Source organism: Fringilla coelebs (assembly GCF_963513975.1).
Source record: "Fringilla coelebs genome assembly, chromosome: 9".
NCBI classification, from domain to species: domain Eukaryota; kingdom Metazoa; phylum Chordata; class Aves; order Passeriformes; family Fringillidae; genus Fringilla; species Fringilla coelebs.
In genome coordinates this window covers 29,499,209-29,568,978 of record NC_140067.1, presented here as the reverse complement: position 1 = coordinate 29,568,978, position 69,770 = coordinate 29,499,209, and the positions used below count along the sequence as shown (strand labels likewise).

The 69,770-nt window shown below is 50.6% G+C and overlaps 4 protein-coding genes across 4 annotated transcripts; 2 read left to right on the top strand and 2 right to left on the bottom strand.

Moving 5' to 3' along the window:
* Window positions 1-22,979: 22,979 nt before the first annotated feature.
* Window positions 22,980-29,504, bottom strand: GLUL (glutamate-ammonia ligase). The gene is made up of 7 exons (XM_084211580.1): window positions 29,387-29,504; window positions 28,204-28,394; window positions 26,854-27,015; window positions 26,458-26,604; window positions 25,922-26,049; window positions 25,573-25,772; window positions 22,980-24,701 (listed from the first exon to the last, which is right to left on the bottom strand). The coding sequence occupies exons 2-7, from the start codon at window positions 28,367-28,369 to the stop codon at window positions 24,383-24,385; spliced, it is 1,122 nt and encodes a 373-aa protein (XP_084067706.1). The 5' UTR covers window positions 28,370-28,394; window positions 29,387-29,504; the 3' UTR covers window positions 22,980-24,382.
* An 8,571-nt stretch (window positions 29,505-38,075) lies between these two features.
* On the top strand, window positions 38,076-41,942 carry LOC311156965 (regulator of G-protein signaling protein-like; the record flags this gene model as incomplete). The annotated part of the gene is made up of 6 exons (XM_084211309.1): window positions 38,076-38,079; window positions 39,040-39,159; window positions 39,807-39,889; window positions 40,160-40,234; window positions 40,931-41,060; window positions 41,878-41,942. Coding segments are annotated over 6 exons (477 nt in total), but the record flags the coding sequence as incomplete, so codon positions are not given.
* A 3-nt stretch (window positions 41,943-41,945) lies between these two features.
* On the top strand, window positions 41,946-57,572 carry LOC311156964 (regulator of G-protein signaling protein-like; the record flags this gene model as incomplete). The annotated part of the gene is given in 18 exon segments (XM_084211308.1): window positions 41,946-41,982; window positions 42,250-42,411; window positions 42,556-43,508; window positions 43,970-44,032; window positions 46,084-46,315; window positions 46,990-47,076; window positions 47,733-47,805; window positions 47,903-47,976; window positions 48,625-48,635; window positions 50,122-50,251; window positions 50,927-51,116; window positions 52,170-52,308; window positions 52,896-53,073; window positions 53,076-53,091; window positions 53,681-54,075; window positions 56,450-56,545; window positions 56,673-56,730; window positions 56,984-57,572. Coding segments are annotated over 18 exon segments (3,483 nt in total).
* A 4,508-nt stretch (window positions 57,573-62,080) lies between these two features.
* RNASEL (ribonuclease L) lies at window positions 62,081-66,212 on the bottom strand (the record flags this gene model as incomplete). The annotated part of the gene is made up of 6 exons (XM_084211307.1): window positions 62,081-62,216; window positions 62,559-62,680; window positions 62,971-63,091; window positions 63,198-63,377; window positions 64,308-64,407; window positions 64,766-66,212. 6 exons carry the CDS (start codon window positions 66,210-66,212, stop codon window positions 62,081-62,083), a joined length of 2,106 nt encoding a protein of 701 aa, XP_084067433.1.
* Window positions 66,213-69,770: the final 3,558 nt, after the last annotated feature.

Genomic DNA, 69,770 nt, shown 5'->3' with positions numbered 1-69,770 from the left:
GTGTATAGAGGGGAAAAATCATCCCAAAATTGTGTGATGGCTCAGGAAAAAAAAAAAACAACCTAGTCCTCATGTCTGGCTGTTTCCAGCAATAAAAACTGCTTGGCATCCTCTGCTCCTGGGGTTCGTCACAGCCTTTCATGTTCAAGGCGAGGTTGGAGTGTTGGTCCTGCTAAATCCCATCAGTGGGATCTCACCCCTGGATGAAAGCAGTGTAGGCTCAATCACTGCTGGCTGCTCAGGCCACCTGGAGCAGGTGAGGCCAAGAATTTGGGTGTCTCAAGCAGAGAAAATCACCTCCTGGGAGATGATGAGAAAAGGCAGATATTTCACACCTTCTGAGGCAGAGCTCTCAGAAGATGACTCCCAGCACATTTTGCTTGACCTCATTTCCAGGCAAACCTCAATGCCTTGAAGCAGGGATCTGATACTCACTGTCCTTCCAGGAAGCATCTCTTGCCACCATTGCTGGCTGGGTCAGCATCCCTGGGGAGAATTTCTCTCTTCATTTCAGGCTGCAATGAGAAATTGATGATTTTCCCCCAAGGGGGTGGTGACTCCATCACCACTCACAAGTGAAAGGGGCAGGAGGGGCTTCCAGTGCTGCCAGCAGTGACTCAAGAGGTGGGACTCCAGCCCTCCTGACTCACTCCCTGTGAGCCCAAGCCCTGGTGAGCTGCTTCCCTTGCATCAGTCACTCTGGAGATGATGAAGTGACCCAAGCTATGCTTTCAAGATGTGCTGTGCTGTTGTAAATTAATTAATTAACGCCCCCACACGTTCTCATTTTCAAGGTTTTTCCCCCTTTTTCAGCTTTGGACTCGCCATGTTGCCAGCTCATCACTGCACTGAGCAAGCAGGGCAGGGGTGGCCTCCTCCCCACCCATCTCCAGTTTGTGCCAGTCTCATCTCAGCATCCCAGTGCCCTCAGCTCCCTTAGTACAAGGAGAAATCCAACAAAGTTTGCCAATTTTCTGGTTGGCACCTTGCAAGGGGCTGCAAACAGAGCCCGCTTTCCATGGTTAAAAGAAGTCATTTCCCCAGGGTCTGGGCATCAGCTTAGAGGTGGCATTTGGGGCTCTAAGGACTTACAGGGTCCTAGCAGCTGGCAGCTTCAGTTTTGGAGAAGTTTGCAAATTTCTATTTGCAAACTATTGCCTGTTGTCCCACCGAACAAATTCCACTCCCACCAAGAGCCCCCCGTGCCACCAGTGGGGTCTCCAGCCCGGCCCCACCAGACCCTCCCTCCCCTGGGGCTCTTCCAGGAGTGACAGCAGTGGGAGGGCTGTCCCCTGTCCCCTGTGCTGCTCTCCCACCCACCCCTCTGTGGGCACTGTGGTGGCTGAGACACTTGAGCCCCAGCTCAGCTGTTGACTCCAGCCCATCCCTGAGCAGAGGGATGGGGATGAGGACTTGCTGCAGGCTCCAGGGTGGAATTTCACTCACTGCAGTGACCTAGTGCCTGTGGAGCGCTCTAAAAATACAAATAAAGCAGTGGGCAGCCCAACCCCACCCTGTGTCCCACAGAGGGCTGAAGGCTGAAAGTTAGGGCAAATTTTAGGAGATCAGGATAGAGAGTGAGGAACAGGAAGGTTCACACTCCCTGCTCTGCTAAGCCAGACCAGCCAAGCTCGTCCTGTCTCCCCCTCCCTCTGATCACCCTGTTGCCCCTCTCATCCTGCCTCAGTGTCCCAGATTGCAAGGAGAGACATGTTCCATCACCATCTGTAGGGCAGTTGTTTTGTGTCATGGGCAGTTTTCCTTATCTCTTCCACACCCACTCCTCCCTGGGGAGGGAACATCTGCTGATAACAGCTATTGAATGTCCCTGCATGGCTGATAAGAGCTACAGCATCCCCCTGTGAGATGTGAGCCCAGAGGGAGGAGCCAAGCATTCCTACCCAGATATAATCTGGAGATCCTGGAATAACTGCAGGGCTTCTCCACTGGATTCCCCAGAGGAACAGCAGCTGCCTTTTCTTCCACTGGATCTTCAGAGGAAGACTGCACCTTTTCTACAGGATCCCTGCTCCAACAGAGCCACACCTGACACTCCAGGAGGGCTGCAGCCACAATTCCAATGGGACTGCTGCCAGCACCCTGACCAACAGAGTGTCAGGTTGAGTTCTGACTCTGTCAGAGTTGTTCTAGTGTACTGCATTGTTTATTTTATCCTTTTATTTTCTTCCCTATTAAAGAACTGTTATTCCCTGCTCCCATATTTTCTGCCTGACAGCCCCTTAATTTAAAATTTATAGCAATTTGGGGGGGGGTTACATTACATTTTCCATTTCAAGGGAGGCTCCTGCCTTCCTAAGCAGACTCCTGTCTTTCCAAACCAAGAAACTCAGCAGAGTCACAGGCATGGGGATCACATCCTACCAAGATCATCCCCTCCTCAGGGTGTCCTTGTCCTCAGCCACTTCAGACAAGCCCTTCTTGTGGTGGTGTGAGGGTCCCCAGAGAAGGTGAGAGATGAGAATCTGACTCCAAGTTCTTAGAAGGCTGATTTGTTATGTTATGATATTATATTAAAAGAAAATTATACACTAAAGCTATACCAAAAAAAGAGAAAGGAGACATCAGAAGGCTAAAACAAGAATGAATAATAAAAACCTCTGACAGACTCAGAGAGTCCAACACAGCTGGACTGGGATTGGTCATTAATTAAAAACAATTCACATGGAAACAATCAAACATTCACCTGTTGGTGAGCAACCTCCAGAGCACATTCCAAGCAATCAGATAATTATTGTTTGCATTTCTTTTCTGAGGCTTTTCAGCTTCTCAGGAGAAAAATCCTGGCAAAGGGATTTTCACAAAATATCATGGTGACAAGCCCCGATGTGGCAGCAGGAGCTTTTCCCTCCCATCCTCACCTGTGTATATATATATATATATATATATTCACACACACACACACACAATAGTATAATATAGTATATTATTAGGTATATAATATATATTATATAAAAGCAAATGTAAATATGAATCGATTTATAAATATATTAAAAATAGAAAAAATATTTAAAAAAGAAAAATATATTTATACATATAATATATTATTATATATTAGGTATATAATATATATTATATATAAATATATAAAAATATATATAAATATAAAATTTTGGTTGGTTGGTTGGGGCTTTTTGGGTTGGTTTGGTTTTTTTTTTTTTTTTGTGCAGAAAACCCTCAGAAGCTTGGAGCATCTCTTGTCCCTTGACTGTTTCTGACTCCTGGAGAGGGTTTGGAGCTGGCCTATATTTATATATAAATATATAATATGTTATTATATATTAGGTATATAATATATATTATACAGAAATATCTAGAAATATCTATAAATACAAATATAAATAAATAGATTTATCAATATATTTTTAAAATAGAAAAATAGAAAAAAGGAAAAAGAAGAAAACTAAATATAAATATATTTATATAAAAATATATAACATATTATTATACATTAGGTATATATTATACAATAGACATTATATATAAATATATATAGAAATAGAAATAGATTTATAAATATATAAAAATGGGGAAAAGTAGAAAAAATAAATAGAAAAAAAGAAAAAATAAAAAAGAACAAAAAACAAAACATAAATATAAATACATTTAGATAGAAATATATCATATATTATTATATATTATGTATAATATACCTAAAAATACCTAATACCTAAATATCTCTCCGTTCAGTTGGGTGGCTAAAAGAGATTTTTCCCATCTCTCAGTTCAGGGGGATGGGTAAGTGCAGGGTTTTCTCCAGTCCTGTGCTGTGAGACAGCTCAGGTGACACCAGAACCCCAGGCAGCCACTCCAGGGTTCAAGAAAGGAATCAAGTCCTGCACTCCAGGCTCTCTAAATGGCTTTTGGAGCCCTTACCTGTGCAGGGAGGCGGGATGTGGGTCTGAACCCCCACTCTAAAAACCCCCAAAATCTATTTTTTCATCCCGTGATAAATTCACCATCATTCTACTTAAACTTTCGTGGCTTGTAATCCTTCATACAAGGTGGGCAATTGTTTTTTCCAAGGGCTAAATCAAAGGCACAGGGGTCTTGGGCTGTGTGCCAAGGTCTCTGAGCCCCCTGGGCAGGGGCTGGAGCCCTCCAGGGCAGCCAGAGGGATTTCCTGGGCTCCCACATTCCTGTGCTGCCCAAATCCTGGCATTTTTTCCCTGGTTCACTTTAAATACATCCCAAGACAGATTGTTTACACCTTTCAGAGGGTCTTGTGTGTCCAAAGCTATTTATTTTTATTCCAGATTTCTTTTTGAGATAGACTAGAAGTTACCCTGAGCTGCCATTAGGGCAAAGGTCTGCCTGGGATAATTTTACACATTCAGGAAGACAAACTAAAAGATCTAATCTTGCAAAAACCCCTGAAGCGTTTTGTCGAGACACCTGCATGATTCCTCCATGGCAAACTAAACAGCTTCAAGCTGCAAGTTCACTCAAACCTCCTGGGCTTTTTTTTCCCCCTGTAAACAAAGAGACAAACAAAGCACCTTTGCTACCCAGTGGAAAATTTAATCTGGGCAAAAGAGACAGGAAAAAAAAAAAAAGCTTTTAAAATAAATTGTGGGTTTTGCAAAGGGTCAGGGCAGCATCCACCCCATGGGGTGGGCTCTGGAATATGGCTCTGGAATATGGCTCTGGAATGTGACTCTGGAATATGGCTCTGGAATGTGACTCTGGAATATGGCTCTGGAATGTGACTCTGGAATATGGCTCTGGAATATGGCTCTGGAATGTGGCTCTGGAATGTGACTCTGGAATGTGGCTCTGGAATATGGCTCTGGAATGTGACTCTGGAATATGGCTCTGGAATGTGACTCTGGAATGTGACTCTGGAATGAGGCTCTGGAATATGGCTCTGGAATGTGGCTCTGGAATATGGCTCTGGAGTGTGACTCTGGAATATGGCTCTGGAATGAGGCTCTGGAATATGGCTCTGGAATGTGACTCTGGAATATGGCTCTGGAATGTGACTCTGGAATATGGCTCTGGAATATGGCTCTGGAATGTGACTCTGGAATGTGACTCTGGAATGTGACTCTGCAATATGGCTCTGGAATGTGACTCTGGAATATGGCTCTGGAATGTGACTCTGGAATGTGGCTCTGGAATGTGGCTCTGGAATGTGGCTCTGGAATGTGACTCTGGAATATGGGTGGCCAGTAGTGCTGCATGAAAATGAGAGGAGCAAGGGAAGAGAAGGATGTGAGAGGGACTGCAGGGAATGCCACGAGCACCCCGAGATTTCAGGTGACCGCTCCCATTACAGCCACATGGGGATGGACCAGCCTTGACCCCGTGCAGGGTCAGGATCCCCATCCCACACAGGGGAAAGCCCTGTCCCAGCCTTCCCAGCACAGGGACAGCTTGGGAGGGCCCCAGGCTGATGTCATGGCTGTGAGGAATCCCAGCCCTGCCTTTGGGATGAGGATCCCTCCCTGTGACACCTCCTCAGACACCCCCAGCTCCTCTGCAGGATCTGTCTCTCTGTCACATGTGTGCTCTCCTCCTCCTCCTCCTCCCTCCCACCTCCCTTTAATTGCAAACATCATGGAAGCCCTGGCAAAACCCCAATTAGCAGCCAGGCCCCTGTCAGCACCCGTTATCTCCTGCCTGTCCTCGGGAGCTGCCTCAAACCAAAGGCAGAAGGACGCTGTGCATGGGCAGGAGGAATTTTCCACTGGGTGGGTACAGCCAGCCCTGGGTCACAAGATGCAGGGCCCTGGCTGGCATCACCCCCAGCACCCCGAGAGGAGCTGTGCCCCTCCTGTGTCTCGGGGTCTCCAGCTGCTCACAGTGACCCCCAGATGTGTCACAAAGTCTCTTTTCCCAGCCCAGCACTGAAGAAGGAGTCAGAGCTCTTCAGTTCTCGGTCTCAAGGTTGTTCATTGTTCCTTATCTATAAAATTCTTTCTCCTGTCCAGCTGAGTCTGTTCAGCAGGACAGACAGAGGCACTCTGCCTGCCCTGGGGCACTGTTATCTCTTTATACTAAAAACTACGTGTACAATATTTACAATCACTTCCCAATGCCCATCACCTGTGTTAGACAGTGAGCTTCTACTCTAAACCAATCCAAAAGTGCCACCATCACAGCAGAAGGTGGAGGCCAAGAAGAAGAAGAAGGAGAAAGGCTGGCCATGCCCAGATTCCTCCATCTTTCCCCCTGAACCCCCACTCTAAAAACCCCAAAAATCTATTTTTTCACCCAGTGATAAATTCACCATCATTCTACTTAAACTTTCATGGCTTGTAATCCTCCATATAAAGGTGGGTAATTGTTTTTTCCAAGGGCTAAATCAAAGGCACAGGGGTCTTGGGCTGTGTGCCAAGGTCTCTGAGCCCCCTGGGCAGGGGCTGGAGCCCTGCAGGGCAGCCAGAGGGATTTCCTGCGCTCCCCCACTCCTGTGCTGCCCAAATCCCGGGGGATTGCCCAGGAGAGGCTGAACCTGAGCCATTCCCACCTCACTCTGAGGGGGGACAGGCTCCAGGCTGCAGATTCACCCCACAGCAGCTCACCTGAGGCTCGCTCAGCAGGAGGGTTCGTGCAGGGGGTGGCTCCCTGCTGCCCCTGTCCCTGGGCAGGGGATGGGGCTCTGTCCCTGCAGGGATTTTAACAGAGGAAATGATGAGGAGCAAGAGGTGCTTGAGGGGGAGAAGATGGGGCCTAAGGGTTCCTTGAGGATGCAGACCCACCTGAGAGGGAGGGCATCCTCACCTCTCCTGGCAGACAGCACACAGCGCTCTCAAGCTGTTTCAAACCAGCTGGCAGGGCACCCAAACCCCTTCCCTCAGCCAAGGGCAGTGAGATCCAGAGGGTCTCCGGGGCAAAAACCCACTGTCCACTCCTCTCCTGGCTGGCACCCAGCTGTCTGCCACTCCACATCTGGAAGGGAAGCAGCAGGAAGGGCCACACTGGGCACTTCCCCTCTGCACATCTGGGAATTGACAGCCCTGCTCCATTGTGCTGGGGCAGGGAGGGTTTTGCTGCTGTTATTATTCCAAGCTGGCCCGGAGTCCAAGGGAAACAAAAGCTCCTTCCTTGCCAAAGGGAGCTCTGGCTGCAGGCAGCCACAGGGGACGAGGGCTGGGCTATTCCCTGGGCTCCTCAACGCTGCATTTTGGTGTTTAAATTTAGCCCTAGACTGAAGCTGTGCAGACACCAGCCCTTCTGGAGAGCCAGCAGCCTGGCCAGCATCAACATCAACTTGGTGTGTGCCCTTCCTTTGCTTCGAGCTCAGCCCCAAGCTGCAGCCCCCAGATGTGCTCCAGGGGCAGATTCCTGGCAGAGAAACACCCCAGAGAGCAGAGCAAGGCAGCCTGGGTGCAACAAGAGCTCTTTTGGCCATCCTAAGTGCAGCAAGATAAAGGAAGAGGCTTGCAAGTATTTTTTCTCCTCATTAACCTGATAAACCACGCTAAGAAAACCCCACATCCCTCCTGCCAGCTCTAAGACACTCCAAGAAATCTGCTGGGACATTGGGAACTCAGAATTGTTTGCATTTTGAAAAACTGTCTTAGGGCTGCATTTGATTGTTTTTTGCATTTTGTGTTGATTCAGTTGATCCTTCAGAGAAGCTTCCTTAATAACATAAAAAATGGGGAATTGTGGAGACCCTGGGAGGGGCATTCCCTGGTCTAGGGAGACTCAAGAAGCTTCCCTCAAAAATGGTTCCAGAGTCCCCACGGTCTCAAAATGGTTTTTTAGACCCCACTGGCTCCTTCCCCTGTTCCCATGGTTGTTCCTGTGTTCCTGAGCCTCCCCTTCCCTATTCCCTGATTGTCCCTCACCTTTGCACTGCCCCGAGACCTGGGTCAGCCTTTGGGAAAATAAAAATGAGACTCTGGGTGTGGGAGCTGGGAGCTGAACATCTCACTGTGCAGCTGAATAAAACATCTGGGGTTGTTATGCAAAGGTCCTTTCTCTCCTACCTTCCCCTGGACTATGCTGGTAAACAATCCCTGTGGCCTTGTCCCCCAATGAACCTGCCTTGATAAGGATCCTATTCACATTCCAGGGACTCCTGGAGAACAGAAAGCTGAGTGCAATATATTTATATATAAATATATAAATATAAAAACATATAAATATAAAAATATATAAATATATAAATATAAATTTATTTATTTTATATTATATTTTTAAAATATAATTTCTATTATATATTTATATATACATATATAATATGCTTATATATAAAAATAAAATATATATATATGTATATATGTATATAAAATATCAATATAAAATTACATAATTGTAAAATTATATAATTATAAAGTATAAATAAACAAATAAATATTTATATATCCAGAATTTATAAATAAATATAAATATATATTTCTATATAAAATATATAGAAATATATAAAATATAAAAATACAAATATAAATGTAGATTTATTTTACTCATTGATTTTTATAGTATATATTTAAAATAAAATATAACTTATATAGTATATATTTATATATACATCTATAATATGTTTATATATAGAAATAAACTATTAGAAATATATATGTAGATAAAATATACATATAAAATTCTAAAATTATAAAATATAAATAAATAAATATTTCTATCTCCTGAATACCTATAAAAATATATAAAAATATATAAAATATATAAAATAAAAATATATAAAAGGTATAAAATTATATTAAAGGAATATAAATATAAATATAAATATAAATATAAATATAAATATAAATATAAATATAAATATAAATATATGTATTTCTGCCCTGTAAATCCAAAAGAGCAGCTCTGGAAGAGTTGGGGGAGTGGTGGTGTTTTCAGGGTCCCCCAGGAGGGGGGATGGATGGGAGGAATGGTGGATGTGACTCCATGCTCTTAGAAGGCTAATACATCTTATCTCATATCATATCATATCATATCATATCATATCATATCATATCATATCATATCATATCATTACATTACATTACATATATTATATTATAAAAAGATACAGACAGAAAGCCAAAAGATAATGAAAATCTTGTGACTCTCACCAGAGCCTCGACACAGCTGGACAGTGATTGGTCATTAACTAAAAATAATTCACATGAGACCAATGGGACAATCACCTGTTGGTAAAGAATCTCCAACCACATTCCAAAGCAGCAAAACACAGGAGAAGCAAATGAGATAATTGTTGGTTTCATTTTTCTCTGAGGCTTCTCAGCTTCCCAGGAGAGGAAATCCTGGGCAAAGAGGATTTTTGCAGAAAATATGACTGTGACTGTGTTTGATCTCCATGACCTGCAGAAACTGAGCCCAAGGCTCTGCAGGGCTACTCAGGTCAGGTAGCAAAATTCAATAGCAAGATAAACTGCTCTATATTTCCATATGTATTCTCTATTCCAGGTGGAATTACAGGTGCTAAAGCCAATTTGATATCAAATCATAGTCCATGCTGGTAGAAAGGCAAAGTCAAAGCTCAGGGTAGAAGAGATGGTAGCATAAACATTACACTTTTTGCTCGTTAATTCTAATACTTTGGACTCCCAGACTCTAAAAATTCATCAAAACAATCAAAAAGCAAAAATCAAAACCAAAGAATGATGTGGCATGAAAATCTTGTAGCTGATGGCATAAAAATCTTAGTCAAAACAAATCATTTAAGGTTGTTTCCAAGCAAAGGAGTCGTGGTCTTAAATCTACGATTAACAGAAATATGGGGTTTTTTTTCTTTATACTAAAGGAATACAAGCTCATATTGGGAGTAATTGAATAATTGGGAATAAATTGAATAATTGGGGATAATAAAAAGAATAATTGGGAATGCTGCCACCAAACATGAATATTCAGGTGGGAAGCCCATTTTTGAATAATTGGGGATAATTAAAAGAATAATTGGGAATGCTGCCACCAAACATGGATATTCAGGTGGGAAGCCCATCCATGATTAGCAAAAAAGGCTATGATTAACAAAAATATGTATTTTTTTTTCCTTTGTACTAAAGGAACACCAGCTCATATTGAGAATAATTGAGAATAAATTGAATAATTGGGTATAATAAAAAGAATAATTGGGAATGCTGCCACCAAATGTGGATGGTCAGGTGGGAACCCCATCCAAGTTTCATTGGGATTTTTCCCTGAAGAGACTGCACCAAGCCTGCCTGAGCTCAAGAAGCATTTGGAGAGCACTCAGGCACAGGGTGGGATTTTGGGGCTCTCCTGTGCTGGATTCCATGGTCCTCCTCAGGATATTCTGTGATTCTGTATTTTGTGGGAAGCCAGGGCACTGGGAATATTTCCCTGTCTGCTCTGGGGTGCCCTGACCCCCAGGGGAACACTGACTCTGACCCTCACTCATGCAGAAAGTTTCCCAGATTTCAAGATAGACTGGAACCCACAAAAGTGTGAAATAGATTATAGAGAGCAGTGCAGGTGTGTCACTGGGTGAGAAATTGAGGGTTTGGGGTTTTTAGTGTGCTGTGGATGGAAGCAGGATGGAGGGCACAGGTGTCATCCTGGGCTTCTTCTTCATGCTGCTCCTTCCTCCTTCTCCTTCTCCATGGGTTTGGGTGGCATTTTATAATTGGGCATTGGGGCCCATTGGGGCTCTTTGGAATCAGTTATTGGGTTAAAAGGGAAAATAATCCAGGTGTCAGCTCTCAATTGGACAGTTCAGTCTTAAAAGCCCTTGTACCAAGAGATTGTTGGCCATTTTGTGCCTTCTGATAAAAAGCTGCCCAACTCCCAGCAGTGAGATGTTTTACTGATAAGAAATAATAAACACCTGAGTCTGAACATGAAATACCATCTCAAGTGCCTTCAACCCAGACCCAGAGACACCCACAAGTGGAACCCCCACAGTATTTCCCCAGGATGGGCTGTGCTCAGAGAGGAAGGTGATGGTTGAACCCCTCTGACAAACCCAAAAGGAGAATCAGCGAGCTGTGAGCATAAACAACAACCATCTGCAGTTTTTGTTGCCCCAAATCCCGTCTTTGCTGCTGTTTTGCAGGAGCCCCTGGTGTTTTTTGCAAAGACTTATTTGACAGAAAAAGGAAAGTGTTGCTGGACTCCAGCAAAGTGCCAGCCCCTGGCACTTACCTGTGTTTATACAAATACACAGACACCTGGCTGGGTTTGTACCACCCTGCTGGCTTCCAGAACAGCCCTCCTCCGGTTTCACAAGCGCCCAAGAACTTTCTAAACAACTCCCAGAAACCAGGGAAAATGGAACCGAAACGAGCAAAGGCAATCAGCTGGGAGAAGGGGTGGAGGATAACAAAAATAAATCACACTGCACACAGAGCCACATGCCTCGAGCTCTTCCCGTGGGGAAGGGGAGGCAGAAAGCCAAGAGTGGCCTCAAGCCTGCTGTGTTCCATCAGGGGATGCTGCTGGGGGAGCTGGGAGGGCAGCCCAGCCCAGCCCTGCCTCCAATCACACCCCTGGCAGCCCTGGTTGCTATGGCCCTCAGGTCTGCCACTTTGGAAATTAGGTAAAAGGTCTAAACACCAAACTTTTTCTATTTTTTTTTTTTTAATTATGATTTTTTTCCCTCCTCCCCCTCTGCAGCGGTGCCCCTTGCCTAGCACAATCCTTTCCTGCTGAGGAAAGAAGCAGCTGGGATGAGGAATTAACTCTCACAGTCCCAGGGGTTTTCCACTCTGGAGCAGGGAACGGTGTCCCAGGGGAAGGGGAATGTGCCAGCAGAGCTGCTCCCACCTCTGCTGGGGTGATAGAACACCAAAGGGGTCCACGAAAGGATTCATGAGGGGATCCAGCTGAATCCTGGAGGGATTCATCCTCTCCTCCCCCAGCAAGGGCCTGGATTTAAAGTGGGTTTCATGCTGGTGCAACAAGTGGGAGATCCCAAAGGATGGGATTTTTTTCATTCCCTGGGTAGAATTTGACTTTTTTTTACAGGTGCTAGACCTGGAGAAATCCATCTCCTGCCATTCCAGAGAATTTTTTCCCTTCCTGGGTAGAATTTGACATTTTTCAAGGGTGCTAGACCCAGAGAGATCCATCTCCTGCCATTCCAGAGGACTTTTCCATTCCCTGGGTAGAATTTGACTTTTTCAAGGGTGATAGATCCAGAGAGATCCATCTCCTGCCATTCCAGAGAATTTTTTCCCTTCCTGCGTAGAATTTGACATTTTTCAAGGGTGCTGGACCTGGAGAGATCCATCTTCTGCCATTCCAAAGGATTTTTTCATTCTCTGGGTGGAATTTGACTTTTTTCAAGGGTGCTGGACCTGGAGAAATCCATCTCCTGTCATTCCAGAGAATCCTTTCACTTTGACCAAAGGGGCTGAGGGCCTTATTTCAGTGTTTATATAAAGCTGCTGTTTTGCTTCCCTACAGTTGCACACGGTTTTATCTGAGCTGTTTTTATGTTTCCATTGTCCTATATCCTTCCAGCCCTGCTTGGTGTGGCAGCACTCACAAATTTGATTTTGAATTTGTGGCCATTCCTGCACCCTCCTGCCCACCAGGTGCTGGAGGTGCCTCGAGGGGTACAGGAGCACCTCCAGGAGTCACCCCATCCCTTTTGTGCTGCTGCCAGGAGAGAGCTTGCTTTTCCAGGTGAGAGAGCAACTGCCCCAAATTCCAGCTCCTGGCTGCTCAGCCAGCCATGCCCAGACCTCGGGAGTGTGAAAAATGTGTATTTTATCACTGGCTTTTCACAAATATTAAAATGAATATTACATGTGTTGTGTGAGAAAGTGATGCTGTGTTCATTTTCTTAAGTAGTGTGTTAAATATAGTTTTAGGTTATAACATAATGTTAAAATAGAAACTATGCTATGTGAGATATTTTTTTAAGAAAGAATGAAGTACTCACACCAGATAGCAGCCACAGGACACCTCAATCTTTCAGAGAAAGAGAATTTATTGCTCCATTATCAGTAATGAACTTCTTCCTGCCTCGCTCAGCCCTGAGGACGCCGTCAGGATTCAGAGGAAGAAGCTGACACTGCCCAGCCAGAATCCTGTGTGTGAATGGAATTGATGCATCATGGATGAGGTGTATGAATATGCAACAGGCTTTTGCTTTTAAGGGTTAATCCTCTGTTCACGTGGGGCCTTTTTTGGGCTTATTTTGCCCAGAAAGAGGTACCTGGACTGTCTGTAACTCTTTGTTTCTGTTGTCTCATATTGTCCTAATCCAAATTGTCCAAATTATTATTACTCTAATTATATTGCTATTTTTATAACCATTTTATTGCTATTAAACTTTTAAAATTTCAAAACCAAGTGATTGGTGTTTTTCACAGGAGCGAGCCAGGCACCTCCCTGGCTTGGGGCCAGCTCTGCTGGGCAGGGGAAGGGCCACAAAGGTGCCTTTGTTCCTCCTGCCTGCCTGCTGCTTCACCCCAGCCCTGCTGTGGCACCTACCAGGTGGAGTCATCTTTCCACCAAAAAATCCCCAGCAGCGTTTCCCAGGTGCTGGAAACCACAGCAGGATCGGGCTCATCCCCCTCCTGCCTTTCCCCAGGAAAATTCCAGGCCAGGAATGATCCGGGGGGGGTTGGCCACGAGCTGCTGGACCAGGTATTTGCATTAATCCCTCTCAGATCCCCATCCCCATCTCTGCCTGGGACTCACCTCCCACACCCTTCTCTTTCAGAATCACAGGATCTCCCAGCCCTGTTTACCCAAGAAAGTGAAGGTGGATAAACTACAGGTCCTTCAATCTGTAGGGAAAGGAATGATTCTCTAGCAGGACAGCTGGGGAAACCCCAAACTGATGCTGGCCCAAACCCACCTCAGGTCTGAGATGGAGCAAGGTCTCCAAACCAGGGCCAGGAGCAGAGCCAGCTCTCACTGCTGGTTTGAAGCTGGCCACGTCTATGCTCACACATTTCTTGTTTTCGTTCCCTTGTGCCAGCAGGTGAACTGTTTATCTCCCATTTTTACCTGACTGGAGAGAGTTATCCTATTTCCTTCTAAGTGTAGAAGAAATAATTCATGTTTCTGATGTGTTGGCTTTGGAAGTAACTTTTATTGCCTGTTAAGTAGATACTGCTATTCTTACTAGAGTTTCTTTTGTCAAAAAAAAGCCTTTACTGAACAGATTTTTTTCATCACTTTCTGTTTGTTTCCCAGTGTCTAACAATGTTTTACCTCTCCTGACAAACACTGCCTTGCCCATCACCCAAAACCAGCCCAGCAGGCAGCACTGCTGCAATCCCTGTTCAAATGAATCTCCATTTGGCACAGGAGCTACATTCAAGGGACAGTAAAATATGACCAATTTTTAGAATATCATCCTGTTCTTTGTCCATGCTCTCAACTCCCTGCTTAGAAAAAAACACCTGGGAAAAAAAACAAAAAACAAAAAAACAAAAAAAAAAAACCACCAAAAATGCCCTTGGCTATGAGGCACCTGCAGCTCCTATCAAACATCAGCTGGGACCAGAGAAAGGGAAAGTGGAGCCTTTCTGATGAGGAATTTGCTGGGTCTCACCTGGCTGCTCCCAGCACTGTTAGGGGGTTTGGGCTGGGATGGATCAAGCCTGTCCCAGCAGAATGGGCTCCCAGGGCAGCCCAGCTCCTGCCCATCCCCATCCCTGCCCCAGAGAGCAGCAGGAGCCAAGCCAGCACCCACCAGGCTCATCCACTCTGTGCCTGTTGGATGCCAGGCTTCCCTGGCACTCTGCAATAGCAATAATTGCATTTTCCCTGCAAACTCTTTTGGATCCCTGTGTATTTGGGATGCTAAAAACGTGCATCCTGTGCCTTGCTTCTGCTCCTAAATACAGAGCTGCTGTGCAGCACGATGTTCTGCCTCACCACCTGCAACACAGCACCAGACTAAACAAAAATGCCAAAAAACAACCCCCAAAAAAATCCAGACCTGAGGGGCCCAACCTTGCAAGGTTGAGAGTGATTTTTGGGATGGCAGTGGGAAGCAGGGGGTGTGCAAAATAATGTTCCTCCCCGTCTCTGCCAGGGGAAAGGGTTGGGAAGGATGCAGGGAGGAGTAAAAATTAATGAGGTGTCTTCCCCTCCTCCCATTCTGTCTTGGGTTTAATGGTTGGACAGGGAGCAGCAGATGTCAACAGCTGGAAATGCAGATCCATGCCAGGGAGCCACGAGCCCAGCGCACCCAAATGAACCCGGGGATGGGGCAGAAACGTGCAAGGCGATAAACCCCGGGTGAGAGCAACCAAGGCAGGCAGCAAAAACCACCCCGGGATGGAATTTATGGCATGCTCCCACCGCTCCTGTTTGCTGCTGGGCTGGGGGCACATCCCCGTGTCTCTGGAGGAGCCACCTCGGTCCCTGCAGGCTTGGCAAGCTGGAAACAGCCAGCACAGGTGCCGGGAACAGCACAGGGCAGAGGATTTTGTTGATTCTGGGAAGGGTGGAGGGAGGTGCAAAGCAAGGGGAAATCGCTGATAGATAGAGGGAGGGTGGAGCTCTGACAGCAAAGGTCCCATCAGGACTAAGAACCAGATCTCTGGAGGGGAGAGAAAACAAAGCAAAACCAAACCAAAACAAAAAAAAAAAAAACTTAAAAAAACCCTAAAAAACCAACCAACCAATCAAAACCCAACAAAACACAAAATCAAAAAACCCAAGCAAACAAAAAACCTCAACCCCCCTCAACCCCCCCCAAAAAAAAACCCAAAACAACAACAACAAAAATATCCCAGGTTTTTCTTACAGAGAGAAGTCACATGTTTCCTCATGACTGGAATATAATGAATGGCCCAAAGAAATATTCCAAACAAACAAACCAACCAGACCTTCTCATCTGAGCATATTGCCTTCCAGCATTCTCCTGTCCCCAGCATCCTTCCCATCCATGTCCCACGTTAATCTTCCCATTAGTGGGCAAACAGCAGGGACAGGAGGCTTGAGCTGAGGATCCAGAGGAGCTGCAACTCTAATTAACACAACTTTACTTCCCAAGTCCTTCTGTGCAGAGTTCAGGGCTCTGGCAGGGGGGTCCCCAGCACGGGGACAGAGGAACGAGTCCTGCCCGTGCCAGGGAGATGGGCCAGCAGTGCCCAGGGCACATCTGCTCCTGCTTGCTCTTCTTCCCATGGCACTGAGGTTGAAAACAAGCTGTTCCCAAGCCCAGGGGAAGGGCTGGCACCTGCCCAGGGGTACCTGGCAGAGGGAGGCACGGCGTGCCCCACGGGATGGGCACACGGCGCCCAGGACGCTTCCCAGAACCGCAGGATGTTTTGGCAGGGCTGCAGCTCTGCCCTTGCAGCATGCTGGGGCAGAGTGCAGAAATACACACGCAGCTCCAGGTGCCTCTGGTTTTTTGGCTCCAGAAGAGGACTGTCCAACAACAAGTGACCCACACGACTAAAATCCCACCCAGCAGCAGGCGAGCTCCTCATCCTGCTGCTCCCGCAGACCCCTGAGCACACAGGACTGTTTCACCTCCCCAAAATCTCCCAAGCCCAGGTCTGGGAGCCCAGCTCAGGATTGCACCACCTTCCCCCAGCCCTAGATCTGGCCCAGCTCTGCTGAGAACACTTGATCTCCTCCCTGAGCGCTGCCAGCTGGGTGAAATACAGCTGCTGCCTCAATAGCGCTGCCGAAAAAAAGCCTGACATTATTCACAACAAAAAGACAAGCATTGCTGTGCTTGCTTTAGATTTCATGGGAGCAGTTCCCACTGCTCCATGGGCAGGGGGAGACGAGCAGGGGGAGCTGCTGGATCTCAAAGGGCTCTTTGGGCAAAGCTGCCACAAGCTCCCACCCCAAATATCCCGTTCTCCTGCAGAACCCGTGGTGTATCGCTGCCATCCCCCTACCCTGAGCTTTGCTTAGAGATTCTTGGTTTGCCAAGACCATCTCTGCCAGCAGAAGCTCCCATCTTACAAGTTCCACGGCTTTTTCCAGCCCAAGATCACCAGCAAGCTGAGGGAGAACTTTCCAGGAGAGCCAGCCACAAGGAGAGGTGGAAAATAGGGAGCCAGTTAATCACCCAGCATGTGTTATCTGTCTGGGTGGGAAATAGTCTGAACATACCCTGTACTTCAGAGCCAGTGCATGGTGATTCAGCCACCTGAAGCCTTGGCCTCCAACTTTCAGATTAAGCCCATCTCTAAGCCCAGCTTCCAAAATGGAAATGGAAATCTGGACAACACAGCCCTGGGCACAGCTATTCCCACCTCAGACTTGGGGGCTTGCTCAGAATCCCCTAAAAACAAAACCACCTGAAGATTATTGCTTCACTTTTAAGCTTCTTACTCTGAAGTTCATCAGAAAATTACAATTTAGCACTAAAATCAGCCAGTATGTAGTGACTTTAGAACCATGCCAAAGGATCATTTGAGGGCTGAAGTGGTGCCTTAACTGAAATGATATTTTCCTGTTTGCATAAAATCCAGAGTCCAGACACTCTGACCTTTTAACACATTAAGCAACGTTTTACACCAGTTTCAATATAACTGTACTTATAAACCAGCCACAGCTTAGTCTGTAATGTTACAAAGAGTATTTGAGCAGAGTGGAAAGGACACCTGTAAATAAAGATATTTACAGGTGATAAAAGATTAAAGTGAAAAGAAAATAAACCATCCTTAACAGTGCAATGAATGACACGGAGAGGCATTGGGCAGATTGTGGTTGAAAGAAATGGTCCCAGAATTTTTCCAAATACCTGCTGGCCACCCTGCTTGCCAAAATCCAGCTCAGTGGGGCAGGAAGCTCCTATTCTCTCCTTTCCCAGTGTTTTAGGCATTTTGGCCAGGCTCTGGCACGGGACAGAGGCAGCTGAGTAATCCAGCAGCTGCTCAGCATCTCCACAAGCCACGGATGGGTCGGAGCCACACAGCTCTGTGATGAGAAATAACAGCCTAACCCTGGCTCAGATTAATATTTCTCATTTTAACAACATGTTTGGCACTGGGGGAAGCTGCCAGCAAAAACTGTGGAGTCTGGTGCCTCACCCACCCACAGGACGTGAAAACAAGACTGCTGCCAGCTTCCAACCTGCCTGAAGGGTGAGGACCTTTCCTTCTGAACCCTCTTGCCCAGCCAGATGGGGTCCTGAAGATCACCAGTGCCAGGGGGTCAGGGCAGAGGGCTGAGGCTGCTGGGGAGCCACCAAGCACCCACTTCTGCCAACAGCACCCCTGGGTGCAGGACCTCCAGATCTTTTCTTATCATGTTGCACTGCAGGGCTTCTATTTGTGAATGTGGGGAATGGATCCCTCAGAATATTGACTGTTATTTGCCAGGGAGGAGGTAGACTTCCTGCTTTGTTGTTTCCTCTCGTGGCATCAATAAAAAGATCCTTGGTGGGACGGGAATCACATCCTAGAGATGGGACACTGGGAGGGCAGCCAGTGCTGGGACAGGTGAGAAGTTTCTTGCCAGCAATGTGTATTTTCCACGCCAGTTTTCTGGTGCTGGGATTGTGGAAGCTTCCATTTCCATTTTCCTGCCTTACCAGCAGTTTTGAGGAAGCAAAAGCGAAGCCAGGGAGGGCAGAGAGTTCAGCAAGAAGGGCAAGGAGAGGAGGGTGTCGAGGTGAGCTGAGCCAACCCTGCTGCAAAGGGCTTGCTGGGAGGAGACCTGCTGACAAAGGAGCTCCCGAGCAAACAAGCTGGCTCCACCTGGGGCAAGGGATTAGAAAGCTCGGCACAGCCCTCGGATTCCTCCCAGCAAACCGACTGTGGCTGGAGGCAGGGATTAAAGCCCCTGCTCAGGAATGTGGCTCCTTCCCGCTGCGGAGTCCAAGTTGGCACCGCATCCCCACTCAAGACTCGGCTTACATAATGCAGCTTATGAAAGCAAAATAGCACGGCCATGCCAGCCTGTGGGCAGGCCAGGATGGGAGCAAAGAAAGGGAAAGAAAGAGGGTTTTTGGCTGAGGTGAAGCCTGGCTGCCCCCCCTGCAGTGCAGTGTCACTGGGGAGGGAGAGGAAGGGAGAAGGGCCCGGTTCTGCTGCAAGGCTGGGAAGATCTGCAGTGCTGGTGCTCAGTCTGGAGTCACAGGGTGTGGGTTGGGAGAAATGGCTACTCACTTTTCATGGTTTAGGAAGGTTTATTAAAGCTTATCAAAAATACAACAGAGGACTGAATAAAGAAAAAAATGTTACAGCGCTGGGAGCAAAAGGCTACGGCGCTGGGAGCAAAAGGTTACGGCGCTGGGAGCAAAATGTTTTCCCCACCATGTGGGGAAGGAGAGGAAGGGAGCAGTCAGGGAGAAGGGCCTGGTTCTCCTGCAAGGCTGTGAAGGTCTGCAGTCCTGGTGCTCAGTCTGGAGTCACAGAATGTGGATCTTCCCTCCCCAGTTTGCCTCTCTCACCCTGGGTTTCTCCTCAGTCAGGCAAGTTCACGTTGAGGTCAACCACTGCAGGTTTTGGGGGGCTAACGTGCAAGAAGCACCCAGCCCCAAATTCCACTCCTTCTGAACGCTGACACCTCCAGAGGCAGCTCGGAGGTGCTCTGACCCACATCATCTCCCACTGGGAATGGAGCCCCTGGAGATGATGCTCCAGTGTCCGCCCAGAACCCTTCTCCACACATTCCCACCAGAGATCAGCGCACAAAAAGGAGGAACAACCCCCAGACGCTCAGCTCAGGGTGGAGTCACGAGGCTCAGACTGAGATCACCACTCATGAAGCAGGCAATTCACAAGGGACATCTTTAGTCATCCCTCAGTGACTGATATCCCCCACAACCTGCATGGCCTCGGGAAAAGCTGTTCCTACCAATGGCCTGACCCCTTTGAGAGCAAGCAAAGAGTCAGGGTTCAATTTACATCCACACCAGGCCTGTTGAAACTGCAAATAGGTCATCAGTCCCAGCTGGAGAGCCTGGAGAAGCACTCGTGGGTGGAGGAGCCACTCAGGAGGCAGCCCCGGTCTGACTCTGCAGCCAGCTGGCTGGGGAAGCCAGGCAGGCCTGAGGAGATCTTCCCTCTCAAGAGCTCCCACTTGTTCCCTAAGCAGCTGTCCTCAGTTTAATCAGTAACTGAACAAGTGGGATGAGATGCTGCCTCAGCTGGAGCTGGGTTATGGATGTGTGTGATGGCAGGAGTCCCCTCCCGGCTCTGCCAGCTTCCTCCAAGGGCTCACACAAGAAATTACCACACCTGACCTTTCTCCAGCAGCCTTCTAGAACATGCCCTGGCCTCCTCAGAGGGCACAGAGAACCTCCAGCCTCTTCTCCTAAGGTGGAAAGCTCATCACTTTTAGCAGCTGATGAACTGCAAGTGTAGATCTCAGCCAGGCCCCACACCAGAGGAGCTGCTGGAGCTCCCAAAGGCATTTCAGGAGAACAAAACTGCTCTGATAACGGCAGCTTCAAGCCCAAACAGAGGCTCTTGCAGAGCAAATCACCCCCTCAGCAGTCTGTGCCTGGGGCCATCCCCCCCATCCTCTGTGGAGAAGAAGATGCAGGACACTCCCAGCATCAGCACCCCGGGAAGAGGGGAAACACAGATTGGAGAAATAAAAACACTTTCACCCTGCGACTTCTCCCTCCCTGTCTCTCTCCTCCCCCAGGTAAGGGCATCCAAAAGCCAGCTCAGCAATCCTGGCCCAGCTGAGGCTGGCTGATTCCTCCTCCTCCTCCTCCAGATGTGTTCAGCCAGAGGCTGTGCCAGCCTGTGAAGGCTGACCTACCAACAAAAGGTAACCAAGGAAGATCAAACTGCACTGAAAAACTCCCACAGAATGGGAGGGGAAGTGGGATGGGGATAGTGCAGCAGCATCAGTGGGAGTGGGAAAGGGCAGGAGAAATCCAAACAGCCACACCTGATGCAGCAGGCTCTGCAGAAAGGGAAAATCCCTCATGTCCAGGCAATAACTGAGCTGGCACAGCCTGGCACAAAAAGATGCTTCAAGTGTGATCTTGATTAGCTCATGTGCTCCAGGCTGTGTTTGAAGGGAGCTGTGGCTAATCTTCTTTTGATTGCCTTAAAATCCAGCTGTGGGGGAAAGCCTGGCATGTGAGCAGAGATATTAATGGGTTAGGGGCAGCCTTGTCTCCTAAGCTGGTGTTTGATTAAAAGGGAGCACAACCAACAGGCACTTCAAAAAGCTGCTGCTATTTTTGGCTGCTTCATTTGGAGCAGTTCCTGATGCCTGGATGTGCCCAGCAAACCCTCTGGGACCGATCCTTGCTATATCATTATTCACATTTTAAGGATGTGTGAGTACAGAGAAAAGAGACTCACTTCCTCCTGAGAGGCTCAGATCAAAAGTCAGAATGTTTTCTATGAATGCATAAGACAGAAATTCAGCTTCTGAGGGTTTCAATCTCAATTTGTAAGAGCCCCATGGCCTTAAGAGGAGGCCTCCCTACCCTACAGAGCTGGGAAATGGTGTTTAGGTAACTACAAAGCAGATTCAGCAAGCAGGCTTTAGGCAAAAAAGTCAGAAAACAATGTCTGGGGGGAATAAATTATTTTTTCCCCCTTTCTAATTCATTATAATCTTTTTTTTTTCCCCTATACTGTTAATAATGATCTGAAAAACCATTTCCCTGCACAATGTTGTTCTGACCTTGTTTTCAGCCGGGTAATTGTGCAGTGAGTGGATAAATGCTTTCTCAGCTGAGAACAAGAGGAACCATTAAGCATCAAGCTCCTGACCTAAATTTACATTCAGGGCAGCTGGAGGAGCAAAGGACTGATGCCTGCTCCCCTTATCAGCCTGAGGGACACCCTGTAGATGGCATCTTCCTCAGGGACACCCCAATGGCACAGGGAGACGCTGTGTGTCCCAAAGCAACCCAAGGAAGGTGTCCCTGCCCATGCCAGGAAGCTGGAATGAGGGGATATTCAAGGTCCCTTCCAAACCAAACCATTCCATGATTTAGGGGAAAAACACAAAGCCTGCTGCCCATCAGCTCCTCCTGCCTTGCTGATGCTTAGTGGCCAAAACTGGGCCATGTCCCCTGTTCCCAATTTTTTTATTCCCCAGGAGGAAAGGGTGTCTGGAGGGAGATTCAGCTTCAATGATTCACAGTGTTTGGAAGCACAGGATCTTTAAGAAAAGCAAACTGAAAACCAAACTGTGTCTTTTCCTTCCTTCCTTCTGTGCCAATGCCTTTAGAAAAGTTCTCTTCCTTCAGGTGAACTCCAATTCTTTCCTCTGTAACATTTTCCTGGAATGCATCAGAAACAGCAGCTGCCTTGCTCCTGAGCCCAAATAAGAACAAAACTTGAAGATTTCCAGGCTCCTGAGTTACCCCTGGGTTTGTTTTGGCTGCAGTACCCCAGCTCCCAAGTCCTTGTGGCTGTGTCAGGATGGGAGGGAAGGAAAGGGGTTCACTTTGCCTCTGTTCCAGTCACAGCAGGCACAGGGTCAGGGTAATTTTGGGACTGTGCTGAGGAAGGTGCTGCCTCCAATGTTCCCCAGGAGGGAGATGCAGGAAAACAGTTGGTCCACAAAAAACGTGAGGGCAGGAATGGCCTCATCAGCCCAGCAGGAGGCTCAGGTGCAGTTAATCCAGATGTGAAGGTGGGCATGGTTAAAGCATCCTCTCCTGATGGAAGCACCTCCTGGGGAGCTGGGGAATGGCACCACGGGCTAAGAAAAGGACCACAGGAGCAAAGTGACACATTTCTACTGCCTGGGTTACTTTCCCAAATGTCTGGGTTTATGCCAAAGGAGGATGAGCAGCATTTTCTCATTTCTCTCTCGTTTTCTTTCTTAGGGAGAATGTGAAAGGTTCTTCTTCCACAAAGTTCCCTTTTAAATTAAGTTTGCTGGGGTTTTGTTTTCTGTAGGATTTCTGTAGCGCTCCCTATGGACACTCACAAGCCCAGGCTCTTTCCCATCCCAAAAGAATCCCATTCAAGCCAGAGCTGGACCATCCCTCACCACTGCTGACAAATTCCCATTTTCTGGACAGCACACATGGATTGAAAGACCCCTGACCCCCCCCCCCAAAAAAACCCCCACAAATGAAAAGCCACATCTACCCACTATCAGAGTCAAAATCCTTTCAAATGGTGAAGACAACACACATACAAAAAGAGGCTGCAGAGGTCAGATTGAAGGGTTTGTTCTTTTGTTCTTTTTTTTATTACAAAAAAAAAAAAAAAAAAAAAGAAAAAAAAAGAAACCTATTGGGAAGAAGTCCAAATGCAACGGAATATGACTTGCACCATCTAAGAAACCCAAGTGTAAAATCCCAGAACGTCTGAACCCCCCCAGCAGCAGCTGGGAGTGCCAGAGCTGGCTGGCAGGGCCAGGTGGCCTCTCCCTTCCCTTCTCCTAGCCCCCATCATCCTGGCTGGGTGGCAGGCAGCCCGAGAGAGCCAGGACACAACAGTGGCATCAATGGTCTCTGTAAAACCATTCAGTCGGAGGAAATAAGAACATTACAAGAAAAAAAAAGTCTAAAACTTCTCTTTTTTTTTTTTTCTTTTTTTTTTTTTTTTTTGTTTAACCTTTATCCAAAGCCCTGCTTTAGTGACATGCTAGCCCTGCTGGACAGGTGACACAGCCACAGCTCTGTCCAGAACGCTGTTGACCAGTCAACTCTGGGTTCAGGACACCTTCCTCCCACTCCCAGCGCGTCAGGGCCACCTGAATTACAGTAACAAATGCTTCTGCAGGCTTCCTGCTCTGGGAACCCCCTCCTGCAAGCTCCACTCCATGCTGGAACAAATCTCATCCCAGTCTCCCTCCGAGCTCACCCTCAGTCCCACCTGCGTCCGACTGCATCCGCAAGAGCTCTGCCCGCTCCGGCTGGATGAGGCGTTGGAACGTCATCTCTTCCAAGAAAAAAACACTTTCATATATAATTTTTTTTTTTTTTGCTGTTTTTATATTTAAATAGAAAAATACTACTTCACTCTGTGTTATGAGCCAGAGACGGGTTGACTTCCAGTGACAGAACCAAGAGTTCTCCTCAATGCCAGAAGATTCCCAGAAACATCAGAGCGGCCGGAGGGCGACGATGTCCCCGTCACGTCCCCGCACAGGCAGGAGCACACGCACAGCTCCCGTCACCACAGCTCCCATCTTCCCTTCTCCACTGAGAGGCACCAACCTCAGACAGCCATCAGTCTGCAGAGAGCCAGCAGCAGGGCTGGCCCCCCAAATCTGGCTCTGTTTTAAGCTTTCTCCTCTCCTACACGCCTTCCGCGTGCGCAGTCTGTCCCTGGAAGCCACCGGATCCCATCGGATGTACACATGAATTAGACAAAAAAAATAAAACAAGTGGTTAAAAGTTCTCTAACACCCCGTCCTCCTCTCGTCTTCCGAAGAGTCAACGACAAACAGACACGGATAAAACTAAACCTGCCCTCCTCCCCCACCTCAAGACAACAAGAGTTACTGAGACACGAAACATGTTATCTTGTACCCTCGGGATTACAGCTAGAAGGGAACTTTAGGGGCGCGGGGAGCGCGGGGGGAGGCGGTGGGGCGGCCGCGGGGCGCAGTCTGCTCAGTTCTTGTACTCAAAAGGCTCGTCCCCGGTTTCGTTGAGGAGACACGTGCGGACCAGCGCCTCCGTCACGGCGTAGGGGTCGCAGTTGGCCGAGGGCCGGCGGTCCTCGAAGTAGCCCTTCTTCTCGTGGCCCACGTTGCGCGGGATGCGGATGCTGGCGCCGCGGTTGGCCACGCCGGCCGAGAACTCGTTGATGTTGGAGGTCTCGTGGAAGCCCGTCAGGCGCCGGGCATTGTCCAGCCCCCCCTTGGGGTCGTAGGCGCGGATGTGGTACTGGTGGCGCTTGCTCAGCTTCTCGATGGCCTCCTCGATGTGCCTGCGGAGGGAGAGAGGGAGGGACAGGGGTGGCACGGTGAGGGATGGCACGAGCTGAACGCCTCTGGAGCCGAACGCCTCTGGAGCTGGACTGTCGTGTCAAAGTGACAACGAGATTAATCAGAGTCCCCAAGGCCCTTTGTGATGATGCCTTGTGCCCCACGGCCTGCTTGGCCCTTGATCCCAACACAGGGTTTCTCTCCACTCTTGTTGCTGACCCAGAAAAGTCCTCGTGGCCAAATCCCACAGGCTCCCTAGGGAGTGTCATCTGTGAGACACCACCAGTTAAACTTCCCACTTCCACCTGCTGTCGGAGGGGAGAGCTCTCAACACTCAACACTGCAGTTTCTATTCACGAAGCTCACAGAGTCCCGCTATCTCAGGGCAGCACTAAGATTAAGGCAAAAAAACAGAGCTGCTAGGACGGATCCCTCCACACAGCTCCAGTGACACAGTGTCCCTGACTGCACAACAGTCACGTGCAGGAACTCACAGTTTGCATTTTTAGGATGTTCATCTCTTAAGGAAACATGGCAGCCTTGCCCAGACACAGCAAATGGTCTTTCTCTTTCATCACGGCTATAAAAATATCATTTAAAAAACCCTGTGATGAGTTGGTTTGTTTGTTCCCAGCACTGGGAGGTCAGGAGCTGGACAGGCTGTTAGAGATAGCTGCATCCTGTACTGGTGGAGCTGTACTGCTGGCTGAATTGCCCACCAAGCATCAAGATGAGAATGTGTCATTCTAAGAAAAAATACGTACTAAGAAAAAAAAGAAACCACAAAAACAAAACGACCAAAAAAAAACCCTATCCAGAAGACTCAGCTGTCATCCAAAATCCCGCTGCCCAGTAAACATCCCAAACACTCACTTGAGACCTCCTTCTTCCCTCATGCTCTTGGTGCTGAAGTTGGTGTGGCAGCCAGCACCGTTCCAGTTCCCAGGGATGGGTTTGGGATCGAAGGACACCACGACCCCGAAGTCCTCGCACACCCGGTGCAGGATGAAGCGCGCGATCCAGAGGTGATCGCCCATCTCAATCCCCTCGCACGGTCCCACCTGGAACTCCCACTGCAAGGAGGAGGCATCAGGGGCTCAGCGGGGTGGAGACAGGCACCTCCCACCCCCTGATGCTGGGCACAGCTCAGAGCAGGCAGACACAGCTCCCCCTCCTTTCCACGCTGCTCTCTCGCTCCATGAAGCATCTTAGAACGATTTACCTGGGCTGGCATCACTTCTGCGTTGGTTCCTCCGATTTTGACGCCGGCATAAAGGCACGCTCGGTAGTGGGCCTCCACAATGTCCCTGCCATAGGCTTTGTCTGCCCCCACACCGCAGTAATACGGACCTGCAACAGCAGAGGGCAACATCAGCCTCCACAGGGAGAAAAGCTGATGTCCAGCGAAGACCCAGCACGCACAAAGAACTCTTCCAAAGCCCCAAGGTGTGTTTTTCATGGAAGAACTAGCAGGGTAGAGCACTGACAGAGAGCAAGTTTGCCCCGAGTTTAAGTGTCTCCCCGGGTTTAAGTCTCCTGCAGACCAAAAAACCCAGCAGCAAATTTGGACGTGGCCAATCCCCATCTCGGCCGTTCTGTGGCAGATTTAATCTCCTGGTTGGTTTTTGCCAATATTCCACTTTCTACCATCCACCTTCGGTTCTAGGAGCACCTTGGAGCCCTCAACTCGCCTGAAGCTGTGCCACACAGATTTCAGTTCAAACACTCCTGACTTGGTCCAGGCTGCCAAAAGATTACCTTGGGGTCCAGGGAAGCCATTGGAAGGCCAGCCAAACGGATGTCCGTCTGTCCCCAGGAGAGTGTACTCCTGCTCCATCCCAAACCAGGGGTGCTGGTTGGACACCATGTCCATAATCCTCCTGCAGGTGTGCCGGAGATTTGACTCTGCAAGGGAAAAAGTGACACGAGGCTCACGAGCGACGCCACCTCCACTCCCCACTTCCACCTATTTTACACTTTGAGTCCCAGCAGCATTGAAGAACCCCAAGCCCAGCCCTTTGTCCATCACCAGCACCTCGTTTGCCCTCTACCTTCACGTTATTTCTGTGACAGACTGCATTTGGGCAGGTCTCCCATTGCCCTTCCCAGGAACACCACCTCCAGCAGGAGAAGGGAGAAGGTTTGTTCATTCACCTGCAGACTGGCGGTTGTATTTGAAGACCTCACAGAGAACGAGTTTGTTGGGGTCCTTGCGGAAAGGGTCCCGAAACATGGCAGCAGGTCGCAGGTACATGTCACTGTTGGAGCCTTCGGACTGGTAGGTGCTGGAGCCATCAAAATTCCACTCAGGGAGATCTGAGGCAAAGAGAGGAACAAGCCACAGTGACCCATGGGCTCCCTGCCACACTTCAGGAAGACAGAGATGAAGATGCTCATAGAGAATAGGTTTAGTCCCAGCTCAGCTGATTTTGTTCCAAGTGGGGGAAGCAAAAAAAAACCAAAAAAAAAAAAACCCAAAACAAGCAAAAAAAAAAAAAAATCAGAGGAGTGCAACTCCCCGGCCACCCTGGAAAATAACAAGTTGCTGGGCTGCTGGCCAAGCCTGAGTGAACAGAGTAGCACTGAGGACATTTCCCATGTCACAACAACCACAGGGATGAGCAAATCACCCGGTCCCCTCAGCTGGGAGAGGGCAGACCACGAGCCATCTTCCAGCTGTGGGAATGAGGGGAGCCATGGAATACCCTCAGTCACACTACAAGGCCTTAAGAAGGTGGGAAGGCAAATCATAGAGAGGTGGAATCCCCTATGGAAGGGGAGTGTGCCCCTTGCCCACCCCTCCATCCTGAGCACTGCCCTCCAGGTCAATGCCCAGAACTCCACCCGGGCAATGTTATCCCCTCCATATCCCAGGGGGAAAGAGGGAGGATGGGAGGCACAAAGATTTCCAAGCAGCTGTGCCAAACCCTCCCTCAGAGGGAAAAGGGGAAAGGAGAGAGAGGAAAATAAAATTTAAAAAAAAATTTAAAAAAAAAGGAAAGAAAAAAGATAATTCTGCTCAGTCACACACAGTATTTTCATTTCATAACTGTCTCCAGCCAGCTCCATGGCAACCTGGGGAAAATCCTAATGCTATTATTGTGTAAGCTGGGACTGTTTGTTCTGAGGGACACAAGCTCTTAATTACACCGGATAGCTCCATTCTTTCCCCTGCACTTTCTTCTGCCAAACTACTTCCGGCCAAAACGAGTACTCAAGAGTCAATGGGCAGCCCAGCCCCTGCCAACAGCCCCCAGCCCCTGCCAGCAGCCCCTCCACGGCAGGGACAGCACCAAGGACGGGCTCCCAGCCCCAGGCATCTCCCTGGAACTCCACATCTGGAGAGCTGGGAACGTTCCCCTGCGGTATCTGGGGAAAGAGGGAACTGGAAGGGCGCAAGGTGCAACATCCTCCCTAAAAACCATCCTTCTACCACGGGAAGAGAGCAATAGCATCCTTCCTCCACCCAGTGAGGGGCTACGAGTGCTGCAGCTGTCCCCTCACCTTCCAGGCTCTTGGGCTCGTGGTCCAGCGTGCGGGTTTTGCAGCGGAGGTGCTCGCCCGTGCCGTCGATCCAGATGTACATGGCCTGCACCTTCTCCCCCTGCGGCAGCTTCATGTACATGTGCTTGATGGCTTTGCTCAGGTGGGAGCTCGCTGAGGTGGCCATGGCTGCAGTCCTGACGAGGGGGTTCCTGCGGGGGGGAAGCACAAACAGCCCCAGCTGTGAGCCCTTTCCTGCGTGCCCACATTTTTCAGCACCCCCCTTCCCCACCCAAGGCCAGGGAGGAGCAGGAGACAGCTCGGCCGCAGGGCTGGCTGCCATCTCCAGCGGTTCCCTGTCATTCCTCAGGGAGAACACACAGCAGCTCAGGCTAGCTCTGCTCCAGAAACCCTTCAAAACACCAAACTCCTGCTAATAAACCACAGCAAGAGACTTCCAAAGGGCTCCTTAGCCCCACGTGAACTTTTCACCTCCACACTCCGCTCAAGAGCAAGGCTAATGCAAGGAAAGCTTAGCTGGGGCTTTCTTAATAAATCTGCATCATCGAGGAGGGCTTTTCTGCCCCAACTGCCTTCTCAGCACCGCTGAGGTCATCCAAGTGTGGTCCCAGGGCAGCAGGAAAAGCAACAGGCAGCACACAGGAGCCCTGAGCACCCCAGGCAGCAGTGGGGAGCGGGACGGGCCGGGGTGGCTTAGAACCAGTGCGTGGGAGCTGCAGCATCCCCAGAGCCAGCCAGCCCACTCGTGTCCGACCCACAGCACCGGAGCTTGGGAATGCCGACAGTTTGGGAATGCGGACCGACTGGGGAAGTGGCTCCAACATCCATCCCGTCGTCTTGCGGGACGAGCCGTCCCCAACCCACCCCGCCGCGGCTCCCACCGCCCCGGCTGCCCGGCCAGAAGCATCTCCCACGCGTGCAACTCCAGGCAGCAGCCGAGGAGCCTCGTGGAGGTAAAAAAAAAAAACAAAAACCAACCCACAAAAACTGCAAAGGGAATGTTTTCAACAGAAAACTCAAGCTGCCACTTCCTCCCTCCCCCCCCGCCCCATCCTCCCCTTCCCCCAAAGGAGGAATTTTCCCTTGGAAGATCTCCGCGGGGCTGCCTCCCCGGCCCTGCCGTGCCCGGGGGGCCGCGGCGGGTGGCGGGCAGCGGTGTCCCCGTGTCCCCCCGGGCCGGTACCTGCGCTCGGCGGCGGCTGCGGGCGGGCGCGGGGCTCCCACGCTCGGCTCCCGGGGCCGCGCCCGCCGCCCCTTTATGGCGGAGCAGCGCCGGCCCCGCCGCACGGATTGGGCAGCGGGGCGGGACGGGAGGGACACGGCAGGGGGGACAGGGACACCACCCCGCCTCCCTCCTCCTCCTCCTCCTTCTCCTCCTCCGCCCGCTCCGGCCCGGCCGCCCCCGGCAAAGGGGCACTCGGGTGGGTGCGGAAAAGTGAGGGAAGAGAGGGCAGAAAGCGGAGAGGTTGGGGGGGGGGGGGGTTGGGGTGTTTTTAACAGCGCTGCCGGCCGGAAAAACAACCCCTCGTCCCTGGGCAGGCGGGAGCGGATCCAGGGCTTTCGGCAGCGTTTACATTAGGCTGCCTTGGCAGAGCCGGCAGGGATGGAAACCGGCCGCCCCGGGAAAACAGGGAAGCGCCGGAGCGCCACCGAGCCCCTTTGGCTTGGTGCCCGCTCCTGGGAGGGGGACAAAAGCCTCGGTGCCCCCCTTGTCCTCCTCGGAGCAGGTCACAGCCTCCAGCAGCTGGATCAGCAGAGCCTCGCTGCAAGGATCGCTCGAGGGGGGAGAAATCCCCCAGCCCCACCGTGGGAGCGCCCAGCAAACCGCAGGCAGTGCCCAGTGTTTTTCCACAATGCCCGGGTCTCCACCGCACAGGGTCGCTTGTCCCAGCTCCAGGAGATGGGACAAAGCCACTCGTGCAAGTCCCAGCCCGGACCCGAGGGGCGGGAGAGCCGAGCCAGCAGGAGCAGACGGAGCTGGCACCAGTGTGTGCACACACCGGGGCACACGCAGGTCCCAGGGCGAGCACACGCCACCCACACGCCTGCCACGGAGGCACAGGATCCTGCTGTGCCCCGTGCCAGCCTCAGGACATGGCACCAGAGCTGCCATTCCTCGAGAAGCTGGAGCTTCCCGGCCATCCCGGCCACCCTGCTGCGGACACGGCCACTGGACAGCCAGAATCCAGAGGGAAAGAGGCCAGGGAGAGCCGGATCCTCAGGAGGGAGGAGGTGGAGGTGCTGGCCAAAACCAGGCTTTGATTTATTACCCATCTCAAGAGCCAGATCCCCACCCTCCCTGCGGGGACAACTTGGCTCAGTCCTCAGCAGCACCTTGGAGCAGCCGTGGGTGTGTGGCAATCCCCCGAGGCTGTCCGGAACGAGGTGAAATTCGGGTGCTTTTCTCCTCCTGGAATTGCTTGGGCAAGGCAGAGCCGCCGAGCATTGCAACAGCCTCCCCTCGGCAGCCCAGAAAGCGCCTGCTGCCAGCACCACCCCTGCTCCTGCACCCTGAGCACGGAGGAATGGCTCCAACACACAAACAAACCACCAAACGCGGTGTTTTACCCTCGGAAATGAGCTCAGCAACTCACGTTCAGCCCAAGTTCAGCTGTGGTCACCCAAATCTAACAGCTCAGCTGGAGTAAAAGGAAGCAGAGCAGGAGCCCAAAATAGCTCCCATAAAGGGGAGCTGTCATAAAGCAGTGTCCAGCCCTCTTCCCTGCGTTTGTTGAGGGTTGCTTTAATCTGAGAGGTCTGATAGCTCCAAATTCTTGGAATTACGGTTGCTACCTGCTAATTTCCCAGGAACTCTGTCCACCTTTGCCTTCCAACACACCCAGATGTTTACAAGAGGAGGCCCCTGAGCAGTGGGGTGACCCCCGTGCCCTGAAGGCAGCCGGGGAGCAAAGGCAGCTGGAACGATGCAAACATCATCTCTCCATCCCAAAAACCCACGCCGGGCAGCCAACCCCAGCCTGGCAGAGACCCCCAGGGTGGGCAGGGCTGTGGTGGCGGGGCTGGCAGGATGGAGCCGCCAGCCCCGGAGGGTTTGGCTGGCTCATGGCCAAGCCCCCGTGCTCGCCCCGCACGAGTTTGGGAGCCGGAGAGAAGCGGCAGCCGCGGACCCAGCGCCCTCTCCCGGGAAGCGCTCCCGGGCCTCCTCACGGGGCTCACCCTGCTTGTTTACCGCCTGCCTTCCTCCTTCCCCTCCTCCCCTTCCAGCCTGCCTTTTTTTTTTTTTTTTAATTTTTTAAAAATTTAATTTCGTTTCTTTTTTAAAAAAATTTTCTTTTTTTAAGTTATTTTTTTTGGGAAAGCCTGCTCGGGCTGTGCTTTTAAAAAAATTAATTTCGTTTCTTTTTTTAAATTTTTAAATTATTTTTTGGGGAAAGCCTGCTCGGGCTGTGCTCTGAGCCAACTGCGTGCTCCAGTGACCCCTGGTGTCACCAACAAAACCCTCCTGGGGGGGCAGCTGGGGAGGGCTCGGTGCCAACAGGTGACACCACCCAGGGCTGGGTTGAAATCCACCTTCAAAGGGCCACACGCACAGCCAGAGGGCGAGACAATGTCCCCTTCCAGGGGTGAGTCCCAACTGGCACAAGTTTTTCCTTCTTCCTGCTGTTAATTGGTGGGAACACCTTTATTGGCCTTACTGGCCTTTATTGGCGCTTCCCGCCGGCGCAGTTTGATATCCTGAGAGAAGTGCCAAGGTTGGGAAGTGGCTGCTGAGTTAGGAGGGTTGGGCAGGCTGGACTTTGCAGCCTCCTGCCTCCAAGGCAAAGCCTCAGGGACGGGGCACAGCGCTCTGCAGGGAAGGTGTGGGCAGCAGGAGGAGTTTCTCTCAGCTAGCATGAGGCATTCCTCCCCTTTTCCAGCTCCAGCCAGCTGCCAGGCAGGAAAGGATCAAGGCTTCCCTCTGCACTGTGCCTTGCTGGGGCTGCTGTCACCCATCCCTTGTCTGTGTGTCCTCCTCCATCCCTTTGGGAATGCCTTAAGATGCAGAAATGTCCCACCATTGGGGGGTAGGGGGGGTGGGTGGGAAAAGGAGGGTGGGAAAAGGAGGGTGGCAACTTGAGGGTTAAATAGGATATGAAATTTCCCTGTGGTTCAGGCCCTGGGGCAGTGGCTGATGGCTTTTGGGGACTTTCCCAGCACTGTGATCCTCACCACACATCCTGGGATCTCAAGCCCAGCAGATTGCAGACCCAGGTACTGCTGAGCCCAGGTACCCACTGGTTTTTCACCAGCACTAAAGAAAAATTCTGAAGTAGAAAAGAATGTTGGTATTTTGATTTTTTTTTTTCTAACAGAGATGTCACACAGGGAGGAGGAATTGCCCATTTTGTTGTGATCCCAGGTCCCAGGAGGAGGCTAGACACACCCAAAATGCACCAGCCTCCAGCAGCTGGGAGGGAGGAGGGCTGGGCATAGCATCATGGAATCACAGAATGCTTTGGTTTGGTTTGGAAGGGGCATGAAGGTCATCAAGTCCAACCCCCTGCAATGAGCAGGAACATCTTCAGCATCTCTCCTCTCCCCACACTCAACACACTCCTAAACTGAGCTAAATAAGGTGGCTGTGGTCAGCTGGGGCTGGGCTCTTTCTCCAGGCAGCACTGACAGAACCAGAGCACACAGTCTCAAGCTGCACCAAGGCAAAATATAGGTTAGATATTAGGAAAAAAGATTTTTACAGAAATGGTGATAAAGTTCTGGAATGGCTGCTCAGGGAGTCCCCATCCCTGGGGGTGTTTAACAAAGCCTGGATGTGGCACTGGGGGCCAGGGTTTAGTTGAGGTGTTTGGGCTGGGTTGGACTCGATGATCTTGGAAGTCTCTTCCAACCTGGTCATTCTGTGATTCTGTGACTTTCAGATGCATCCTGGGAAGTGCTTTAGGCTGGGGGAGGCCCTGCATGAGCAACTGCACTGCACCCAAGTGACCTCAGCCATGGGCTGCCTGTCCTGATATTGCATCACCTCCACCCCTGCACACCCCTGGGCACAGCTGCCTCTGCCTGGGCCCGTGCCAGCGGCTCCTGGTGGCCTCCCGAGGTGCTCCCAGCCTGGCACACCTGGACACGCAGCACGTTTCACCCAGGGCTGGAAAAACCAACCCAACACCCGAGCCAGCACTTAGCTGGGAAGCGACCGAGCCCGGGGAGGTCCCCGTGGGGCGTGGGGGATGAGGGCCCTGGGGGCACTGACCTTGTGCAAGCAGCAGTGGCCGAGCAGTGTCCCCCGGAGCGCTGCAGGACGCTGACGAAACCCCCCAGGGCAGGCGGGCTGCAGCTGCTGGCCCTGGCTGTGAGCAAACATTGCAGGCTCCGCAGCAGCCCCATGCTCCCTTTGAAGATGCTGCCAGGGTCAAGGGTGGCCGTGGGCTGGTGGCCAGAGGGCTTTCAGCCTTTCCAGAGCAGATCACCTGGGCTGCACTAAAGGGCGGTTTGGGAAAGCAAATGAATCAGTGCAAACTTGCTGAGGCACACACAGAATGAAAGAAAAAAAAAACCTTCCCTCCTCATTCAGCTCCCTGGACCACGCACAGAGGGAAGAGGGACCTTGGCTTTCATCCTTTCCAGAGCAGATCACCTGGGCCAATTTAGGAGAGCAAATTAATCAGTGCAAACTTGCTGAGGCACACACAGAATGAAAAAAAAAAACCCTTCCCTCCTCATTCAGCTCCCTGGACCATGCACAGAGGGAAGAGGGACCTTGGGCTTTCAGCCTTTCCAGAGCAGATCACCTGGGCCAGTTTAGGAAAGCAAATTAATAATCAGAGCAAACTTGCTGAGATACCTGCAGAATGAAAAAAAACCCCTCCCTCCTCATTCAGCTCCCTGGACCATGCACAGAGGGAAGAAGGACCTTGGGGCACAGCCCCCAGGACAGCCCAGGTGCTGGCACCAGTTTCTTTCTTTAGTGAGGTAAAAAGATACCTCATAGGACTTTGAGGACCTAAGGATAGCTAACTGGGCAGGAGCCAAAAAGTCTTGCCTAAGCAATTCCTAGAAAAAGAAGAGCACAAAGGAACTAATTGCTTTTGTGGGGTGTTTTACCAGGAGCAAGAACCTCTTGCACTTGGCTTGGGTTTTCTCTGTAAAGAGCTTTGTTATTTTGCCTTTTATTAAAACCTTTATTAAAACCTTTCCTGTTTCTAATGCTAAAAATAAAATTAAAAAAAAAAAACAAAAACAAACTTCTAAGCTTTTTTTCCTATTCAAAAAGGCAAAAAATAGTAACAAGAAGCACATTCCTACAGCCACCTCCCTTCCCACCCCTCTCTGAGCCACCTGTCCCCATGCCCACCTGTGAAAAATGCCTATTTTATGATTGGCTTTTTGCAAATGTTAAAATGAATATTATATGTGTTGTGTTAGAAAGTTATGCTGGATTCATTTTCTTAAGTAGGGTGTTAAATACAGTTTTAGGTTATAACATAAGGTTAAAATAGAAACTATGCTATGTAGGATAGTTTTTTTAAAGAGAGGACTCTCACTGAGATAGCAGTCACAGGACACCTAATCCAAATTGCCCAAATTTTTTATTACTCTAATTACATTGCTATTTTTATAACCATTCTATTACTACTAAATTTTTAAATTTTTTTAAAAGCAAAGTGCTTGGCGTTTTTCACAGCACCGCTCGGCTTGGCACCCCTCCCAGGAGCCCCTGGCACTGCCCCACGCCCCAGCAGCCCCCTGCCCAGATCCAGGGGCACTCCCGGCAGGCAGCCCCTACCTGCTGTGCTCTGCAGAGCTTGCCCGGGGGCCAGCACCTTCCCCCAGCACACGTGCTCGCCCTCAGCAGCAGCCAGGGGGGAAGCTGGAAGATGAGAACGTCAGGGGCAGGCGGGATTTGAGACCCAGAAATTGCTTGGCTCAGTTCGTTCTGTCCAAGGGTGGAGAATAGCCCAGGGAGTGCTCAGCACATGCCTTTCCCTGCTGCTGGAAATTGGTCACACTGTGCAGGGTTGTTTTTGTTGGGGTTTTTTTCCCCCCCCCTCCCATTTTCAGTTCACACTCCCAGCCAGGTTAGTGTGTTAGCTGTGGCTGGCACGTTAATCTCAGCCTAACACACCTCACATCTCTGCAAGTGAGAGGGCAGAAATCCTCAAACTGCTGCCTGAGTGGATGAGGTGGAGAATCTGGGCCTGACATTGTCAATTATAAAAGAAAAAAATTATTTAAAAATTAATATGAATGATTAAAATTATAAATTGTTAATTATAACAGCAAAGTGCTGCTGCCCACGTCCCTCCCTCGTGGCTGAATTAGGTCCCTGTCCTGCCACAACACATACTTAACCCAGGCTGCTGAAGTCAACAGCCCCAGAGGCTGGGGTAAGGTTACACCAGTGGTTCTGCTTCAGCTGGAGGGGAGACAAGTGAAGGCAGAGCCTGCCAGCTGTAAGGGACAGTCCCAAGCAAGGAAGCCACAGACAGATGGCAACAGGCTCAAAAACACTCCCCAAGGAAACACCAGTGGTGTGCTTGCCGAGCAAACAGATCTTATCCACTCAGGGGACTGAGCATGGAAATCACACGTGAAAAATCCCTCTAGTGTGCTCAAGAAAGGAATTCATATTTAAGGCTGAACTGGAACTCCTCAGCCTTGGGCAGCTCCACTTTTAAGGTGCTGTGGGGCCTAAAGTCCTATAAACTATTTATATGAAAAGAGCATGAGGCTGTACAGGGGGTAAAAAAATCCCAAATCTTCCCCCAAAAGCTCATGGTGGGGACATACTTATATATTCTATTTAACACTTATGCTAGAGGGGAGAGCAGGTTTGTGCACTCAGGCTGGAGTTCCCCACATTTCTGGCTCTGCAGACCCTCACCCAGAGCCAGAAGCAATGCTGAGATGTTTGGGGTGTGTGGGAAACACCCCCCACCCTCCTGATGGCACCAAAAGGGCCAAGCTGGGCTGCTGGGGGGGGGGCTGTGAGTGCCCAGTGACCCCAGGCAGCGAGGCTGACATTGTGTTTGGGCAGCCTTGGACTTTGCCACGCTGGGGAGCAGTGCCAGCTGATGTTGGGCAAGGAGAAAAAACCCCAGCCCATCCCCTCTGGGAACATGAGGCTCTGCCCCTCGTCGCCTCAGGGCTGCTCCCCACGTCAGGGTGGGTGATTTGGGCTGGGGCAGAGGGGCAGCAAAGCCCTCCTGACGTGTTTGATGTTGCAACCCTGCCCTTATCTTTTTATGGAGTCCAGCCACTCCGAGCTTCCTTTTAAATCTGGGCTCTGCTCCTGTGTCCACTTCTTTTTTTCCAACTTTTTTTTGTTTTTTCTTTTTTTCCTAAATAGCCACCCAGCTCTCGTGAGCTCCTCTTGTGAGGACACCGTGTGCTCTGGGAAAACCTGGGAGGCTGCAGCCAGGAGAGGAGAGCTCCATCCTGCCAGACCTCTTGGGGAGAAACTCAGTGGAAATGGCCCTGTGCCCTTCCACAGTGACCATGTTGGCCAGTTTCTGCTCACCACCTTATTTTTTTTCCTGGCAGAAGCCCTTAGAGTCCCACTGAGGTCAGTCCAGAGCTAGATGAGCACCCAAAGAGCCACTCCAGCCTCTGAGCATCCTGCTGGGCATCTGCTCAGCTGCCAGTGGGAAAATGTGTTATTTTCTAAAAGTTTTAACCTTTCTCTGAGGACTTTAGGTGTGAGACAGCCACCACTCCAGTTCATTCCTATCCCCCCCTCTCATCTCTTGGGCTCGGCTGTAGAAATCTTCAGGGATCCATGCTGGGAGCTGCTCCTCCAGCAGGAAGGTGTTCCATAACTCCTCCCCACAGCTCTGCCGGGCACTCTTGGGACGAGCAGGTGTTTTGTGGCTCACGGCTGCCCCTTCCCCACATCCCTTTGGGTTTTGGCACAGTGACCAGCTCGGAGCTGGCGCTCAGACGCAGTGTCCTGCTGCTGGGAGCAGCTCGGCATTCCTGGTTTGACAGCGCCACCTCGTGAGGTGGCCCCGCTGCTGGGGACACCGTGGGACCCTGTCCTACCCCCAGGTGTGGCACAAAGACCAGAGCAGGATCAAACACCCACCTGGGGAGCGGATTCCTCCTCCTGCCGGGGGAACAGCTCTCTCCTGCTGCAGGACGGGGCTCCTTCTTTTTCTCCTGCTTCTCCTCTTCCAGCTGCAGGGTGTCCAAGGTTGGGTCTCAGCCCCAGATCTGGTGAAGAAAGACAGCAGATAAGAAATGTGGGCTTGGTCTGTTTGGGGCAGACACAGTGAGGTCTCCTGTGAAATTCCCATCCCGAGCTGAGCAGATGGACAGAGAGCAACCACACCCAGCGCTGAGGTGCCACCAGGAACCTGCTCTGAAGGCAAAAAGTTTGCCCCAGCAGAGAAAGGGGAAAGGTTTTGTGGCATTTACATTATCTGAAAAAATTCTTTTGTTTAAGATTTTTGTCTTGAGGAGCTAAGAAGCTTTAAAAAAAAAAAAAAAAACCAAAAAAAACCCCTCCACCAATTCTTATTTCATTTGCTTCTCCTGCGTTGTGCTCATGTGTAGAACTTGTTTGAAAATTGTTTACCCACAAGTGATTATTTCATTAGTCTCCAGTGTAAGTTGTTTTAACTCATTGGCCAGTCAGGGCCAAGCTGTGTCGAGACTCTAAAAAGAGTCTTCATTATTATCTTTTTAGCATTCAGTAAGTGTCTTTCCTATATTCTTTAGTTTAGTAGAGTATTCTTTAATGTAATATAGTATCATAAAGTAATAAATTAACCTTCTAAAAACATAGAATCAAATGCATCATTCCTGCATTCGTGGGAGCAGTTTCCCAACAAATACAATAGGGTTTCATTTCAGGACTGCCCGAGTGTGTCTGCAGGGCTGGCAATTTAAAAAGTGACATTGCACAGCATCACAGGATGGGTAAGGTCCAAAGATATCTCAGGGTCTCCAGCTGCTCACAGTGACCCCAGATGTGTCACAAAGTCTCTTTTCCCAGCCCAGCACTGAAGAAGGAGTCAGAGCTCTTCAGTTCACGGTCTCAAGGTTGTTCATTGTTCCTTATCTATAAAATTCTTTCTCCTGTCCAGCTGAGTCTGTTCAGCAGGACAGACAGAGGCACTCTGCCTGCCCTGGGGCACTGTTATCTCTTTATACTAAAAACTACGTGTACAATATTTACAATCACTTCCCAATCCCCATCACCTGTGTTAGACAGTGAGCTTCTACTCTAAACCAATCCAAAAGTGCCAACATCACCCAGAAGATGGAGGCCAAGAAGAAGAAGGAGAAAGGCTGGACATGCCCAGACTCCTCCATCTTGCCCCCTGAACCCCCACTCTAAAAACCCCAAAAATCTATTTTTCACCCAGTGATAAATTCACCATCATTCTACTTAAACTTTTGTGGCTTGCAGATCTTCATCTAAGCTTGGTAATTTGCTCCACAGGTCATAATCAAAACCACAGGTGTCTTGGGCTGTGTGCCAGGGTCTCTGAGCCCCCTGGCAGGGGTCTGGGCTGCTCAGGACAGCCAGAGGGATGTCCTGGGTTCCAACAAGAAGGGACCACCACCAACATCTCAGCTCAAGCAAGGTCCCCTGAGCCCAGTACTGAGGATTGTACCAAGATGGTTCTTAAATATCTCCACTAAGGGAGACTCCACAACCTCTCAGGGCAACCTGTTCCAACGCTCAGTTACCATCACAGTGAAGAAGTTTTTCCTCATGTTCAGGCGGGAACCCCTCTGTTCCAATTTCTGCTCATTCCATTGCTCGGCACCGCCGAGAACAGCCCGGCTTCCACCCTCTGCACATCCCCTCCTCAGGCACATACAGACACTGCTCAGATCCTCTCTCAGCGTTCTCCTCTGCAGCATGAGCAGGTCTGGAGGGAGCTGCTGAGAGCCCTGCAGCCCCCCAGGAGTCACCCAACAAGCGTGTCACAATCAGGGTGGCACTTCGGAACGCAGCGCCGGAACACTGCACCATCATGATGACTGCTGGTGAGTTCCCCTTTGCTGGGGGCTTCAGCCCCTCTAAACACACCCCAAAAGGTGGAAAAATGGGGAGGAGGGGGGGGAAGCACTATTAAGCTGTGAAATATAGGTCCTCCCTGTAACGCTGCTGTGCCCTGATGGAAGAGGGCATTTCCAGGGGTACCCCCCCATCAGCAGGCTGATGCCAGCCCACCTTGTGCATCCAGACCTTTCAGACACGAATAAAACTTTGTAGGGTGGTGGGAGCTGTTGGCCACTGACATTTGCACTGAGTCCTGGGTGGATAAGCTGTGTTATTCCCAGTGTCTGGGTAAGGCAGAGGAGCACAGCTTGTGGCCTGCAGCCACCTCCCTTCTCCTGCCCTATGGATGCCACCACATTTGTGCCCAATCTCTGTGAACCTTTGCTGTTTGGGAGGCTGCCATTCAAACTCCCCAGCTCCTCCGTGCTCCTGAACCTGGTGCTTTCCAAACAGCCCGTGCCACCCATCCCAAATCACATTTCACAGACTGTGCCAGCTCCAAATCCTCCTGCGTGAGCACAGGATGAGCTTGTACCATACACCCCCTAAAGCTGATTCCCCCCCAAAACTCCTCCTCTGGCTCACAGCTGGCAATACAAAGCCCAGGTAACTTTCTCTTCTCCCCCTGTAGCATCCATAGCCTCCACGGACATGGGGCTGCTGCTGCAAGATGATGTTTTTGTTGACTTTTTCAACATCTTTCTGAGCCTTCCCGTAAGTCCACTCTGCACCATAAAACCTGAAGCCTTTCAGAGCTCTCCTCAGGTGAACTTTGTGTGGCATTTTAGAGGCCACAGGAAAACTGGGAGTTCACCACATTCAGGCTGGAAAATGAGGGAAACCTGAGGATCTCAGCTTGGAGATAAAGGGTCTGAAAGGGAATTTGATGCCCTTCTGTGCAGTGGGAACTATCTAGAGCCCTGGGCTCTGGGCCCCTCTGTCACCCTCCATCTCTTTCAGCTCTCCCTTTCCGTTTTAATCCAGATTTTTGGGCAGACACCCCTTTACATCAGTGGCACGGGTCGGTGGTGCCTGTGGCCAGAGCTGCCGAGCCACCTGGTGAGAACATGCCCCTCGTTAGAAGGGAGGAGCGGGAGGAAGAGGGAGGAAGGGCACAGGGCAGGGGAGGGAAGGAGCCGGTTTGTCACTGCCAGGGCCCCTCTCTGGCTCTCTGTTCGTGCAGCTGGGCGATCATTTCAACCCCGGCCGTCGTTTCGCTGTTAAGCCCTGGGCGGAGCACGATCCATTTAAAGTCCTGCTGCAGTTTATGGGGTCTATCCATAAACACCGAGAGCATGTGTGGCGGCACAGGAGGACACAAACATCAGCCCCTGGTCCCGGATCCCTCCTGAACCCTGGATCCCTCCTGAATTCAACAGGAGCCAAGCCCTGTTGATCGCCGCGCTGGCTCAGCCCTCCCTCCCCACTCGTCCCCGTTCCCCACCGCCCTTGCAGCGCTCAGATCCCAAAGCAAACAGGGACCCCCCGCTCCTCTGGAAGCCCCCGGGGAGTTGCCATGCCTGGGCTCTGAGAAGGAGGGTGAGGAAGAGGAAGGAAGCCCTGCAGGAGCCGGGGCTGCCGCGCTCGTTTTGGGCGCAGGCAGCGGCTGTAACTCGAGTATCCCCCTTGTACCTCGGCACCACCATCGCCATCAAGCAACAGGGCGCCTTCCCCACCTCCTCCCCTGTGGCAGGGAGCTGTTACTCACCCCAAAGGCCAGGCAGGAGCAGCTAATCCTCTCCTTGGGCAACGCAGGATGCCAGCCCCGCGGCTTTGCTGGCTTGGTTGGAAAAGCACCGTCTGCCTCACTTCTGCAAATCCAGCCTGTGCCTGCACCTCGTCCTCTGCCAGAAGCTGCTGGCTTTCATTCGCTCGGGGGAAGCAGGTGAGTCATCGCGGCACGGAGGAAATCGGATCGGCTGCTCCTCTGCGCCCGGGCTTCCTCTCGCTGCGGGGCTGGCGCTGCCGGGTGCCTGCCCAGTGGGTCGTGCCTCTGCTCCGGGTTAGGAAGGCGGTGCACATCCCATTTTTAGGGATGTAGCAGGTCCCGGTGGGATGTGCAGGGATTTACCCCACCACGCTGTTATAAGTACCTGCCTGGCAGTGTTTACCGAGGAGTTCAGGGGTGGAGCGGGGCTGGAGAGCATCTTAGGGCACGGGAAGCCGAGGTACCGACGCTGCTGGGCTGGGATGCCGTGAGAAAACAGGCTGTGGTCTCTCTTACTGGCAACAACTCGGGATTTTGCTCACTTTGCCCCTAAAATGAGTCCTCTCAGTCCAGCCAGGTACTTCCTCAGCCTGCGTGTCAACTGCCACTGGAAGGAAAGCTGTGGCATCAGGAATTCTGATTCTCATTTCAGAAAAATAAGCAATTCACTAAGGCTTTTCCTGAGTGCATTGCTGCTGCTGCTTCTCCAGTCGTGTAGAAACTCAAAGCCAGAGGAAGCTGGGGGCGAGCCCAAACTCAGGACAGAAAAGATGGGCATTTGCAAGGGAGGGAGGCACAAGAACAGGACAAGCTGTTCCTGACAGGAGCGAGTTATCCTTGCAAACACCCCGTGTGCATCCCACAGCCTGCCTGAAACTCCCAGTTCAGGCTGATTGCTGGTCAGCCTCCAGCAGCCTCTTTCAGGGTGGGAGCTGGAGGGTTTCCTTGGGATCTGGCAGGCAAGCCCTGATGCCATCTGTGCTGTGTCCCACAGCAGAGCTGCTGAACTGGCAGAGTGCTGACCAGTGGCTGCTGGAGAGGTGCATCAGCGGGAGCCAGGGCATGCGGCACCTCTGCACCTTCCTCCGAGGAACTGCAGGTGGGCACGGGATGCTCCACAGCCCCCTCCCTGCCAGCCACGGCCCACCTGCCTGGCAGGAGGCTGGCACAGAGCTGGGGCCATGGGTAAGATGCCAGAGAAAGCTTTGGAAGGTGGGGCAGCAGCAGAGCTGGGAGGGAGATGCGCAACCGTGGCTTTGCTGCGCTCTGTTCCCTCTGTTCATCCAGGTGATCTTTCCTTCTGCTTTGTCCACTCTCGGGGCTTCCAGGGCCTCCTCCCAACTCCCATCCCTTGTCTAATCTGTAGGGGAAGAACTGATTGACTTCTGGCTCATCACTGAAAGGCTCCTGGGTCTGGACGAGTCAGATGGGAGTCAGAGGGAGCTGTTCTTGTCCCTGGAGCACAGGCTGAGAGCCACTCACCTGCGTGAAGGCTCCAGCATCCTCACCTTCTGCACCACCGTCGTGGGTAAGAGGAGCTGGGCATGAGCACTGCCCTTCCAGAGAGTGGATCTTTCCTGGCTGCTCCCAGGGGGATGGGATGCCATCCCCCGCCTGGGGAACAGCCTGCGCAGAGCCATCTCCCTGTTGTGATTCCCTGAATCCGTCTTAGGATCTCTTCCGAAAGCCAGGCACATCCAGTCCATCAGCACCAGGAGGGAGATCCTAAGCAAGATGCAGGAACAGGTTCTCTTTATGATTCAGAGTTACTGGCTCCCTAAATTCTTTGTTCACTGCAAGATGGGAATGGAAGAAGAGGAATTGTGCTGGCCTTTGCTCCGGGAATATCAGGAACGTTTATTACAGGCTGCTGGGCAGCAGCCCCCAGGCCTTTCAGAGCCTCTCCCCACCATGCACATCAAAAGGAGGCAGGGTGTGCCAGGGCCCTACTGCAGCCAGAAGGCCAAAGCAGAGGTCTGGGCTCTGGTCAAGGAGGGGAGAGACAGCCAAGAAGTGAAAACGGCCACTTTTCGGGTGAAAGCAGAGAAGCAGCCAGGGCCAGCTGGGAGCAGGGAGGAATTGTGTCTGGATAAGGATGCTGTGGGATCCATTCCCCAGCACTCACAGCATCCTGCCTTCGGAGGCAGAGGAGGAGCAGCATTTCCTGGAAGACCTCAGTCCAGTGCAGTGCGGGATCTAGAAAACCCCTCTAAGGAGAAAATGGTCTCTGACCTGCTTATCTCTGCATCCCTGCCATCCCGGCTGCCATCCCTGAAAAAGCCAGTCAAGACCTTGGATTTCCTTCCCTGGGCCCTGAGCGCCGAGGCCTGTGCTGGAAGACCCTTCAGAGATTTCCTGCAGCACCAGAACCGGCCCATGGAGACTCATCTCCTGGACCTGTGGCACGACCTGGAGGAGTTTCTGCCTGTGGTGCTGAACTCCAACAGAGAAAACAGCTTCTTCCTGCGCCATCTGATTGGGGAGAAGATCTGCAAGACCTACCTGGAGGACAGCAGCATTGAGAAGCTCCCCTTGGAGACCAGGACTCTCGTGAGTTTGTGGAACCGTCTGATATGCGGAGAGTTCTCCCCCTGGATATTCAGAGCCCAGCAGGAGATTTGCAAGGTACACAGGGGTGCTGGCAGCGGTCAGGCTGGGAGGTACAGCTGGCACTGGCACCCCTGTGGTGGTGTGGGGGCTCTGGGGGTGTTTAGGAAGTGAAGCATTTGGAAAATGAAGAGGAGAAGGGATTAGGAAGGGAATAACCTGCAGTCCCCTTGCAATGGACCAGGCCAGTGGAGAGGAGCTTCCTCCCTGGGTTGCTGGGCAGCAGAGCAGGGCTGGGCGGTCACTGACCCTCTCTGGTGACCCTGGCTAGGTGCACATTCCAGGGCCATCCTTTTGCACCCACCGTGGTTCCAGCACAAACCCAGTAAAACCCCTTTGGAGTCCCAGCCCTTCTGGGCAGCCCCACGGACCAAGCTGGACGTGCAGGCGTGTCCTGGGCATGTCAGCGAGTTGTGAGCCACCCGTGGCACCAGCACTGTCACCCTGCCTGAGGACAATCCCCCTCTGCTCCTCCTCAGGTGCTCTGCGGCCTCTATGAGGAATTTCTGGCTGATGATGACAGGACGTTCCTCCAGTTTGTGGTAAGGGGGATGGACAGGGGCATCCCCTTGGGGGTGTGCAGGCTCCAGTGGGAATGGGAAAAGTTCGAGAGGGAGTGAAGGAGGGAGGAGAAGCCCAGCATTAGCTGCAGTGGTCTGGCATCCCCCAATCCCCCAATATCCCCGGCCAGTGCTGCCACAGGGTGACACAGCAGATCCTACCCTGCTCCAGCTGCCTGGAGCGATGATCCTCGGCTCTTCCAGCACAGCATCCTGTTCAGCTGGCAGCACTGCAGGCACAAACCTGTGAGAGCTCCCCTGAGACAAGCTGTGACCCTGCCTAAAAGCTGGGAGAAATGTAATTACAGGCTTTTAGGGTAGGCATGGGTGAGCCCAGCATTTCTGGGAATTGATCTGCCCTTTTTTCCCTTGCCCACACGATTAATGTGCAATTATTACTGCTATTCATGTGACTCACGTGCATGACACACACGGGATAACCCTATCCCAGCACCAGTGCCTGGCCAGCACAGGGGGGAAGAGGCCATGCAGCCTTTTAGCCAATGACTCAACCACCCTCAAGTCTTCCACATTTATTTTTTTTCCCACCAAAAAGGATGATGTAAGAAATCAGAGTCACACAAGCCCTCTTCCTAGGCTATTTTTCCTCCTGGCATCAGAAATCCCATAAAACCTCCCCAAATTCCAGCATTACACCCAGAAACCTCCTTGCAGGCAGAACCCCCTGAGCACCCCACCTGCACAACCCGTGCAGGCAATTCTTCTCACTGCAGATGGTGCTCTTCAAGCCAGCTGTTTCCCCAAAACGAAATGTGCAACCAGCAGCTGATCCTGGGAATGTTAAGGAGAGGCTGTCAGGGCCGGGTGTCCTCACAGACCTGGCTCCCAGAGCCTCAGCCAGGGAGATCTGAGCATTTTGGAAAAGTCAGCTGGCAGCTCCCCACTGCTCTCAGCGGCCAGTTAATTAGCTGCCCAGGTTTTTAAGCACCTCTTGCGGAGGAAATCTCCCCTCCGAGGCCAGAGCTGCTCTGGGAGCGCAATTAGCACTTCAGCAGGGTCGGGCCCCGCTCTCTGTGGGCGCCGTCCGCTGATCCAAACCCCTCCCGGCGCTCCTGCTCTGCTCTCGGGGAGCTGCTGGCAGCTTAGCAGGGTTATTTTTGGTGCCTGCTCTCAGCTGCCAGCCAGAAACCAGCCGCTCTGCCCCTCAGGCTGTGCAAACTGTTTGTCTTTGGGGAGAGGCAAAACCTGCAGGAGGGTTTGGGGCAATGAGGGAGGCGCTCCCAGGGCTCCAGCTGGAGCCAGCCCCGGCGACAAGAGCCAACAAAAGAGCCAACAAAACAGCACACCAGGCTGCCAGGCTGCTGGGGACACCTTCAGGGTTGTTTCCAGCCCTCCTGGGGGGTGTTTTCTCTTCAGGAAAGCTGCAAGGCCGTGTCTGGCCTACCTCTGGCTGCCTGTACTTCCCAGCCAGCTTGAGCTGAGCTTTGTGCCCTCACAGATTCCTTCCAGACTGCTCAGAGCTCGAGCAGAGGTCTAAACCAGGTCTGAGGCACATTAAAACATGTGGGTGATGCTTTGTGCAGGCTGAGCTAGAGCAGAGCTGGACAGAGCTAAAGAATAAAGCAGGGATTTATAGGAGACCTCCATGGATCCACCTTGGGCAGCACAAGAGCCCAGCCAGGGCTGTGCCCAAGATGGACCAAAATGGTCACAAAATGCACAACAGGTCACAGGGTCTGACACTTTTATAAATTCTGCTCCATTTGCACATTGGAGTTCATTATCCCATTCCAGCTTTAGCCCATGCAGTCCCATCCTTGTTTTTCTCCCTTCAGCCCACATTGTTTGTCCTCTTGAGCTGAGATTTGGATCATTTGTCCCTGGTCCCCAGCTGGAGCAGGAATTGTTTTGTCTCCCCGCTCTGTGCACAGAGCTCACCATCCCCTCATGTGAACCCCAGACCCACACACTAAAGCAGCCCAGAACCTGAAAAACACAAAAGCTCCAACCTGAGGCCTCCTGGAGATGGGGAAGGTGCTCTGTGCCATCACCCTGCCCCGTTCCCACCGCAGGCTCCGGGCATGGATGTCCCCGTGGCCGAGGTGCCGGGCCGTGCTGCTGGCAGATGGGGACACTTCCACCTGTCCCAGAGGATGAACCAGTCCCTGCAGCTGGGCCAGGCCTTGCATGGCACGAGGAGCTTGGAGGGGATCTCCTCCAAGCACTGGCAGCTGCTGGCAGCTCGGGACCTGCAGAAAGGGGGCTCCATCCAGGCAGAGATGGAGCTGCTCCTGGGCAGCGCTGGTAAGAGGGGGGCTCTCCGTTCCTGGTGGGGCTGACATGGGCTGAAGCCAGTAAAACGTGTTTTATGCTCTGGTGATGGACACCACGGGGTGGGTTGGTACAGTGGGTCTGGGAGACTTCATTTGTAATTAAAGCTTTGGCGGCTTTTTTTTTTCCCCGTCAAATTCAGTCAAAACTGTCCAGCAGGATTTTAGACAAGGGCCAGATTTCCTCCTGCCAGTACCAGGGGCACCAAATTCCGCATCCCTGCACTGGCCTGGATCACCAGATCAAATGAAGGCTGCAGCAAAGTGGCTGAAGCCCAAAGCCAGCAGTGGCTCCTGTCACCCCAGTTCCCCATTTTGGCCTTCTGAGGATGCTGGGACTGCTCACGCTGCTGCTACTACTGGTGTAACCCCTCAGCCTCGTTCTGTCACGCAATCTTTTGGGAACTACACCAATTTTCCAGGCACCTGTGCTGCACTGAGGGTGACAGCAGTCACCTGTAGCACCCCCGTAGCTTGTGGGCCCTCAGTTTTACCCAAAAAATGCAGTGTCACGGGTAGATGGTGGAGCAGGACACACAAGGGGACAAGGAAGGTGACAAAACCCAGCCCTCAGAGCCAGTGCTGAAGGGCTGTTGTAACCAGAGGTAATGGACACGGGGTCTGTCCCCTCTCCTCTCTCTGATGCAGAATTCCAGAGGATGATAGCAGATGAGCTGGCTGTGGGCAGCCCAAGCAAGGAAGAGGAGCTTCTGCAGCTCATGAGTGCAGCACTCGGTGAGCCCAGGCAAGAGGGGGCTCCCAGACATCCATCACCCTTGGGGAGCTTCTCCAGAAGGAAGGGCCTATCCACCCCCCACAGGCTGTGCTCTGGGGCATTAACCCAGCCAGGGAGGGTGGCACTGGGGGATTTCTCTGAAGCAGATGCTGAGGAGGTCAAAGCATGAGAGGTGAAGTATCAGTGATGATGTGAGAGACTGGGAGAGTGTGAGGTGGTCAAAGAATCCAATTTTATTGTGGACTACAAGTGCTTATAGACTGTTTTAGGAAGGCTAGTAATGTTTTACTACAATGATTGGGTTAAAAATCATATAAACAAACGTATGCATGTTAAACCTCTCTTGCTTGCAGAATGTAATTTTCTTTTTCCCGTAAACCCATCTGATTGAATCTCCTTGCAATCTTGATTTAATCCTCAAAGTTCTGTTTGCTCTTGCCAAGGCATCCTGTTATCAGATCTCTTAAGCTGGCCAGGTCCAAAGTCCATCATGTGTCTTGTGTGTGCCAGTATCCCAGTAGTGAAGAGCTCCCTCAGTGTCTCCGGGGCCAGAGTCACCACAGAGACACCACGTGGAGGCTCCAGGGTCCAGCTGTCTGCTGTCACCTCTGCCTGTCCCCTGGGGAAGAGGCCAGCCCTGTTTCTGTCCCCACAGCTGTTGCATCTGAGAGGATTGCTCGAGAGAATGCCGCTGCTGCTGCAAGGAAGAGGGCAGCTAGAAAACGCAGGTCTGGCACCTCACAGCACGCAGCTTTGCTCCTTCCACCCTTTCAGGTTTTCCCCTGTAGTGCCAGTGCTCCCTGTTTGCTCATTTGGCCCTCTCAGATGTAGGGTGGCCTGTGGGTTTAAACTGCAGAATTACCAGGGAAAGGAGAAAAATGAACACTGCCCACCCCCAGGTCAGATTTACTCTTCAAACCTTATGCAAATCTTGTGCACTTTGTCCTCAATCAACCCCCACCTGAGCAGGGCTGAGATTCCCAGAAGGATCGCTTAAAATCGCACTGTAGCCATCCTTAAATCCTTAAATCTCTGCACCCACATCTCACCTCCCGGGAATACTGCAGCCATACTTGCAGCTTCACACTGGGATATGAAGCAAATGGAAAAATGATGGTGAGCACTTGGGCTGAGCTGATTTCTTCAGCCCAATTATGCAAATGCACCCTGCCCAACATCCAGCCCACCCCAAGGGGCCAGACAACAACTGCTAGAAATGTGTTTTTTCTATGGCCCATCAGCATCGATATTCCATCCAGACCCTCACCTCAAACCCACCAAATCACTTCTGGGCCTGCAGGCTGCTGGGCTGGAGGAGGAAACACTGCAGATAAGCAGGACAGACACTCCCACGTGCAAGAAGAGAGTCCAGGGCAGGGTATCCAGTGCCCTCTACCATTATCCAGCCTCCTCCAGGACCAGAAATCCAGGGGGACCCCAACCCTAGGGCCAGCCCCTATCAGCTGCTCCCCACCTCAGCCCCCCTTCCCTCAAACCAGTGCCCTCCTCATGCCTCTGGCTGCCCTTGATGCTCTCTCATCTGGCAGGTTGGAGGAGGGTGAGGACGACGAGGAGGATGAGGAAGATGAGGAAGATGAGGGAGAGGAGGGAAAGGAGGGAGGACCCTACTATCAGAAGAAGAAGCAGCAGAAACAGATGCAGAAGCAGAAAAAGGCAGAGAAGCAGCAAAAGACAGAGAAGCAGAAAAAGACAGAGAAACAGAAAAAGGCCGAGAAGCAGAAGAGGAAGGAACAGCAGCAGCAGCAGGATTTGTTGCCCTGGAACAAAAAGCCCAGGTCTAGGCGTCCTCAGCTTGTGCAGGAAGGGACAGAGAGCTGCAAGACACAGGGGATGGTAAGGAAAGGCCCTGTGTCCTCCCAGGCTGAGGGTGTTTGCCAGGCAAGGAAGAGAGGAGGTGCTGTGAGACAAGGGATGCCACTTAAATGGGTGAGGGGGGCAGACTTGGAGAGCTGCAGAAAGGCAGCAGGGAAAGGCTCCCTGAAACAGGGGTCTCCTCCAGCCAGGTCTCACAAGCTCTTGGAGATCTATTTCACACCCAAGATAGCTCAGCTACCTTAGAAGGCATAAAATCAGCAGGATGGCTTCTGTGGTAGTGTTGGGAACAAAAAGGTTTTTATAAAAGGCAAAACGACAAAACTTTTTGCAGAGAAAAACTGAGCCAGGTCCCAGAGGTTCTTGCTCCTGGTAAAACACCTCACAAAAGCCATTAGTTTCTTTGTTCTCTTCTTTTTCTAGTAAATTGCTCAGGTGGGACTTTTTGGCTCCTGTCCAACTGGCCATCCTTAAATTTGAGGTGAAGTCCCCCAGGTCCTATGAGATGCCTCTTTTGCTAATTGAGGAAATAAACTTCTGGGCTTTTTTCTGTTTTAAGGAGACAAAGGAGAGTTTTGTCACACCATCACCAGGGGGCACATTCCTACAGCTCCCTCCTGCAGGCTCAGGACTGGCTGAGCAATTCACACCATGCCCTGTGGCCAGCAGGGAAACTGAGAAATGCTGGAAAGCAGAGATGATGGCTGGGGCACAAATCCTACTGCCAAGGCTGCTCCAGCTCACAGTGGTGGGTCCAAAGAGGAGGGCTCAGCCCCAGTGCTTGTGGTATTTTCAGGGACCCCTGTGGCAGTAAGAAAAGATGAATCTGACTCCATGTTCTTAGAAGGCTAATTTATTATTTTATGATCTATATTACATTAAAGAATAGAGAAAGGATGCAGACAGAAGGCTTAACAAGATACTAATGAAAAACTGGTGACTCTCTCCAGAGCCTCGACACAGCTGGCACTGATTGGCCATTAAGTTAGAACAATTCCCATGAAACCAATCCAACAATGACCAGTTGGTAAACAAAGTCCAAACCCCATTCGAAAGCAGCAAAACACAGGAGAAGCGAATCAGATAATTATTGTTTTCATTTTTCTCTGAGGCTTCTCAGCTTCCCAGGAGAAGAAATCCTGGGCAAGGGGATTTTTCCAGAAAACATGACAGTGACACTGGCTGATGCCACCTGTGCTGTGTCTCCACAGGGATGGGCCTGGGATGCCATCCGGGAGCTTGTCAGGAGCTACTGCAAGTTCCAGAGGGACATGAAGAATCACGCACGCCGTGTAGAATTTGAGGAGTTTCTCCGTCAGGAGCGAAGAAACAAGAGGGAAAGTATGTCCAGTGTCCTGCCACCCCTGCTCCTCCCTCCCCTGGGTTTAGGGAGAGAAGGAAATTGAGAAAACCTGTCCCTTACCTCCCACCACCATGACTTAGTGCCCTGTTTTGCTGTTGCATCTCTCTCAAGCAATGTTCTATATGCAAGTTTGCATCCCTGCCTGAAAAAAAAACCAAACAGCCCAAAACAGGAAACACTAAATGGAGCTAAGGTGAGACAGGCCAGAAAAACAAACAAAAGGAAATTGTTTTCTGGGCAACAGGGAGCTGACCTGAACAGAAAGTTTATACACAGGTTTGAGAGGAGGCAGGAAAAGTAGTTAGAAAAGTAATCTACTAAACACACAGAAACCCTATTTAGAGCAAGAGAATTTTGTATATGGGGGAAACAGATTTTTTCCCTTTCATCCTCGCTCATTATCTGCTTGTGGGCTCTGTCAGGGCCAGAGCCAAGAGCTAGACAGCAGGCTTTAGCAACAGGCCATTCCCTATGGAAACAGTGAACATAAACACTCTGTGGGTGCAAAGAGGAGGAGAGATGGAGGAGATCACCAAGCCAGAGAAAAGGTGTAGCTCCCAGAGGTAGAAAGGCAGCTAAGGGAAGCCCTGGTGAGGTGAAGGAGCAAACCCAGTGCTGGGCAGCAGCACACAGCCTCTCTTCCCCTGCTTCAGACTTGCCTGTCAAGGAGAAGAAGAAGAAGAGCAAAAGTCCTGCCAAGAGCCCTGGCAAGGGCAAAGGCAAGGGCAAGGGCAAAGGGCAGCAGCAGAAGGTGACGCTGATCAAACGCCGCATTTTGGACAAACAGATCATCGTCGTCAGCTTCCTCGTGGATGACCTCCGCTTTTACCTGGAGATGGGCAGGTAAGTTCTGCTTCCACCTTATTCTAGGTGCTCAGGGACCTGGTGGTACAGAATCCCAGAATGGTCTGGGTTGGAAGGAAGCTTAAAGGTTGTCTCGTTCCAGCTCCCTGCCTTGGGCAGGGATCTGTCCCTCTGGACTAGGTTGCTCAGAGCTCCATCCAGCTTGGCCTTGGCACCAGCCTGCCTTGGCTCTGACCTGAACCCATCTCTGATGGAAACCTCCAAAGGCCCCGTTTCAGCCTGCAGTCATCCCCTGGCTCAGGGTCCCTGTTTGAAATCCTTTTGGTTTGGTAGTCCCAAGCAATCCAGCATTTGGCTACACCATTCTGCATGTCCCAGTTGTGGTGGCATTTCTCCCTTGACTCTGTCCACGTTCCCAACAAACCTCTAAGCCCAATCCATGGCCAGTGGGCACCAGCCCTGCAGCCAACACCCCTGCAATAGGAAAATCTCCATCTTTTAGTCCTCCTCTTTTCCCAAAAAGTGAACCCTGTGAGCATAAGGGTGGCAGAAGAGGGAGGTGGCTTTTCATACCTCCTGTGTCACTGCTCCACGGGATTGCTTTGAGGGCTGAGGGTTGAGGATTGCTTTTCCTGGCCAAGCAAATACCAGATTGTCGGATTAAGCTCTTTTCTGACCCAGAGATGGGGCAACTGAGAGATGTTTTAAAACTTTTATTCCATTTTCAGTCTCATGTGAAAGCTGAGACAATACAGATGTTATAATTCAAGCTGTCACAATCAGAAGCCAATTAATTCTTAATTACAATGCACTATAATTGTTTCTTGGCCTATCAGCTTTTGCCACACCATGCTTTAAGTGCCTTAAAGCCAATAATCTAAAATTACTCCTCATGGGTCCCACTACAACACATTTTTCAGAGTTCTATTTCTGTAAAGTACTTAGTCTTTTTTGCAAGGCCAAAGAAATTTAAGAATTTTCTTAAATTTCTTTCAAATCCACTTCCCACACCAAATTAAGCAAGAACAGGACTGTCTAGCCTAGCAGTTAAGCAGCACTTGTCTCAGAGCAAGACCCCACGTGCCTTTGCAGGTTTTCCAGGCTGGCTGACGGCCTGGAAGCTGCAGCACTCCAGAACATGGAGTCAGGAAAGCCCGGTTCCTTTCTCAAAAAGAAACTTGAAGTCATCAGCAAACTTTTCCTGGACTCTGACATCCCCCCCAAGCTGCGGGTGAGACCCCAGGACCTGCCCAGGAAGGCTGGAGGCTGCTCATTGCTCAAGGCCATGGCAGCACAGCTGGGAACAGTGGTGGGGAAAGAGGAACAGGAGGGGAGTCTGGATCTGCTGGGAGGGCTTTGGGGTGTGCTCTGGAGCTTGGGGCTTCCACATGGGCTGGGAGGGGTGGGAAGCAACCCTCCAGCAGGTCCTGATAAATTGAGAACAAGAATGTGGATAAGGATGGGATGGGAAAGATGGGGATGATTCTCCAGCATTACCTGCTGGAGGAATGCCAGGCTTGGAGTGCCAGGATGGTGCTGCACACCACCAATCCAGTCCTTTCACTCCTCAGAGGCCAGTGTCACCATCATCCCCTCCCACTGCACCCAGCCCATCTCCTCCCAGTAGCCCTGCCATCTCCCCTTTGGAGGGCACAATGCTTCCCACAGAAATCCAGGTGGGACCCTGCCCTTGTGCCTGGGGCAAGCAGCCAGGATGGAATTCGGGTCTCTGCTTAGAGACTGCTGAGGTGGGGTCAGGCAGAGAAACCTGGCCCCATCAGGAGTGCTGCAGAATGCTTTGGTCTCTTCTGTGCCCAGGTCAACATCTCTGAGAAAGAGAGGGATTTCATCTGGCGCTCATCTTCCAAGGGGCCGCTGACCCGGGCCATCTACCACAACGCCAAGGTCACCCTCTTCCCCATCCTGATGTACTTCTGGAGAAGGTACCTCTCCATCCCCTCTCTGCCAAGGTGCAGGAGGCTCTGGGGATGCCACCCTTTATCTCCAGCCACTTGTTCCTCTGCCAACAGGGATGCTCCCAGGGCGGAGTTCTGGACATGGAAAGGGATTAGGGATGCCCCCAGAGAGGAGTTCTGGGCATGGAAAGGGATCAGTGGTGTCCCCAAGGAGGAGTTCTGGGCATGGAAAGGGATTAGGGATGCCCCCAGGGAGGAGTTCTGGGCATGGAAAGGGATCAGTGGTGTCCCCAAGGAGGAGTTCTGGGCGTGGAAAGGGATTAGGGATGCTCCCAGAGAGGAGTTCTGGCCATAGAGAAGGATCAGGGATTCTCCCAAGGTGGAGTTTTGGGCATGGAGAGGGATCAGGGAGGCTCCCAGGGAGGCGTTCTGGGCACGGAGAGGGATCAGGGAGGTTCCCAAGGTGGAGTTTTGGGCACGGAGAGGGACCAGGGATCTTTTCAGGGAGGAGTTCTGGGCATGGAGAGGGACCAGAGATGTTTTCAGGGAAGAGTTCTGGGCATGGAGAGGGACTAGAGATGCTCCCAGGGAAGAATCCTGGGCATGGAAAGGGTGAACAGGGGTGAGCTGAAAATGCAGGTGAGATGCTCCCTGGGAGCTCTCCTGTCCTTGCTGTTTCTCATGCAGGTTCTGCACCTGGAAGGTGATGAGGAGCTTTCGGGTCTACCAGGAGGTCAGCAGCTCTGGGATCCCTGAGGAGGACCAGAGCTTTCAGGAGTCCAAGGAGGACGAGAGCTCTCAGGAGCCCAGTGGGGCCAGGAGCTCTCAGGAGCCCAAGGCAGGCAGGAGCTCCAAGGTCCAACAGCAGGAGAGGAGCTCTCAGGAGTCCAAGGGGGGCAGGAGCTCCAAGGTCCAGCAGCAGGAGAGGAGCTCTCAGGAGCCCAAAGGGAGCAGGAGCTCCCCGGGCCGCAAGGAGGGCAAGGTTCCAGCCTCTTCACCTGGAAAAACCCCCTCGAAAGCACCCAAGACCTCTGGTCCCAAGAAGCTGGAGGCCATTCCCTCTACTACACATCATGCTCCAGGTTTGTTCTCCCAGTGCAGAAAAACCTGACATCTTTTAGGTTCCCCTGGAAAGACCCCCTCCTTCACACGGGCTTTGAGGGTGTATGTGGTGCAGGCCTGCTGGGAAAATGGAATGGAATTTATTTTTCTTCCTGTCAAAATCAGTCAAAACTGTCCAGTGGGATCTTAGCCATTTTCTTTGGTGAATAGGGAAGTGAGCACAGAGACTTTCCATGCAAAGAGCTGTTGCATAATTCCTATTTATTTCAATAGCAAAGTTAAAAATAGTCAGGCACACCCCCTGAAACAGAAATAAAAACCCCCAATCTTTTGGGCTGCAAGTCAAATGGGAGCAGGAAAAGGAGAACAACTGTGCAGCCAAACACCAGGCATTCCACAGAGGGTGCTTTGAATATCTGGAATGGAGAATAAGCTCCATCAGGGTTTGAGGTGACATCTCCAGAAAAAGAGATGTTTTTTCTTCCTCATCCCCTTGTTTAGTTTTGATACACTGAATAACTCTAAACTGGAAAACACAAAGTGATGCTGAGCGCTGTCAGTCTGCCTGACAGCCCGCTCCTTGGCTTGAATATTCATTTGGAAATTGTCTAATTGATTTTTGATTAAAGGGGAAACCAAAATAGGCACATACTAATCTTGCTTTGACGGATGAGTGGGCGTCAGCAAGCTGCTGCTCTGCTCCCCTGTCATTTATCACTGTCAAGTTCTGGCTAAAAAGCAGCAGAGTTTGAGGATTTGGATGCCTCCAGGCAGGTGCTTGACCTCCTGGCTCCCCAGCAGGGCTGAAGTGACACAGCCCTGTGCCCCAGGAATGCCAAGCCATGTCCACAGCTCCAGCCACCTCACCCTCATGGCTATTCCCATGGACAACATCCAGGCTTCAGCTTGGCTCTCCAGCTTGTTACTGCTCTTCCAGGACCTTCTCAGAAGTAGTTGTTTTAATGTAAAACACACCCAAAAAACCCCTAAAAACCCATAAAAACCTCCTGTATCACATATGTATTCCAAGCTGGTGATAAGGCAGAAACCTTCTTTTACAGTGGAGTTCTCCAGGACAAGGACAGTGTCTGCCAGGGTCTTCAGGGAGCAGAGAGAGTGACATTCAGACCGATTCAGAGCAGAGACAGGAAGCCGTTTTTTACACTAGAGGGTGGTAAAACACTGGTATAGGTTGTCCAGAGAAGCTGTGGCAGCCCCATCCCTGGGAATATTCAGGATCAGGTTGGATGGGGCTCTGAGCAAACCTGGTCTAGTGGAGGGTGTTGGGGGCTGCCCAGGATGGATTGAAATGTCCCTTCCAACACAAATTATTCTGTGTTTAAAGCAGTGCAAACTGCTGCAAGGCTTGGGGCAGTCTCAAGGAGCACAGCCCATGTTTAACCACAGCCACAGAGTGACTGCACTTGGAGCTGCTCTGGACACACAGAAAAGATTCTGATCTCTCCAGAATGGACATTATTCCCACAGGGACTACACTCCCCAAGCCACCTCTCCTTGCTGCATCTCACAGGGATGAGTGAGACATGGGGTCATAAAAAAACAGGAACATTTTTAACAGCAACCAGGCAGGAAAAGAACCCTCAGCTTGCCTGGCATGTGGGGGACAAGATGTTTGACCCAAAATAGCTGCTGTTTCTGATTGTGCTGATGTCCACTTTTCTGCACCTTATGCTTCCAACAATGACCTTTCTCTAAGGGTCTTGCTTTTCTAACCTTTAGGTAAAAACTTTACCTTTTGGTAAAAACTTGCTTTTGAGCTGTCCTAAAAAAAAAATTGCTTCTGTTGCCTTTTAAAAAGCATCAAAATTGCAGAAGAAAAGACCTGTAAATGCAGAGAAAACCTCTTCTCCTCCTCTTTTATTGTGAGGGATGTGCAGACATGGTTTGAGCAGGGCTGGGTGGTGAGAGGCAGGGACACATCTGCCATCAGCAGGCATCACTGTGGCACTGTTCTCAGGGCACTCCTGGGACAATCTGCCCAGGCAGACACAAAGCCTGGCACACCTTTGTTTTTCTAGAACTTTTTTGTTTTGTGAATCATCCATGGGTGTGGTTCAGAGTGCTTCAGCTTGGCAGGTGAGAAATGCATAAGCTGAATTAGTAAAGAGTGTCCAAAGAAATTTGAGGACAAACCTCCTAATAAGCCTGTATTTAAAAAAAAATATAAATATCTCCCATTTCTGCCACCTAGCCTTGCCACAGATCCAGGGTGGGACTTGTCACCCCCAAACTGTTTCGCTGTCAAGGAGATCTCAAGTCCTTGCTCAGCCATCCTTCCTTGTGCTCTGGGGAACCTCAAATGATTTGAGGGGGACACCAGTGCTGTCCCCCCTCTTTTGCCATCAGAGCACTGCATGTCTCTTCCCTCACCAGGTAAAAAGGCTGTCCTGACCTACACAATGACAGATGGCCTCGAGCTCCTGCTACCACGGCCCCCGAAGAAAACTGAGCCTCCAGAGGAGCAGAAAGGTGAGGAAGCACTGAATGGAGCCCTGAATGGAGCCCTCCTGCTCCTGAGGGATGTGGGTGCAGGAGCTGGGCTGGAGGGCTCCCTGCAGCAGCCCTGGTGGGAGCTTTGTGCTTTTGTTTCCTTCAGCTCCAGATCCCAGTGGGGAGAAGCAGCCCTCGCTCGCTGAGGCTGCCCTGCAGGCTGGGTAGGTGGTCCCAGGGATGCTCACCTCCTCCAGACCCCACCAGCACAGCCTGTGGCTCCCTTAAATCACAGGGGTTGGTGCAGGATGCTGGGCAGCCCCACCACCTCGAGAAACAGCCACAGAAACTCCCAGCTGCTGCACATCTCTGTGCCCAGAACTCTTCCCTGGGAACATCCCTGGTCCCTCTCCATGCCCAGAGCTCCTCCTTGGGAACATCCCTGGTCCCTCTCCATGCCCAGAGCTCCTCCCTGAGAACATCCCTGATCCCACTCCATGTCCAGAACTCCTCCTCAGGAGCATCCCTGATCCCACTCCATGCCAAGAACTCCTCCCTTGGAACATCCCTGATCCCACTCCATGCCCAGAGCTCCTCCCTGGGAACATCCCTGATCCCACTCCATGCCAAGAACTCCTCCCTGGGAACATCCCTGATCCCACTCCATGCCCAGAACTCCTCCCTGGGAGCATCCCTGATCCCACTCCATGCCAAGAACTCCTCCCTTGGAACATCCCTGATCCCTCTCCATGCCCAGAACTCCTCCCTGGGAACATCCCTGGTCCCTCTCCATGTCCAGAACTCCTCCCTGGAAACATCCCTGGTCCCTCTCCATGCCCAGAGCTCCTCCCTGGGAACATCCCTGGTCCCTCTCCATATCCAGAACTCCTCCCTGGGAGCATCCCTAATCCCTCTCCATGCCCAGAACTCCTCCCTGGGAGCCTCCCTGATCCCTCTCCATGCCCAGAACTCCTCCCTGGGAACATCCCTGGTCCCTCTCCATGCCCAGAGCTCCTCCCTGAAAACATCCCTGGTCCCTCTCCATGCCCAGAACTCCTCCTTGTGAGCATAAAGCCATGTGTTCACCCTCTCCATGCCCAGAACTCCTCCCTGGGAACATCCCTGGTCCCTCTCCATGGCCAGAACTCCTCCCTGGGAGCATCCCTGATCCCTTTCCATGCCCAGAACTCTTCCTTGTGAGCATAAAGCCATGTGTTCACTCTCTCCATGCCCAGAACTCCTCCCTGGGAGCACACAACCATGTGCTCACCCCTGCTTACCTTTCCCACACCCACAACTCCTCCCTGGGAGCCTTCCTGGTCCTTTTCCACGCCCAGAACTCCTCCTTAGGAGCATCCCTGATTCTTTTCCACACCCAGAACTCCTCCTTAGGAGCATCCCTGATTCTTTTCCACGCCCAGAACTCCTCCTTAGGAGCATCCCTGATTCTTTTCCACGCCCAGAACTCCTCCTTGGGAGCATCTCTTGTCCTTTTCCATGCCCAGAACTCCTCCTGGGGAGCATCCCTGATCCTTTTTCATGCCCAAAACTCCTCCCTGGGAGCCTCCCTGGTCCCTCTCCATGCCCAGAACTCCTCCCTGGGCACACAGTGCCCTGTGCTTGTCCCTGATCACCCTCTCCTGCCTTCAGCACCAGCAGCCACTGATGCAGCATATTTCCTTTTCCTGCAGGACCTAGGCGAAGCTCAGCCCTCCCAAAACAACACCCACACAGCTGTGATCTAAGGAAACTGAGCAGCCTGGACACAGGGAATTGTTTGCACTCAGCAATAAGAGACCTAAAAATAAAGCAACTCACAGCATCCTCCAGCTTACCTGGTGTCAGCACAGCAGCTCACAGCTCACAGCCATGGCAGGGATGTGCTGTGACACATGTGTCCAGCTGAAACACCACACAAGTCTCCTTCTTCACGTGGATCTGTGAAATGCACCTCAGCTCCTCACCTTCCCACACAAAGGAAATACTTCCTGTGGGTAGCAAGGCTGAGAGAGCCCATTTGGTTCACTTACTCAGCTGGATGCTGACACAGGGCCTTTTTTGTCAAAGCCTTTCTAAATTTCCAGCAAAAATCAGCTCCTGCCTGACTGGGGCTTCAGCATGCTTTTTTGGTGAGGTTTGGGGTTTTTGTTGTGGTTTTTTGTTGGTTTTGTTTTTGTTTTTTAAGCCAGTGTGTGTTTACAAAGCACTAACCAAATCATACCAAGGGCCTTAATTTTCCCCAGGTGAAACTGAGTCAAAGTGACTTTGCCAAGTCACCAGGAAGCTGCAGAAATCACAAATACTCTTTGTAGAAGAAAAGGCCACAACCTTTATCAGTTTGTCAGAGGCAAGCTCTCAGCTTTGTAATTTTGAGCTATTTTTATCCACTTTTTAATCCCAGATCATAGAAGAATGCATCCTGGGAATAACACCAGGTACATTTGAAGGCAGAGGACAACATGTTTCATATTTATCAGTTCTGATTATCAACACTTTGCCTCTGGAGGATCAAAAATACCCAAACCCAAGAACATTTATTTAACTGAAGGGTCTGGGAAGCTGATGCTATTGCTACAACATGAAATGTGACCAGCTCTCAGAACTGCTGTGCTGGAAGTTGATTTTGCCCTGAAAGCTTTCAGCCCCAAAACCTTGCTGTGTTTTTGTGAGCTTTTCACCAACACTCCCGAGCCCAGCTGAGCCCAGGCTCTCTAAAGCCTCACAGATGTGCCTGAAGCTCAGCACAGCAAAACCAAAGCCTAAGAACAGCCTTCACTCCACTTCCTCTGTGGGCTGCTTTGTGGGTTTGTTTCTCAGAGCAGCAGATGAGCCACGGGGAGCTGGGAGCATCCCTGTGCACACAAGCATGTACATCCTCAGCATGCAAGAGCCAGGACAGGGAGCACCTGAGCCCATCACTGGGCTCAGCCAGCTGTCCTGGGGAGCCCCAGCAGAGGAAAAAGGCAGAGGCACAGCAAATGCAGGCAGGACAGCAGGGCAGTGAAGCGTGTGGGGTCAAATCACACCTCTGGGCACTGTTCAAACCTGCCTGAGGCAAAGGCAGCACCTCCCAGGTGGGCTCTGCTGCTGGGACAGCCCACAGCAGTAATTTTGGCAGCTGGTTCTGCCCCCAGCTCCCCAGGACACATCCATGCTCGGGCTGTGCCCCGGACACTGCCACGCCACCAGCTGCAGCACTGCCCAGCAGTTTTCCATCCTGCCTGGTGTCTCACTGGCCCATCCTCCTGGGAGAGGCAGCCTGGTGTTTTTCACAGAATCACAGAATGACCAGGTTGGAAGAGACCTTCAAGATCATCGAGTCCAACCCAGCCCCAACACCTCAACTAAACCCTGGCACCCAGTGCCACATCCAGGCTTTGTTAAACACCCCCAGGGATGGGGACTCCACCACCTCCCTGGGCAGAACATTCCAAAACTTTATCACTCTTTCTGTGAAAGACATTTTTTTCTAACATCCAGCCTGTATTTTCCTTGGTGCAGCTTGAGGCTGTGTGCTCTGGCTCTGTCAGTGCTGCCTGGAGAAAGAGCCCTTGCTCCCAGTCCTGCATTCCTTCCTCCCACAGGCTGATGCATCAAAGAATCCACAACCCTCCCCTGGAGGGAAAACCCCTCAAGCCATAACCACCCTTGTTAGGGTGAGGAAAAAGGCTTCTCCCAGCATGCCTTGCTGTGATATGCAGATTTAATGTATCCCATTGGCCCTTCCAACCCTGTGCCCTCATCCCATTGGCCCTGGTGTTCTGCCCTGCCCCTCAAAATCCATATATAAACTCCTGCTTTCCCTGCTTCAGTGGCTCTTCATCCCTGGACTCTTTTGATGAAAAAAAGCTCAATAAAGCTCTCCTTTGAACCCTCAGAGGAAATGCTAAAATACCCAGTGTGAGCACAGATATGTCTGTGCCCCCGAGGTGTGATTTTTCATGAAGCTTCTTCAGGAAGGCTGTGGCACCAGTGCTCCAGGAGCAGTCTGTTCTGCAGATGCTGTGTATGGATCAGGTTTCTTCTCTGACACCAGAACAGAGCAGAGCAGCCAGCCAGATCACCTCAGAGAGATAAATCCCAGCCTGGCTGGGTTTAGTCGCTGCTCTGTTTTGAGGCTGCCTGTTGTGTAACAGCAGGAACAACAAAAACTTGTGCCAGCTCTTAGTGCCTCCCCAGCCAGGGTGCCCTTTTGCCACAGCAGGATTCTCCCCACAATGACATGGGGACAGAAATGGAATCACCACATCCCTTTAAAGATAGCTCAGGTGCTGTTCCAGAAGGGTTTGAGTTGGGATGGATTCTATTGTAGGACCAAAATAAAGAGTAGATATCCCACAAGGGAAAATGCTGATCAAAACAGAGCCCTGACATTATTTCTTCACCCTGGGACAATATGCAGTGATGCTTAAAGCATGTTAATGAAGTATGGATCTCTTTTAAACACAGCATATTTTGTAGATGACAATGACTAAAAGAAGTCATAATAGAAAACTCCCTCACTCCTCACCATTAAGGAAAGTGCCTCAGCCACAGTGCAGGCTCATATGCTTATCCTGACCCAGCCCTTCAGTGGAACAGCACAGTGATGGAAGAAGTTGTAAAGGTCACAGAAAGCAGGAAATGTGGCATTTTACAGGAGGCTGGAGGAGCCCAGCCCGTGGCCTCACTTCTCTTCATGCAAGAGCAGAAATGCTGCCATGGCACAGGGCTCCCCATAGCCCCCTGCTCCCCCCACTGCTGAGACCTGAGCACACCTCTCTAGGTGTCCTCCTGCCTTCTGGGCATGAGAAACACACAGTGAGCAAGAGAACAAAAAAAGAGCAAGGAGGAAGGGTAAAAAACCCAAAAATATTGGTGCAAGAGGAGTCAGCATTCTCCAGGTTGCATTTTCTCATCGTCAGTTGTGTAGTCAAACTTCCACAAAGTATTTAAAAGGTTCCCAGGACCCTCAGAAGGACCTTTGCTCCAAGGCAGGAGCACTGATGCAGCTGGTGGTTTGACAGTGCTGCAGAACCTCTCTTCATGTGCAGAGGGGATGGGGGAACCTCGTTCCTAAAGGAGCACAGAGTCAGTTTTCTATTCAAGTTTATTTCAAGTTTGTTTCTCCATGGGGTCATTGAAAGAATAACAATCTGAGTTTGAGAAAAAAAAAACCAACAAATACAAACAAACAAAAAAACCACAAAAACCCCCAAAACAAACAAACAAACAAAAACAACAAAAAAAACCCAAAAACGAACCACCAAACAAAACAAACAAAAAACAAAACAAAACAAAAAAACCAAAACGAAAGAAAAAAAGCCCACAAAAAAAAAATCCACAGAAAATAACCTTTTCAACACCTGAAAAATATTTCCATAAGCAACATATAATCACAGTGCAAATCAGAGCATCCAAATCTCGTGGCTGTTACACCCAACTCTTTGGAATCTTTCCTAATTCAAGTCCTCCATACTCTGTCCCTGCATGTGCTTTATCCTTACCCACCTCTTCAGCTCTTTTGGAGGTGAAGAAATAAGAAATAAAAGGAGTGCTGGTGGGATCAGACATGGGGCAGGAGGCAGTGACATCCTACAGAGAAGGCTCCTGGAAATCTGCGAGGTGGCTGCACTTGGGGTTCTGCCGTAAGCTGTTGTACACATAGATGGTGAGTTCTGGGAAAACCCCCAGGAAATACTCAGCATAGTCTCCTATTTTGTTGCTGATGCTGAAAGAGAACAAAAGCAAACAGGATTTTTAAAGCTTGTCCACGATGAGGATGTCCTTGCAAAGAAAAAGCCATTCCAGAGAGGCTTTCTGATAACTTGGGGAGGTTTCCTAGAAACCCCAGAGCTGCAACTTTTCTACTCCACAATTTTATTTTCTTTTTGGCTATTCCTTCAGCACTTCCATCTGTCTTTCACTTTCATCTTGGGTAGATCTCTCAGGCACATGGTGGGGATTCTTGGGCTAGTCCTGGTCAAAGACAGGGCTTGGTGATCCCTGTGGGTCCTCTCCAGCTCAGGATATTCTCTGACTCTATGGCAGGGGCAAGGATGAGAACATTTACCTTTCATCTTTGTGCTCATCCATGTTTCTCATGAGCCTCAGGAGTTGGATGACATTATTTCCGTATTTGGTAGGTTTTGCATTCCTGGGATTTTCCATGACATGTAAAATATCTTTGTCAATCTGAAAGAAAGCACAAAGATTATTCCCTGCCTTTCACACCCACAAAAACCAATAGACTTTGAAGGTTTGCTGGCCAATTCAAGAATGATCAGTCCCTTTTATCACCCCAGTTAGCAGAGCTCCTTTTAGCACCAACATCTTCTGACTACGTGCCTTCAACTGAATTTTTTTCCAGTTGTCTGTATTTTGTGTGGGGCTACTTTTTCCAGTTCCCTTTTTAAACACTCAGAAAATCTTCTGCCTGAATGTCTAGCTCAAACCTGATACCAACCCAAATTGAAGAGGATTACCATTTTGGTCCACTGTGGATAAGGAAAAGCTTTCTTAGTGACATTAGGATCTTGAAAACTTCTTTTTTGCTTTGGGTCATCTTTGATTTTATTCCATATACTCTTCAGGAAGTTGAACCTGCTGTGGGATGAGAAGCTTCATTAGCTGCAGTGGGACCTCACTGTTCCCAGCACTACAGGCAATTCCCACACCAAAATTCCACCTCCTTTGTACTCCCAGGCCTTACCTCTGATTGCTCCAGAAATAGGGATGTTTGCTCAGCCCTTCCAAGCCTCGTTCATCAGGAGAGAACAGGCTTTGTACAAGGTCCAGAGCCTCTGTGTAATCTGGGGAACTGGGAGCCAAATCCTCAATTCCAACTTCCTGGAGGGGTTTCCTTCCCCCTGTTAAAACGTAGAGCACGAGCCTGCCCAGTGCCTGCAAAGAGACTTCACTGACCCGTGCCACTGGCACCCAGCTTCCAGCCCAGAGGAAGATGGGCTCGTATCCCCAAACCCTGCAGGGGCCCAGAAGTGTAAAATACACACCTACACACTTGTTGGAGCCCTGGTTACTGAGAATTTGAGACTTTCTGTGCTGATAGGCTCTGACCCCCAAGAGAACACTGCTTTTGACCTCAGGCTGTGGACAAGGCTTCCAAAATGGAATGACAGAACTGGGATTGTGGGTGTGGAGTTTGAACAAAAGTGTGTAATATCACAGGGTGGAAAAATTAAGGTTACAGAATATAGTACTATCTATAAAGCAAAATGGAGGTTTTAGGGAGGTTGCTGCTTCTTCTCACCTTCTTCTCCATGGGTTTGGGTGGTTTTGTGTAATCGGGTTAAAAAGGCCGAGTTGTAGGCCACAGGTGGTTGGGTTAAAAGTAAAAATAATTAAAAGTGGATTGGGTCATTGGGTTAAAAGTAAAAATAACTTAGGTGTCACTTCTTAATTGGACAGTTTATCCTTAAAAGGCCTTGTAGAGCGAGAGACAGGGCTCCATTTTTAGTTTGTGAGAGTGAAGTGCTGTAGAACTCAGGGTTTGTGAGACTGTAACATGGATAAGAACTAATAAACACCTGAGTCTGAACAAGAAATACCATCTACGTGCATTCAATCCCAACCCCGGCAAAAAGAAGTTAAGACTCGACACACACCCAACATAAATCTCAAAGCTGTGTGCACCAGGACAGAGGAGATGGGCATCCAAATCAACATCCCTCTTATGCAACACCTGTCACTACACTGATTTCCCCACAAACCAAAAACATTTTCTAGTTAGGAATGCAAAAAGCCTTTCCTGAGGACCCACAGCTACAGAGAAACCAACATTTAAAACCATAGGTTGGTTCACAGAGAACTTGCCTGTAAATCTGACTTTACAAGTTCTTCTTGGCCTTCAATTGACCTTCTTTTATTACCAAAGTCTGCCAAGTAAATTTTGCCACTTAAATCTGGGGAAATAAGAGAAATTGTTAGCAAATAAGGGTGGCAAACCTTCATACAGTCCATTGCTGACTTCTGGACAGCCTCTTCTTTAAAAAACAGTTCTCTGGAGGCACCTGTGGTGGGTTGGTCTGCTGCAGAGCCCTGGAGAGGCGGGCAGAGCTAATGGGATGTGTAAACTTGTTCTCTCTGTGAACCTATCTGTACTTCTTTAAAGAGGAGATCTAAAGCCACCCCCTTCAGCACAAAGACATCTCTACTTTTACAGACAGCTTTGGTGAGACACCTTCTTCTCTAAACTTCAGGGAGGGCAAAATGAAAACATAAAGAAAGCAAAACAAAAACATAAGGAAAGCAAAACATAACCTATTACGACGTTCCCGGGCTGTAGATCCTGGTGAGCAAATCCAAGGGAGTGCAGCTCTCTCAGTGCCTGGAAGATGATCTTCAGAGCAGCTTTGAAATCCTTCTGGCCTTCAGGGTCCTGCAGGTGCTCCTGGAGGTTTTTCTCCCAGAGTGGGAAGCACAAGTACATGCAGCCTTTTCTCTTCTCGGACTGGAAGAGCTTCAGTAGATGCTCACTGTGAGAACATTTTTCAAGGAACTCTTTCTCTTTGTCACCGTCTGCACTGCGGGTTATTTGCACTGCCACCTCTGTCCCTCCGTGGAGCCCGAGGTAGATGTCATCCTGAATTTTCTGCCGGATGTATGGAAATATCTTCAGTTTGCCAATCATGGGGCGATACATTTGATCAAGGTTTTTCAGCTGGGCCCTCCAGCGTTTGCTGTATGGCTCCCAGGCTCTGGGAGTGTCTGGAACAAGCCTGACGTTGTGCTCACGAAGAAGGTTTTCCATGCTGGGAGAACGATTATTCCTTGCAATTGCAATCAGGTTCCCGTGATCCGTCCTCGCTCCCTTTTCACACAACAACTTTGCTATTCTGCAATCATCTTTCTTAACAGCCACCATCAGGGCTGTGTTGCCCTCCTCATCTGCATCATCAATATCTATCTCATCCTTCTCCAACAAAGCTGTCACCAGCTCTGCCAGCTCTGGGCTCTCCATTTCAACAGCCAGGATGAGGGCAGATTTCCCACATTCATCTTTGCTCTTCACATCCACACCGTGCTCCAGCAGGAAGCGAACTATGGGCACAGGTGACACGTGCTTTCTTTTTCCTGAGCCCTCCTTTAGGGCGTGGATCAGGGCATTCCTGTCTCTGTTGTCACGGATGTTCACATCAGCCCCCATCTCCTGGACCAGGATTTTCACAGCCGAGAAGTGGCGCTCCCTGCAAGCGTCCATCAGCGCTGTGGCCCCTCCTTTCTGCAGCTTGGCTTTCTCCTGGCTGGGCTCCCTCCTCAAATTCACCTTTGCCCCTCTGCTGTAGAGGAACCTCAAGGCTTCCTCCTTCCCATACCACGCAGCCTCCATGAAGGCTGTGAAGCCGTTGATGTCCTGCTCGTTGATGTCTGAGCCACGCTCCAGGAGGAGCTCCAGCACTTCCACGTTCCCTGCAATCCCTGCCTCAATAAAGGCAGTGCCCCCATTGTCCTTCCTGGCATGCACAGAGGCTCCCCTGGCCAGCAGAAGCCGGACCAGCTCCTCCTCATCGACTCTCACTGCAGTCTGCAGGGGTGTCCAGCCACTGCCCACCTGGGAATTCACATCTGCCCCTTGCTCCAGCAGTTCCAGCACAGCTGCTTTATCCTTGTTGAACACAGCAACATTTAACTCTGAGTTAAGGACTTCTGCTGCCTTCATTCTGGGAGGGGTGGAGGTCTCGTTCTGGTTGTGAGCTGGGGGCTCCATGGTGCTCAGAGGGAGAGCTCTGGGTTCACCACCAGACCCTAGGGCTCCACAGAAGGATGGGAGAGGTGCAGTACTCAGAGGGAGGGCTCCAGGTTCACCACACAAGGATGGGAGAGGTGCAGGGCTCAGAGGAACCACTCAAGGATGGGAGAGGTGCAGTGCTCAGAGGGAAGGGCTCTGGATGGGAGAGGTGCAGTGCTCAGAGGGAGGGCTCCAGGTTCACCACACAAGGAGGATGGGAGAGGTGCAGTGCTCAGAGGGAAGGGCTCTGGATGGGAGAGGTGCAGTGCTCAGAGGGAAGGGCTCTGGATGGGAGAGGTGCAGTGCTCAGAGGGAGGGCTCCAGGTTCACCACACGGAGGATGGGAGAGGTGCAGTGCTCAGAGGGAGGGCTCTGGATGGGAGAGATGCAGTACTCAGAGGGAAGGGCTCTGGATGGGAGTGGTGCAGTTCTCAGTGCTTTCAGAGCGAGCCATGTGCCAGGCGTGGCCCATCAAACACATTTAGGGGCACTTTTGAGGGCTCTGTGGTCTTCCCCTGATGAATGAACAGAAAACACCGTTTCATTAGCCTGTGAAACCTCACCATTTGCACTCCATATGTCCTGTGTGAGGGGCAGCTGAGGACAGCAGTGCCAGTGCCAGCTGGGAGAGCCAAGGCCTGGAGAGAAGCACAGCTTTAGCACTCATGGACCCCTTGTTTCCTTGCCTGGCCCCAGCCCCTCTCACAGCCCAGGGAGGTATCCCTGCTGCTTTTGCTGTGAATGTCCTCTCAGACCCGTCCCAGGTTACCTGATAAGCCATCAGTGTCAGGTGGAGATGGGCATTCCCCTTCAGTTTTGGATGGCAGCCACACACAGTCCTGGCTCCCCCTGATCCAACACCTGGAGTGAGACAGAAATCCTTAATCCCTCCTGCTTCTACAGGCCAAGAGGAGAGCCCACCTGACAGGAAGCCTCTCCTAAGCTTTTCACCACGTTAGGAGATTGATCAGGTAGGACTTAATTTACCTTTATCTGTCTGGTATCTAGAAAAAGTGGGGCTCCAATACCCATTTTCTGATCAGCACTTTCAGGAGTTACTGCCTGACAAGCTGGACTGGAAATAAATTACCTAAGCAAATCAGGAAAGGGATAGAGAAGTCCTAAGATATAAAAGAAAAGTATAAATTTACATGAATTTACCCTCAGGAAAGCCAAAGATTGTTTTTTGGATGTTTTCTTCTATCCCCTGCCCAAGGAATAAACACAGAATTTCAAGAATTTCAAGAAATAAACACAGCATTTCATTGATTTCGATGCATTTCATTTCCTTGTATTAATTTCTATACATTTTACCACACAGGGAAAAAAAAAATAGTTACTTTCCTGGCCAGAAAAGCAGCACAGCATCCTCTGGGCACGGTGGGGCTCAAGTTCCTCACCCCTGTCAGGACAGCAGAACCCTGGGGAGGAGGAAGAGAGGGGCTGAGCACCTTCCTCCTCCTCTGAGCAGCAGAGTCACAAGATCTGCACTCCAGGAACTGTTTCAATATTTCTCTCCCCACCCCATTGACTTTTGACCATGCCTGCGTGTCCCCGTGTGTCACCGAGCCCTGCCTGCTGCCACCCACAATGACACAGCCACCAAGGTGTCCCCAGATATGTGCTGGCACCTGCCAGGAGGATGCTGCGGTTCTGGGGGAGGTGCATCCAGGAAAGGAACCTTTTTTTCCTCCCTCTGTGTGGCAAAAGATATAGAAATTAATACAAGGAAATGAAATGCTTGCAAATCAATAAAATACTGTGTTTATTTCTTGAAATTCTTGAAATTCTGTGTTATTTCCTGCTGGGCAGGGAAATAAACCATCCAAAAACCACTCCTTGGCTTTCTTGAGGGTAAATTCATGTAAATGGTGCCTTTTTTTCAGCATGCAGCAGAAAAATCATGAGCAATGTGCCCTCCCCCTGCACCCAGACCCTGCTCAGAAACATCTGCTAAGCAGTGCTTCAGGAGCTGAAGGCCTGGAGGCATTGAATGCATCAGGGCTGTGGACTGGGGGACATTTGGGGTTTCATTTTAAGCTTTTCCTTCTTGTATTTGTGAGCTACCCCGTGGCAGGAAGGAAAGATGAATCTGAGTATTTATTTTTAGAAGGATATTATATTATATTAATTATATTATATTATATTATATTATATTATATTATATTATATTATATTATATTATATTACATTATATCATATCATATCATTACATTACATTATATCATATCATATCATATCATATCATATCATATCATATCATTACATTACATTATATTATGCTAAACTATACTAAAGAATACAGAAAGGATACTTATAGAAGGCTAAAAGATAATAATGAAAACTTGTGACTCTTTCCAGAGTCTCAACACAGCCTGACTGTGATTGGTCATTAAGCCAAAACAATTCACATTAAACCAATGAAACAACCACCAGTTGGTAAACAATGTCTAAACCCATTCTAAAGCAGCAAAACACAGGAAAAGCAAATCAGATAATTATTGTTTTCCCTTTTCTCTGAGGCTTCTCAGCTTCCCAGGAGAAGACTCTTGGGCAAAGGATATTTCCAGAAAATATGACAGTGACATTTCTTCACCTTTTGTATAAAACCATCCACATGAGGAGACTAAATTCTGCTCAATTCCACCCAGGGAATCGCTGAGCTGCAGATGTGTGGGTTCCTCCCTGGCACCCTGCCCCTTGCAGGCAGCTCTGGGTAAACACCCAGCCTGCTTCTCCAGGCCCTCCTTATCTGCCTGGAAAGTCTGTGCAGGACACACACAGGAGGAGCCCAGGCTCTGCTGATGTTCCACCCAGTTTCCTTTGTGGTGGTTCCAGTTGTGGGTGTCTCTGGGTCTGGGTTGAAGGCACTTGAGATGGTATTTCATGTTCTGACTCAGGTGTTTATTATTCCTTGTCAGTAAAACATCTCACTGCTGGGAGTTGGGCAGCTTTTCATCAGAAGGCACAAAATGGCCAACAATATCTTGGTACAAGGGCTTTTAAGACTGAACTGTCCAATTAAGAATGGACACCTGGATTATTTTCCCTTTTAACCCAACAACTGATCCCAATGGGGACTTTTCTGCCCAAATACAAAATGCCCCCAAACCCATGGAGAAGGAGGAAGAAGCAGCATGAAGAAGCAGCCCAGGATGACACCCTGTGCCCTCCATCCTGCTGCCATCCACAGCACACTAAAAACCCCAAACCCTCAATTTCTCACCCAGTGACACACCTGCACTGCTCTCTATAATCTATTTCACACTTTTGTGGGTTCCAGTCTATCTTGAAGTCTGGGAAACTTTCTCCATGAGTGAGGGTCAGAGTCAGTGCTGCCCTGGGGGTCAGGGCACCCCAGAGCAGACAGAGAAATATTCCCAGTGCCCTGGCTTCCCACATCCTTCAGTGCCCTGTGAGGTGAGGTGAGATGAGCTCAGCAGAGCCTGTGCATCTCCCCCAGGCAGCTCCACTGCGCTGTGCCAGCAGAAGGATGCAGGGCTGGAATTGGATCCATTAAATCATCCCTGACTTTCC

Bases quoted from the DNA above. Each gene is read 5' to 3' on its own strand.
- GLUL (XM_084211580.1), bottom strand. From the start codon at position 28,369: ATGGCCACCTCAGCGAGCTCCCACCTGAGCAAAGCCATCAAGCACATG. The intron at 27,016-28,203 runs GTGAGGGGACAG...TCTTTGCCTCAG, and splicing joins CGAGCCCAAGAGCCTGGAAG to ATCTCCCTGAGTGGAATTTT. The intron at 24,702-25,572 runs GTGAGTGTTTGG...CTCCCTCCGCAG, and splicing joins AGGGAAGAAGGAGGTCTCAA to GCACATCGAGGAGGCCATCG.